Consider the following 62,271-nt stretch of genomic DNA (forward strand, 5'->3'; position numbering starts at 1 on the left):
GCCCACATTAGTTGGGCACTGTGGACCAGAGGTGAGAGAGATTGAGAAATCAGGAGAGGCGGGGCATGTAGCCCAGATGGTCTCATACTCTTTCACAGCTGAGGGTGCCTCTCCAATTCTGATGCATTGCTTTCTCCTCCCGAGATTCCTTCTGTAGTCTGTCCTCTTCTACTTCCAGAAGGCAGAGGCAGCCTCTCCCTCCATCTTAGGCTTCCCAGTCTTCAGAACTGTTTTGCTTTTCTGACACAGATCTTGCAATGCAGCCCTGACTAGCTGGTATTCGTGTAGAACAAGATGACTTCATAATCAGAACAATCCTCCTGTCTCAGCCTCCTAAGTGCTGAAAACTATGCCTTTATCTTAGCTAGAATATTCTCTTAGTCACATAAATCAGGACACGAGGTCTGCGTGTTGCCTCCCAGGTATGCTCTCTGCTTCCTTAGCCTGCTTCCCGACAGTGTCCCTGTCATGGATGTCCAGGTGCCCCACCAAAAGCTTCAGATTTGACTTCTACCAGAGGGTAGGGAGCTTTAGTTACCCCTACGCCAGTAGACATTCCTCATACTGAACATGAGCTGTGCACATAAAGGAGCTGCCAGGGCTAGCATGTCAAGCAGTTATGGGAGCTCCCTGAGGTTCCATCAGTTCCCTGAATGGGGCTGCTAGGAAGCCTGCAGTTCTGGTCAGGCACACCTCTGTGGGTCCTAGCTCATGTGGGACTACTCTAGAGACAGGTAACAGGTCATCATCCCCTTGCTCATATGCCAGGTGTCACATATACAGCTCATGTTCAGGAACACAGTGGAGAGGAATTTGCAACCTTAACCATCTAGTCTGGGTAACTGAGGCAGCAGTGTTCATCTCAGGCCTCTTTTAGGCCTTGTTTCCCTGAGTCCTTCCCACACAGCAGTCTCAACATACCTAGTTTAGTTTAAATTTGGGAGAGAACTGCCATACAGTTTTATACCAGGGGTCAGGTGCTGTGGAATGTTGCATTTGTTTAACTCTATAAAGCTGTGCTACCGTGCCTGTCTGAAACACCTGATTGGTCTAATAGCTAGGCAGGAGAGAAATAGACAGGGCTAGCTGGCTAGAAAGACCAAGCTAAGGCTGAGCATTCATTCATAAGAAAAGAATAAGATTGTGTATTTATTTGGAAGCTGGGTGGCAGCCCCCCCCCAAGGGAAAAGAATAAAATAAATAAAACTACAGTCAGGTTTCACATCATATTCCTGTACTGACACCCCAAGGTTCCAGTCTCTCTACATCCTCATCAACACTGGTTGTTTTAGACTTTATGAGAGTAGCCTTTTGTTGTACTCAGACCCTCAACAGATATGACAATGCTGCTCACCCACCCTGAGATGGATGCCCCTTCTGAGCTCAATCTACTGACCAACATTAATTTCTAGAAATGTCACTATGCACATTCACAGAAATAATGATTTAGGCATTCAAATGTGTGGTTAAATGACAATCTACAGAAGCCATTCTCTTCTTCCTCAACATGGGTCTCAGGATCAAAGCCAGGCTTGTGGGCTTGGTGACGCCAGCTTTACTTGCTGAGCTGTCTCCTAGACCCTAGTTATTTTCTCTAGATAATATAAAATAAATTGTATCATAAAATCCCTTTATGAGTTCTGTAAAATTGAGTAACAGACTCGATCAAGACAGTCTCCAATCAAATACAATCAAGTGTCTGCATGTTTTAGAAAAAGTTACATTTTTATCCTAATCCACATCACATACATACATATAAACACACACATTTAAAAAGAACTAAGATTTGAGTCTTAGTACATTGGCTATGCTGGCCTTGAGTCCTGGGCTGAAGAGCTCCTATTGTTTCAGCCTTGTGCAGCTGGGATTATAGGCACAAGCCACCACATCTGGCTTTAGTTGTTTCAAAACACATACCATAAATCTACCACATTTTGTTAAAGTCAGTTTAGGAAAGAGGCTTCTTACTGGGGGAAGGAAGACTTCACTTTGAAGCTCATGCTGGCCTAAAACTTACTATGTAGCCTAGGCTAGCGTCAAACTTGTATTCCCTTGCCCCCACCAGCCAAGTGCTGAGATTAGAGGTGTGGGCCACCACAGTGAGATCAAGCTTGTCATCTACTTTGTGTGTGTGTGTGTGTGTGTGTGTGTGTGTGTGTGTGTGTGTGTGTGTGGTGTTAATAACTGAAGCCAGGGCCTTGGATACATGAAGGTGGGCACTCTATAATAAGCTATAATCCAAACCTGGACTTGTGACTTTTAACTACCATATATGTGGGTATTTTGTTAGTCAAGAGGTTAGAACACATAGGAAGAAAATGTGTATCCACACAGATAACTTTTGCTTCTACCGATGTTTCTACATAACCAGTTTCAGGATTAGCAAAGGCTACATGATACCCTGTTCCAAAAAGAACCAAACCATAGCAAAACTTTTAAGTCTTTTCTAATTTTAGTGTCTTATGTTTCAAAACACCAACATTTAGGTCACTTTAAAAAAATATGACATGCATTACTTTCTACCAGAAAATCAGATATTTATAAGTTGTAAAATATCAAAAATCTTCTGGAAATACACATCCTTCTTTTATTTAATGTATAAGTTTGGCAAACAGCACAAAAATCCAGCAACATTTTAAACATGTAAAAAAGTCAAATGTTAAACAGTACTGAGTATAGTTTTAAACATTAGAAATAATGAGTGCACAGTTAAAGAGTCTGGAAGCTAGCAGAGTGAGAGCTTGGCTTCTGAACATGTACCATGAGACACATTAAAACAACAACATAATTTACCTTTACAAAAATCACAGCCAGGCAATAGAAAAGCACATGAATGATGAAGGTACCAGCCCACAAGTGTTCACTACAAGTGTCTTACACATGGAAATGCTACATCTCGTACCCTGAAATGCCATGTGCACAGAGCCAAGCAGCAGAAATTGAGGCTCACTGCTGAGGTTAACAATTATCTGAGGACAACAATGTCCAATTAAAACTTTCTATATAGTGATTCCTACATCATAATAATGTATTTACTCCACTGCGTATCTGAGAAGCTGAGACTTCTTTGTTGGCAGTATAAAATTTCTTACCAGTATCAAAATTTTGGTGAAACACAAACTGAAGGCATTTTCTAGTGTACGCACATGGTATAGGGGTCTACGAACAGGGAAGAAAACCTCAGATTTCACAATAAGTTTCTGCTGAGCTTTGTCAAACAGAACAGCTCAACTATAAGGCAAGATAAAACAACCCTACAGCAGAAGTGGGTCCTACCAAGTAAATACAGGAATTCATCTTGGGAAGAACTCCCTACATGAAAGGATCTGAAACAGTTGGCATTGGGGAGTACATGGAAATTAACTAACACCCTAACATTCAGCCATTGGTTCAGAAGCCTGATGAATAATCTGTTGGTTTATCTTATTAAATTAACTTTTGGAATCAGCACCAGTCCCCAAAACCTCAAATTATTCTTCATTAAAATGTGTCCTTTTGTGCTATATGAACACAACTATACTTAAAGAAAGCTGATTTGTTCAATTTACTGTATGCTTTATATATATTAGGTAGCAAATGAATTTCTTTTTTACTTGTGCTTCGTTTTGGGGCACTTTGATTGGAGAGAAAGTCACTTCCCAGGATCACATCTTGCTAAAGCATTCCTTAGCATTGGTCCACACTTGAATTCCCTGAAAACAAAAGAGACTTTACAACGTGATTCTGAACAACGGCCCTATAGCCAACATCACAGTGACTGGTAAGTTTGAGAACATCCTCTAGCAGTCATGAGATCTTAGCAGAGCAGTAAGGCAAGAGAAAGAGATCAAAGGACACAAAAGGGGACAAAGAAGTCAAATTGTCCCTATTTGCAGATGATATGGCCCTATGCTTGAAAGACATGAAGACTCTACCAACCTGGGCTACACAGTTGGCCCTAACCCTGAGACAGAAAGCAGGTAGGTGGCTCACCTGGACCACATGCATATGCCCACCTCCCTCATAAAAAGGGTTTGGTTTTGATTTTTGAAGTCAGGGTTTCTCTATCTAACAGCCCTAGCTGTCCTGGAACTCTTTCTGGAGATCAGGTTGGCCTTGAACTCACAGAGATCTGCCTGCCTGCCTGCCTGCCTCTGCCTCTGAGTGCTGGGATTAAAGGCAAGCACCAAAAGAGTCTTTTTTAAAAGAAAAAAGTGACAGACCTCAGCACTGTGACATAAGAGCACACACAATGCAGTTTTGTGTAGGGAGGAGAAATGCATGTATTTTCTTTCTTTCTTTTTCTTTTTGTTTTTTGGTTTTTCAAAACAGGGTTTCTCTGTGGTTTTGGAGGCTGTCCTAGAACTAACTCTTGTAGACCAGACTGGTCTTGAACTCACAGAGATCCGCTTGCCTCTGCCTCCTGAGTGCTGGGATTAAAGGTGTGAGCCACCACCGCCAGGCATGCTATTTTCTAAGTGACTATCATTACCAAATTATTCAAAATTATTACACTGAAGTTTAACAGAGTAATAATTTTTAAATGGGATCTTGGTGGTAGTAGTACTAGGGACATGTACTTTTATGTTCTGAGTCACTGAAATTTTCAATGTATTTGTGCTATTTTTATGCTATTTAAAATCTGTAAAATAACTGAAAAATCATTTTTTAACTTGTTCTGAGACAGGTGTCTTACTATGTAGCCCTGGATAGCCAGAAACTCACTACACAGACCAGGCTGGCTTCAAACTCACAGAGACCTGTCTTCTTCTGCCTCCAAAGTGCTAGAATTAAAGGTTTGCACAACCATGCCTGTCCAATCAATTATTTTTTTTCAAAAACTTCAGCCTAGGGCTGGAGAGATGGCTTAGTGGCTAAGACGTATGTACTGCTCTTGCAGAGGACCTGAATTTGGTTCCCAGTACCCATACCAGGCTGCTCACAACCACCAACTACAGCTGTGGGAGCTGGTGCCTCTAGTCTCTTCAGGTACCTGCACTCATGTGCACATACCCACACATAGAACACACACATACATGTAATTAAAAACAAGTCTTTTAAAGAAATAAAGAAAACCAAAAGCTTTAACATACTTGATTTTATAAATTAGATAACTCACTATTACAAAGGTTAACCCAAAACAGAAGCACTATTTCCTTATTGTTTTGGAATGGGGAGGGGCTCAGGCTACTCTTGAACTTAGTATGTGGGAACTGCTGATCTTCCTGCCTCAGATCTACCTCCCCAGTGCTGGGATTACAAGGGTGCATCAGCATGCCTGGTTGTATGTGGTGCTGGGGACCAATCCCAGAGCCCTGTGCATGCTAACTGTGCTACATCCCCAGCCCAGCTACTAATTCTAAAATGCTTTGTGATTGGTGAGCTTTTGCTTTGTTTCATCATTACTCCAATTCCGTCATCTAATTACAGCCAAGGAACTTCAGTCATAACTTCACTTTATCAATAATGGCATATCAACAATGACATCTTATGTAACTACATATGTAAAATATAGGCACTCATATTTACCCAAGAATAAACTAATGTGTTAATCTTAACTTTGGGTACTTAGTTTCTAAAGAAAAAGAAACTGTTAGGCACCAGATGTAGTGTAATTTTTTTTTTCTGGTTTTTTTTGAAACAGGGCTTCCCTGGGTAGTTTTGGAGCCTCTCTTGGCACTCGCTCTGTAGACCAGGCTAGCCTCGATCGGCCTGCCTCTGCCTCCCAAGTGTTGGGACTAAAGGCATGACTAAACCACTGCCCAGTTTGTGCTTGTAATCTTAACACCTGGGAAGTGGAGGCAGGAGTGAGAGTTTGAGGTGAGCCTATGCTGCATGGTGAGTTTTAGGCTAGCCTGGGATATACAGTGAATTCAAGTTAAGCCTAGACTATATAGTGAGTTCAAGACAGTTTGAAGCACAAGGCATGACTTTATCTGGGCATGTAGCTCAGTGGTAGGGCTCTTGCTCAGCAAAGGTATGACCCTGGGTTTGGGGGGGGGGCGCATGCATGGATGGATGGATATAAATAAGTTAAAAACAATGAAAGAATCTTTTCAAGTTTAAAATATAAAAATCTATTATACTCAAGCACAAAAAATGATGAGATTCTGTGGTACTGATTCTTGGGAAATAAGAGGAAAAGTTATGCTTATTAAACGCTTGCAATAATCTAGAATATGCACAAGAGTTACATGTGTGGTTTGAGTTTTTCCTTTAAGAAGTTGAGGCATATGGACTCTTAGTTACTGCACTGAGCTAGTGTAGGTTAAAAGACTTGCTATGGAGAGATGTGAAGGCATGGCAGCAGGAGACTGCAACAGCAGAACGAGGTGCAGGTGTGCATCCTTGGCACCACAGGGCACACACAAACAAGTGTGCAGATGCCACACCAGCAGACCTCAGGGGAGAGAAGTTAAGGAGCACTTTCTATTTTGTTCTAAAAGCTACTTTTGAAAGGCTTCTTCCAGTTTCAAGGTTCATCTTTCTACAGAGACTGGTTATATAAAAAATTTAATTCATGGCCAAATCATAACCACAATTCCCCCCCAATGCTTCTACTTGCTAGGGATCTAACACTTATGAGGACTGGCATTGTAAGGTCTTGTTCAAGAACAGCAGGTATGTAGCCAAAGTCACAGTAACTGACATTTGGGTAATAGCAGTTCTCTCAAAATTAAGCTGTGAAATTAAGAAAAGGTAGTGAGAGAACTTTTGTCTGGCACACACATGCCACAATGAGTGTGTGGAGGTCAGAGGACAATTTGCAAGACTTGGCATTCTCTTCTTCTACCGTGTGGAAGTGGGAATCAATTATAAGTTGTCAGGTTTGACAGCAGCACCTTTACCCACAGCCACCCCACAGGCTTTATTTTCTGGGAGGTTCCCACATATCCATCTCTGCCTCTGCTTTATGTAGTACTCTCCTAACTATGCTGCCTCCCTAGCAGGCATGCACTCCTGAACACAGCTGCAGTGGTGGCATGTACTCTGATCTCAGGGCTGGCTACCTTTTTGCACATGCTAATCTGCATGATGGCATAGCTGATGAGAGCTTCCTTCAGGTCCCGGTTCTTCTGCTCTTTGAAGCGCTCAATATCAGCCCATGCATTCTTCACAAATTCTCTGAAATAAAACATAGTCATGCTTATGAGACTGTACATTACAAACCCAACCAACCAGTTCAAGTAGCCCTCTTTTCCAAACTTGCTACAGGGAGGAGGGACGCTAATGTCACTTGTAAGGCTCTGGACCTCAGAAAGCTACAGGACTTACAAGGCCCCTTCCCAAGGTCACAGAAGCAGTGAGCAAACTACCAAGGACAAATTGCCTCTGTGCAGCCACCTGCATGAGTCATCACCCACGTTCTTATAATTAACCCCAAGGAACTCACTGGGGTGAACTGTCTCTTTGGGGTGTCATCTGTGCCCTAACTGGAGTAAGCAGACATCTGTTCACATTTCCCCAGGATAAGTTGTGCCTGTCTTTTATAAAATTGTCTCTGCTTGCTTGTATAAGATGGCTATTTTTCCCTTTCCTAAAATGTGTGTGACAGGAAAACAGAATTATCTGGATAGTCTCCCACATTATGCTTACTATTTCTGTGTACAGCAATACTTCTGTCACACAGCTCTACCTTCAAACAGATATGGATGGCTCCCGGACCCACTTAAGAGCCTCCTAAATGCCACAGGAAATGCCTGCCTCGGTCACTGGAAAGTATATACTGATCATGACTCCCAATAAGCATATGATGATTGAAATGACAACTGGAACTGGAGAGATGGCTCAGTGGTTAAGAACACTGGTGGCTCTTGAAGAAGCCTGTTCAGTTCTCAGCAATCACATGACAGCTTACAACTGTCTGTAACCCCAGTTCCAGAGGATCTGACACCCCCTTTTGGCCTTCATGGCCACTAGGCATATACACTGTATACACACATACATGAGGCAAAGCACTCATACATATAAAATAAAAACAAACAAATCTCAAATGACAACCTGGGTGGTAAAATGACTGCTGGGCTCAGTGGCAGGTACCTGTAGTCCCAGCTACTAGGGAGGCTGATGCCAGGAGTTCACACAAGCCTGAGTAACAGTATGACTTGCCAAACAAACAAACAGTTCCTGCAGGCACCTTTGAATAACAGAGTTCACAGTTCTAAAACTAATAAAGGCACTTTAAACATTTTTTAGTGTTTTGAAACAGAGTTTCTCTATGTAACCCTGGCTATCCAGGAATTCTCTTTGTAGCACAGGCTAGCCTCAAAATCGAGAGTCACCTGCCTCTTGAGTACCAGGATTAAAGGTGTGTGCTACAAAGCCTAACTAAAACAACTATCCTTGTCTGTGATGATCTTTCTCATTTAGAAGAGAATGAGCCACATGGTGAAAGCAGATCTCTGAGATCCTAATTCCCAGAAATATTTATGGAACAACTATATTCCAAGCCTTTATGCAAGACATGAAGGGGATACAACTCTCACATTTGCTGACTCTTAAGGTCCCATAGCCTGCCAGAGACAGTCACCACCTACCCACTTAGCACCAATGGTAAGACTACAGAAAAACAAGTTCTGTGCTGTGATGGTCTAGGAGGTCCACTGTGAAGTGGCACTTGTGTTGTATTCTGCAGGATGATCAGGTTTTGTTAAATGGGGTTAAAGAAGGGGCTTAGATAATGTGCAAAGAATAAAAACTATGAAAAGTATAAGAACAAAAATTTCAAAGCTGATACCCTATTCTCTCCCTGCCCACACTACACATGGTTTTTGTTATCAGCCATGCAGTCAGCACACAGGTTGCATTTGTTACTCAACTGTGCAGTCAGCACACAGGTTGCAGTAGTTACTCAACACACAAGTGGAGTCCAGGGATGCTCACTAAGCAGGAGCTGTCACTAGAGCACACACAATCGCTCATGTGTAGCCTTGTTAAGCATCACAACATCATTTTACCTGCCTTCCAGGTTTTTAGACTTCAGCTGCTGTTCCCCTTCATTTATCTGCTCTTCTAGCACCTTTATTCTGGCTTCTCTCTGCTCTGGAGTTTCTTGACCAAAGAGTTTGGTGGTCATTCCTTTCAACGAGAATGTTCTCACAGTCTAAAGGGAACAGAAACAGATGAACTGACAAGGCGTGAACATAGCACGGGATGTTACTCAGCTAAAAGGAAAGAATTCAGGTATGTGCTACAACACAGATGAATCCAGAGGGCATCATGACAAATGATGATTACAGCCACAAGACAAACACTGTCAGACTGAATGTAAGTGGGGTATCTAGAGGGGTCCCTGTTCCTAGAACCTGTCTCTCTCCATATCAGCCAATGTATTCTAGTCAAGTAGCTGGGCACCTCACAGAGATTTATACAAGATACAGAATTTTTGCCCAGCAGTGATGGCGCACACCTTTAATCCCAGCACTTGGGAGGCAGGTGGATCTCTGTGAGTTCCAAGGCCAGCCTCCAAAGCTACAGAGAGAAACCCTGTTTTGAAACACCCCCCCTCAAAAAAAAGATAAGAAATCTCTTCACAAGTACACAACACACCATAAACATTAAAGAGGACAGCACTCCCTTCTTAGGAGAGGTGTACTAATTCTGATTGGGTAAGGCTTTCCAAAGTAAACTAGGTCTTTAAAAAAATTTTAATTTTTAAATTTGTATGTATGTATGTATGTATGTGTATGTATGTGGGTACGTGCCAGGGCTTCAGGTGTCCAAAGAAGCCAGAAGATGGCATCAAATACTCCTGGAGCTAGAGTTAAAGTGGTTGGGAGTTGCCTGACTTAAGTGCTAGGAATCAAGTTCTGGTCCTCTACAGGAGCAATAAGCACTCTTAACCCTGAGTATTCCCCCAGCTCCTGACTAAAACTCCTATAAAATACCTTGCCCAATTAGATAGGACTAAAGGGAACACAGTTTAACGGCTGCTATTTTGTTTGTTTGTTTTGTTTTTGAGACAGGGTTTCTCTGTGTAGCCCTGGCTGTCCTGGAACTCACTTTGAAGGCCAAGCTGGCCTGGAACTCCACCTGCCTTTTCCTCCTGAGTGCCGGGATTAAAGGCATGTACCACTACCACCTAGCTGGCTGCTATCTTTTTATATCAAGAAAGCAACCAGGCTGGGCGTTGGTGGTGCACGCCTTTAATCCCAGCACTCGGGAGGCAGAGGCAGGTAGATCTCTGTGAGTTCAAGACCAACCTGGTCTACAAGAGCTAGTTCCAGGACAGCCTCAAAGCCACAGAGAAACCCTGTCTCGAAAAACCAAAAAAAAAAAAAAAAAAAAAAGCAACCAAAAGGGCGGGAGAGATGGTCCAGTGGTTAGAGCATCTGCTGCTCTTTCAGAGGACCCAGGTTTAGTTCCTACCACCCACATCAGGAGGACGGTGGCTCACATCTGCCTTCAACTCCAGTTCTAAGGGATTCAGTGTCTTCTGCCTTCTGCAAGTACTGCACTCACACACACACGTGCCTTAAAAAAAATAAAGGCAAGGGAAGCCAAGACATTGTACCCCTTCCAGGGAAAAAAAGCAACCAAAAAATGATAAAGTTCCTCCCTCACGATCCTCTGGCCAGCACATTAAAACTGCACCCTCTTCAGCAGCCCCAGACCCTGAACAACACTCACCCCAGTGGCCAGTTCCTCGCACTGCTGCTTCTTGGAAGCCAGGTCCTGAGCAGCTGTCTCCAAGTCATACTGCATAAGCTCATGCTTCCTGCACACAGCCCTTGGGGTGAGCAAGCACAGCCATTAAGTTTTTCTGGCTTCTTTAACATCAGAAATGTTTTAGGGGCACAGGGAGAGGCATACATAAGGCCCAACTAGGTTCAGGGTTTATGTGACCATAACGTTCAAGTTTAAAATGTAGTAGTTGAACCTTGAAAAATTAAATCTAACAGAATCTAAGCACAAAACTTTATATATTTAAAAACAAAGATGGTTTATGCAATTATTTTCAATCAACACACTACTCTCAGTTGTTCAAACTCTCTAGTCTCATTAGGAACAGTCAAAGCTGTCTTTGAATTCAAACCCTCTTGTCTCTGCCCCGTCACCTGCTGGATTACAGGTGTGCATCACCATGCACAACTCAGAAGCTGGCACTGTGGTCTCCTGTGGCAAGTGAGCATTGTTTGAAAGGGAAAGATCTCAAAGTTGTCTTCCTTTTCTATCTAGAAATAGCTTTAAATCGGCATAATAATGAACTATGCTTATTATAACAATTCTAATACAGAAATGCACAAAAACAGGAACAGTACCAGAACACCCATAGCCCCACTGCAAACACACAATGCACACATCTAAGTATGTATAACCTACCAGAACTCAGCTAGGCATTTATAAAACACACCCACACTTCTACTATGTCTATACTTTCATGCTCTGCCACAAACAGTGGGAACCTTTCCATGTCAATCCACAATAAACATTTTTATGATTTATAGGAACTACACAGAATTTCACTGCATTCAGCAATTTTATTTTGTTTTGTAACTTAAAAATACCTTGGTGAAACTTACTTCTACACAAAGCAGGTAGGGAAAAAGCTAACCACCTGCCAGTGTTTTCATGCTGACAAGTTAAAGAACATAGCTCTTCTGTCTTCCCAGTAAAATTATTCTTTAAGATGTATTTTTATTTTTAAGTGTGTGTGTGTGTGTGTGTGTGTGTGTGTGTGTGTGTGTGTGTGTGTGTGTGTGTGTGTGTTTTGGGATGTTCATGCCGAGTGCAGATGTCTGCAGACACCAGACACAGGTAGGTAGTTGTAACCTGCCTGACACAGGTCCTAGGAATTGAACTTAGTCCTCTGGAAGAGCTGTACAAACTCTTAGTACTGAGCCAACTCTCCAGCCTACCACCCCCAATAGAGTTCTTTTTTGCCTCCAGTTTGGAAACAGGGTCTTCTTACTATTAGCCCTGTCTAGCCTGGAACTCACTAACAAGGTGGGCCTTGACCTCACAGAGATCCATCTGCCTCTGCTTCCTGAGCAGAGTGACTAAAGGTGTGCACACCATGCCCTGCCTCCAACAGATTCTTATACTGCTTCTCAAAGTGACAGCAAAACTAATCAAACGCTAACCCTTTCAGAAAAATGGTTTTTCTAACTTGAATTAAAAAAAACAAAACAAACAAAACAAAAAAACCAACAAAAACCAAAAAAAACAAAGATAGAAAGAAAGAAAGAGTAGTAGTTTGAATGAGAACGGCGGCTAAGGCTCGTATATATGAATGGTATATATCCCCAGTTGATGAAACTGTTTAGGAAGGGTCAGGAGGTGTGTCACTGGGGATATGCTCTAAGTCTTCAAAAGCCCATGCTACTCAAACTAGCTCCACTTGTTTCTCTCTTCCTGCTGTTTGTGGTTCTGATGTAAACTCTAAATTACTGTGCCTGCACCATGCCTGCCTGTCTGCCTGGGGCCATGCTCCCATCACTATGTTCATGGATTTAACCCTCCACAGTCCCCAGTTAAATGCTTTCTTTTGTAAGCTGCCTTGATAATGGTGTCTCTTCAAAGCAACTAAGACATGAAGAAAGGAAGGAAACATGCTAACTTTTTTGATCTAATAAGGCTGTCTAGCAGAGAATCCTGATCGTCTCTGTAAGACTCTACATACTCTGCCTGTATTTTGCTCCCAATCTTTAAATTGGTAAAAGCAGAAAAAAACAAACAGGCCAGAAGGATGAACAGGAAGCTATTGTCAGGAAGATGCTTAAAGGGCAGAATGTCTGGTTTTTATGCCTAGCAGGGGAATATACTGGGACCTCCTTAAAGGGTCTGACACAGTGAACTTACTTAAGAAGCAACCTATTTTCACCGGGCATTGGTGGCGCACACTTTTAATCCCAGCACCTGGGAAGCAGAGGCAGTCGGATCTCTGTGAGTTCGAGGCCAGCCTGGTCTCCAGAGCAAGTGCCAGGATAGGCTCCAAAGCTACACAGAGAAACCTTGTCTCGAAAAAAAAAAAAAAAAAAAAAAAAAGGAAGCAACCTATTTTCAACATTTTCAGGCTGTCATTTAAAACTCACCGCAGTGCTTCTGCATAAAAGAGATACTCCTTTAGCTGATCTGCATAGTGCTCTTCATCTTCCAAAATATCATCAATAGAGGATGCGTACCTATTTAAGAAACATCAGTAACTACAACTGTGTCAACAAGAATTAATATTTTAAGGAAGTGGCTTATAAGCAAGTATAACTGCATCTCCAGGGGATCTCACATCCTCTCCTGGTCTCTGTGGGCATATACATGGCTTGCGCGCGCGCGCGCGCGCACACACACACACACACAAATAAATTTACTTTTGTTTTGTTTTTTGAGACAGGGTTTCTCTGTGTAGCCCTGGCTGTCCTGGAACTAGCTCTGTATACCAGGCTGGCCTTGCACTCACATAGATCCACCTGACTCCGCCTCCTAAGTGTGGGGATCAAAGGAGTGAGCCACAACCATCCTTCAACTGAAACCCTTTATAGCCATAATATAGCTCTACAGCTAATCTTGAAAGGTAGATGCTTTGTCACAATTGGTTTTGGCTATTTCAACATCATAAAAATTTTTGATTAGTTTTTTTTTTTTTTTTTTTTTAAGATTTTATTTACAGCCGGGCGTGGTGGCACACGCCTTTAATCCCAGCACTCGGGAGGCAGAGGCAGGTAGATCTCTGTGAGTTCGAGGCCAGCCTGGTCTACAAGAGCTAGTTCCAGGACAGCCTCCAAAGCCACAGAGAAACCCTGTCTCGAAAAACAACAACAAAAACAAATATTTTATTTACTTATTATGTATACAACATTCTGCTTCCATGTATATCTGCAAACCAGAAGAGGACACCAGATCTCATTCAAGGTGGTTGTGAGCCATCATGTGGTTGCTGGGAATTGAACTCAGGACCTCTGGAACAGCAGCCAGTGCTCTTAACCTCTGAGCCATCTCTCCAGCCCCTAGATTAGTTTTTTTTGTTTGTTTGTTTTTTTAAGATAGGGTCTCACTCTGCAGTCATGAAACTTGTATGTCAGGCCAGCCTGGAATTCAGGTCTGCTTCTGCTTCCAAGAATTGGTTTTAAGGTGTGTGATGACACACTTGGCTTAGAATCAGCTCATTATTTACCACTGGGGGGGTGAGAAGGAGTCAGTAGAAATCATAAGGACTGCTATTTTAGGAGAATAGACATCTCTTAAAACATTATTTTATGTGTATGAGTGCTCTGCCTGCGTGTATGTCTGTGCAGTGTGTGCAGTGCTCTCAGAGGCCAGAAGGAGTTAGATACCCCTGACTGGAGATGCAGATGGTTCTGAGCTGCCATGTGGGTGCTGGGAATCAAACCTGGGTCCTCTGGTAGAGCACCCAGTGCTCTTAACCATTGGGCCATAGCTCCAGTCCCCCAAGAATGGGCATCTTAATGATGAATCTTCAATCCTAATTATATAACTCACATATAGATATCATCACTGGGCCTTTCTAATCTTTTATGTTTTGTGTTATTACAAGTAGTATTGTTCTAAACTTTTATTTTCTAGTTGTTGATTGTAGTATGTGAAAATGATTGACTTTAAAGTAATCAACTGACCTACTGAACCTTCATGAACTCAGCTGACTAGTCACTACTTCCTGTGTACAAAATCTTAACTGGCCGGGCAGTGGTGGCACATGCCTTTAATCCCAGTACTTAGAAAGCAGAGGCAGGACAGGCTCCAAAGCCACAGAAAAACCCTGTCTTGAAAAACAAAACAAAGTCTTAACTGTAAACAAGACAATTTTATGTCTTCTTCTCCAGTACAAGTATTGCTTGCTTCTGCTTCCCACCGTCCTCACTAACAGGCACCACCACATTAGCAGTAGTGGTGACCTCAGAAGCATTAGCATTTTACTCCTTCACTGTGAAGTACTGCATACATACTTGTACTTATGGAATCTTGTTGCATTGCCCAGGCTGGTTTCAAAGTCTACGGCTCCAACAGCCCTCTCACCTCAGCCTCTGAAGTAAGCCTACAGGCACATGGCACTGTGTTTGGCTGAGAACAGTAGCAGATGTAAATTTCAGACTTTCTTTTACTACTAGCTGGGTGAGAATTTACTCTTTTAAAAACAACAACAAAACCCACTATTTATGACCCCAGCTCTCCACTCAGAGTGTGCTCTCCTCCAGAAAGGTACTTGGCAGTCCTCTCCAGAGCCCCTGCCCTAAGCGTGTTCTCACAGACACACCCGGGCATCTTTTCTTGATTTCTGAATCTTCCTCATGCTCGGTCAACTACAGCTCTGGTGATTCCTTCTCCAGCTAACAGCTTTCAGTCTTAAGGTCAGTTCAGCCAGAGAGGGCCCAAGCCCATCAAGAAGGACTTCAGAGCTGCAGTCTCCCTACTGCTGCAGTTCTAGTCCTTGCTGTGTGACATGGCAGCAGAGGCTGGAGGTAAAGGACCATCTTGAAATTTTTTACCATTACTAGTGTTAAAGTTTGTCAAATAAATTTTCCATATATACTGAAATACACATACAGGGTTTTTAATTTGTTTTGGTTTTGGTTTTTCAAGACAGGGTTTCTCTGTGTAGCCTTGGTTGTACTGTAACTCACCCTGTAGACCAGGATGGTCTCAAACTTTACACCTGTTTCTGCCTCAAGTGCTGGGATTATCTTTACTCTTGTTACTACATGAATTAGACAGTTTCAGAATACATGTATTAACCAATCTTGCATGCCTAGGAGAAACAAGCTCTGTCTAAATATGCAAAGCATTACTATGAATGACAGTTAGCTTGACACTGCCCAAAGAGCAGCCAGCACTCCCCACTGAGCAGACCTGGCTCCCTCGGTTACTCACACATCCATGTGGTGCCCGGCGCTCTGCAGTCCATCGCCCATTTCTTTTTCGATAGCGCTCCATTCACTAGAAGAAAAGAACCAAAGCGCCATGAACTAGCTTTATGGGGCATGATTCCCTGCAGATGTTTACAAGACCCTTTTCTGGCTAGGGCTCACATTTGGATTTATTTCCCATGATTCAAGTATACCAGTGCTCCCTTAAAATTTACTAATTAAAGACACAAATACACAAAGCTAGTTGAGTCCGTAGAATGCCTGCCTACCTTGCTGAATGTGGTGGCACATCCTGTGATCCACGCACTTGAAAGGAGGCAGGAGGGTCACAAGTTGAAGGTCATCTCTGACTACATGACAAATTTAAGCATAGCCTGGGCTACACGAGACTCCCCTCCCCACTTTGGTACTGAGGACTGAGTACAGGGCCTCACAGAAGCCAGACAACTGTTCTAACCCTGAACTATACCTCTAGCCCTTACACAAGTATTTGAATCACTGAAATATTGTAAGACTAAAAAACTCATCTTGCCAAAGTCTTCATAAATTATACAATGGCAAAAAAAGAGAGAAATTATTCAATTCTATTAGATAGTTGATTCCAGTAATTCATTCTCTGCAGACAATCAACAGAGAAATTAAAAGACTTTATGCTCCTTCAGTCAGGAGTTTCACTATGCATGCAGAATTTTCTCATCATCATTTTGTTTACAGAATGGCTTTAAAATGAAAGTATTTACTTGAACAACTTGTTTTGTTTTTCAGGACAGGGTTTCTCTGTGTAACAGCTCTGGCCATTCTGGAACTTGTTTTGTAGACCAGGCTAGCCTTGAACTCACAGAGATCTGCCTGTGTTTGCCTCTGGAGTGCTGGGATTTAGGCATACGCCACCACTGCCTGGCTAAATCTTAACACTTGAGAGTCAGAGATAGATGGATTGTTGCAAATTTGAGATAAACCTGGGCTACAACATAAGGAATTTCAGGTCAGCCAAAGCTACAAGATGAAACCCTGTTCCAAAAGAATCAGGAATTAAGGAAGATGACTCTGTGCATAAAGTACTTACCATGGAAGCCCAAGAACCAGAGTTTAGATAGTTGAAGACACTAATATGACAGCCTGACTATGATGCCAGCACTTGGGACACAGGGACAGCGCAAGCTGGCTAGCTAGACTAATCCAAACTGGTGAGCTCTAGAGTCAAGTCAAGAACCTGCCTTGATGAATAAGGTGGAGAGCTATCAAATGATAGCCAATGATAACCTCCACTGTGGAGTGTAATAAAAAACTAAATGGCCAATAGCTAGGCAGGAGAGATAGGCAGGACTTCTGGGAAAAAAAGAGAGGAACTCAGGATGATTCTAGGCACTCAAGAGATGGCAATGAGACACAGAGGGACATACTGAATGAAAGAAAGGTCAAGAGCCACAAGGCAAAAACGCAGATTAATATAAATGGGTTGATTTAAATTAAAAGAGCTAATGTGACAAGCTAAGACTGAGATTTCACAATTAATAAGCTTCTATGTCATTTTTTGGGGCTGGTGGCCCAAAGAAAAATCATGCTACAAAACTGGATTCTACACACACACACACACACGTATACATCATCTGATGTGTACCTATTTACATATGAATACACATACATACTACATTTGAGAATATAAAATAAATAAAAGACTCTCCTGACTCATGCATTATAAAAATTTTAAAATACTGTTATTAAGCCAACAACCCAACTAGAGCTAAAAGTTTAAGTCTTTATGATACTTACCTAAAAACTCTCCCATAATTCCCATGTACTTTATATACGCCATAGAGTCGATCAGCTACTCTCTGAAATATTTAACAGAAATTGGCATTAGGTTGAAGTTATATACAGATTAGTTTTTTGAAGTCCATATACATTTTTAAGAGTCAGGGGAAAAAGCCCAGTAATTATGTTTGTATTGTACCAAGAAGACACAAAGAAAAAAAACCCTCCAAATCCCACTACAAACACGGAACTAGTGCAGCCTGACGTGTTTACCGTGTGGCCACATTTCTTTTTAGCAGGTTTTTGGTGCTTTTCTGTTTTGTTTTTCGAGACAGGGTTTCTCTGTGTAGCTTTGGAACTTGTCCTGGCACTCGCTCTGTAGACCAGGCTGGCCTGTAACTCACAGAGATCCGCCTGCCTCTGCCTCCCGAGTGCTGGGACTACAGTGTGTGCACCGCCCAGCCTTTCCTGCCATCAGTTTAATGACTACTGCAGAGATCTGAGAGCAGAGCAGCAGTGCTTTGCCTGGCACGTTAGCACTAGCTTTAATCACAGCACATGGGGTAGCTGTAAAGTCCTGGAGTCCACTAGCCTCCTTTCCAGGATCATAATGCTACAGAAACATCTCCGAGAGGCAGTCTTTCTCCTTCAGATTGTTTCCTGATGAGAAAGTCTGTAACAGAACAAATCTCCCCTCCCGCTGCAGGGCTGAAATACAGATAATCTTATTGAAGTGGAAGTGACAACACTGGAGAAGGACAGAGTCTAAGACACACTATTAGATGGTGAACTTTAAACATCTGGACACACACAGCTTTTTTCCCTTTGAGTCTCCTAACAGATGTCAAAGACTCTAGCTGGACCCCGAACATGCCTCTAATTCCAGCACAGGGGGGCAGAGGCAAGTGCATCTTGGTGAATTCAATGACAGTCTGATCTACAAAGTAAGCCCTAGGCCATAAGTCTACATAGTGTCTAAAAAAAAAAAAGAAAAAGACTCCAGGAGCTGTGTGTGTTCTCTCCTGACACCCTCTCTGACTACGCTGCAAACACCAGACATGGTCATATTTATAGACAACTACACAATACATGTTAAACATGGTGTCAGTAACTATAAATTGTATCTTTAGAATGTTAGCAAAGTAAACTTGTGTTTTTAAAATATTAACAAGGTTACATTAAAAATGTGATTCTGCCTGGAGAAGAAGCAACAGGAAAACATGTAGGTGAGTTCAAATTCTTTCTTTGTTTAAACAATTTATTTAGGGGCTGGAGAGAAAGCTCAGTGGTTAAGAGCACTGGTTGCTCTTCCATAGGTCCTGAGTTTGATTTCCAACAACCACATGGTGGCTCACAACCATCTATAATGAGATCTGGTGCCCTCTTCTAAAATACAGGCATACATGCAGATAGAGCACTCATACATAAATACATCTTTAAAAATCAGATTTTTAGTTACATGTGTATATATACTTTGCTTGCATGTGTGCCTGTGCATCACGTGTATGCAGTATAGTTCCAGGGTATCCAATATTGTAACTAGAGTTACAGATGGTCATGACCCATCCTTTGGGTGCTGGAACTGAACCCTGGTCTATAGCACCAGGCGCTCTTGATCTAAGCCATCTCTCCAGCCCCCATGAGTGCAGTTGTTATGTAGAGCTGTGAGACTAAACTAGGGTACTCCACATCTTTATACTGTATCTGTCAGACAGGGACATGACCTCCATCAGGTGACTGTGCCAACCTGGGCAATTCACTGAGTATCCGTTTTCTTCCCTCCCTTTGTCCATGTGTATTTGTAGGTGGTTAAGAGCACGGGTTCCTGATGCAGATATATGAACTCATTCTGGATCCTTTTATCTATCTACCAGGAGCTATTAGAGCATATTAACTTCATTTGCCTGTTTCATATTAGAGAGACAGGACTATCCCCACAGGGTCATTAAGTGAGGCTATCATAACATCACAGTGCACGGAAAATGGTCAAGAAAAAGTATTAGCTTTAATTTCCTTTTGCTTTAGCTCACAAAACAAAGATGACCTTATTGGAGTCTCATTACTGCAAGGCACTCATCCATTTAGCAAGAGTCAGTACCTACTATGTGATAGGCAGGTACCAGTCTCCTTTTTTACAAACAAATTCTGAAAGATGTGAACAGAAGAGACCAGTTTCAAACTCACTTCTTCTTGGCCTTAAGGCCACCTGCTCTGCCTAGTGGTTCTGTCTGACTTAATTCAGACCAGGCTGTAATGTAACCTTTAGACCTAAGTATTTAACTCAGACCCGGCTGTAATACAACCTTTATCTTTACATGGCTTTAAAAGAATTTTCTTCAGCAGAAAAGCTAATACTTCCATTTTTCCTGTCATCTGTTTATAACTTAGCACCTGTCTTAAGCAGCATCTGAGCTATCTTCTACAGCTGACACTAACATTAGGAAAAGGCCCATAGAGCTTTCTGTGTGACTTCCAAGCCTCCATTATTGTAGGTCTTTAACCTCCCATCCATATGTCCTGTCACTCTGCTGTTACTGTCCATGTGTCATGACTTTTCTCCTAATTTCAGAACACTATTTTAAAGCCCAAGTTAATCAGAAGGTTACTGATACAGTCAGAACTTCAACTTGGCTCATACTCAATATGGGGAATTTCAAGGTAATGAAAGACCAAGATTTCACCTCATTGACCCAAAACCCTTTCTAATATTCAGTTCTTGCACCCAAGTAGGGGGATAACAGGGACAGTCACCCACTCCAGTTGACTTTCTTGTTGTTTGTTTGAGATGGGGTTTCTCTGTGTAACAGTTTTGGCTATTTGGGAACTTGCTTTGTAGACCAGGCTGGTCTCGGACTCACAGAGCTCTGCCTGCCTCTGCCTCCTGAGTGCTGGGATTAAAGGTGTGCACCACCAACGCCCAGACTCAGTTTAACTTTCTTTACTTGGCATTTACAGTTTCTTTAAGGCATCTATTATGGTTTGGCAGTTTCTATTATGGCTTTGAGTGTTGGAATCTTGGTCTTTAGCCTAGTGAGAAGCATTTAGATCACTAGGGACTTTAACTCTGAAGATCTGATGCCCTCTTCTGGCCTTCAGGGATACATGCAGACAGAACACTGTAAACATAATAAATAAATCTTTAGAAAAAACAAACAAACAACTGAGCGAGGTGGGTCCCTCCCTTTAACACTCACCATGATATCATCTGTCTGTGGTAACTCAGCCAGAGGAACCTTTACCAGAGACCAAACCTATAAAACTATGAGCCACAAAACCTCTTTTCTTCATAAAGGTAAAGGTATTTTGTCATACCAACCGAAAGCAGACAATACAGAGCCGAAACAGCCTAACAACTTGGCTCACATGAGGAAATGTTTTCATCTTTAGCCAGCCTTCTTCCCTCCCTTCCCTGTGCATGGTGCATACCCACAGTGTATACTGCATGTGTATGAGAAAGCCAGAGAAGAACACTGTGAGTCCTCTACCACTCTCCACCTAATTCCCTTGGGACAGGGTCTCTCAGTGAATCTGAAGCTCTGTTTTGGCTAGGCTAGCTGGCCAGTGAGCTCCCACAATCTGCCTGTCTGTGCTCCTCCCCAGTGTTGGGATTACAGACATACACAGCCATATCTGGCTTTTATGAGGATGCTGAGGGTTCAAACTCAGGTCTTCATGCTTGCAGAGCAGATAGATGCTTTACCATTGAGTTGCCTCCACTCCCGTAGTCTATCTTACTGTGTATATTGAGAGAGACAAAGTCAAGGCCTTGTACCATGCAGCTACATCCCCAGTTCTATTTTTCTATACTATCATGGAAAATTTCAAATATACAGAAGTACAGAATAGGGTAGTTCAGTGGTAGAGTACCAGATTTGGGTCATATGTTGGCTAGTGTCCACCGGACTGGAGAGATGGCTCAGGGGTTAAGAGCACTGCCTGTTCTTCCAAAGGTTCAGAGTTCAATTCCCAGCAACCACATAGCCTCAGGTTCTAAAGTCTCTGGGAAGATTAGTTACAAATTTTCCAGGTACTCTATTTACCAAAAAATATTTTCCCCACGTTTGTGAGCAAGTACAATGGTTGTCCCTCCTCCTTGAGTCATGGCCTTAAGTAAGTTTACTCAGTGGGGTTTAGGAGCACAGACATAGGACCAGGTGTGCTACCCTATGTATGGGGAAGACCCTGTCTTAAAGGACCACAGGCACAGATGTCCTAACATCCATAAATTATCCCACAAAGCTTCAAAAAACCCCAAAGGCTGAGTTTAAAATCCTACATTAGCTGGGCGTTGGTGGCGCACGCCTTTAATCCCAACACTCGGGAGGCAGAGGCAAGAGGATCTCTGAGTTTGAGGCCAGCCTGGTCTCCAGAGCGAGTGCCAGGATAGGCTCCAAAGCTACACAGAGAAACCCTGTCTCGAAAAACCAAAAAAAAAAAACAAAACAAAACAAAACAAAACAAAACAAAACAAAACACAAAAAAACAAAAAAAACCAAACCCAGCTACATTATCTACATTCCACTCTGAAATGGCAGGCCTTTTGATAAGCTGTCAACTACTGCATTACACACCAGGAAGAGAACAACAGGCTCAAATTCTTCCCACTTCTCTTAGAAAGCATACTAGATTTAATGTAAAATCAGTCATCCATCATAAATGCCACCCACTGCTTAGCAGCATGGTAACTTAGTGACAAGCATTGGCCTTAGGAATGTGTCACAGAGCTCTGGGTCACTTACAGCTCTGACTCGAAGGAGATGTGAGATGACAGACTGCAACTCATCACTGTAGTGCTTCAGCTCAGTAAATCTCCTGGAAGAGGAAACAAAAATCACTTAGGAAAGCAAGCAGCCAAAGTTTGTGCACAAAATAGCAATTCCAGTGAATAATGAAACACACTCTAACTATATCCTGTCCCTGAACATTACAAACCAATATAAACAAAACTATTCTAAAAGGAAGCAGCATACATACACATACTGAAAGACAAGGAAACATGCAAACTTCTTAATTTATATCATAGGACTAAGGTAGAGATAAAATCTATATGGAAAATTATTTTGAAAACAAAATAAAAAAACAGGAGAAATTTTATGGTGCTAAAAAAATATATTGCAACCTAAATAGCAGAATCTAACATTTTTTTCTGGCAGGGGGCGGATTCCAGGCAAGGTTTCTCTGTGGTTTTGGAGACTGTCCTGGAACTAGATCTTGTAGACCAGGCTAGTCTCAAACTTGTAGAGATCCACCTGACTCTGCCTCCTGATTGCTGGGATTAAAGTCATGCACCACCACCGCCCAGCTGCCGCTAACATTCTTAACAAGTCTTAGTAAACTCTGTTTCCCATTCTCCACAAAGACCCAAAGCTTTACTCCCTAAAGACAACAAGATTTAAAATAACATATACATATCCATATATATATTCTCTGTGTATCCCTGGCTATCCTAGAACTCACTCTGTAGACCAGGCTGACCTCGAACTCACAGAGATCCACCTGCCTCTGTCTCCCAAGTTCTAAGATTAAAGGCGAGTGCTACCACTGTCCAGCCTAGAGTTAAATATTTTATGTGAATGTTGATGTACACCACTTGCACCCTCATCGCCCATGGAGGTCAGAAGAGGACTTGGATGCCCTGGAACTGTTTTTACGGATGGTTATAAACCGCCATGGGGGTGATAGGAATTGAACCTGGATCCTCTGGAAGAGCAGCAAGGGTTCTAAACCACTGAACCATCTTTCCAGCTCAAGATTCTAATGTCACTCTCCACAGACAACAGAAGAGTTCTACCAATCATTTAAAGCTTTCTCAAATCTACATTTTGTCCTTTTCTTTAGAATCAATGCCCACCCTATGCTCCAGATTCTAAGCTTTGTATACTTTCCCAATTTCCTTTTACCAGTTAACCCGTGCCTTTTACTCTCTTGAAGTTTTTACACTCTTGAAGTTTTTCCTGTAGTACTCACTTTCTTCACTTGTATCTAAGTATGTGAAGAATTCCTGAAATTTCTTTAAAAAAAAAAAAAAAAACCAACCCCCCCCCCAAAAAAAAACCCTACCGAGAGAGGCTGGGGTGATAATTCAGTAGGTTAAGAGAGCTTGCCAGGAAAGCAAGAGGACCTGAGTTTAAATCTCCGGCACCCACATAAACGCCAGACATGGCCTTCATGTTTGTAACTCCAACAACCTCAGGTTGACAATGGGTGGATCCTGGGAAAAGCTCACCCAAATGGTGAGCTTTAGGTTCAGTGAGAGACACTATCTCAAAATAATAAGGTAGACAGCACTAGAGGAAGACCAATGTCTCCTTCTAGAACCTGTACACACCTATTCATATATACCATGTACGTACGTACGTTCCGTACGTACATACACACCAGAGAGAGAGAGAGAGAGAGAGAGAGAGAGAGAGAGAGACTGAGCGAGCACTCGATGGGCTGATGGCTTACATTTATAATCCCTCTGCACTTGGGAAGCTAAGACAAGTGGCTCACTATGAATTTGAGGCCAGTGATGACTTACAGACTAAGGTCCTATCTTTAAAACAGTAACACTAAAAACCAAAGCCAAGCCCACTACTGAGGTCTCTCACCGGGGAGACAGGTCCACTGGCATGCAGGGTCTCACCCCAGGGTGTCAGGTACTGGATACCCTCAGGTTACTCTCTGGGAAATGCTCAGGGTGTGGGCGTTCTTCAGATGTGAGTCCTAGACTCTCAGCCATTTTCTCATCAATTTTTCAATAAATACATTCATTCCATGGCTTGTTTGTAAGGCTTCATGTTTATGATTATGAAATCCTACCTACAACCCAGAACTGTCTCCTACACCCTAGATCTATGCCAGCCCCCGAATAGCACACTTGTAGTTACTTTCATATCCAAAGCTTGACCTACCTTTCCTTACCTCACCCCAAATCCATCCACAATCCACAGCAGTCTTAGGGAGTGAAGCTTGAGAGCTATCTGTATTTTGTCCTCGTCTCCTCCACCCCATACCCTCTCCTATAGACCCAGCTTGTCTGTTCCATTAAATATTGCCCGGATCTGTTTATGTTGATCTGGCCTTCCTGCTGGTACCTTAGATCAATATTAGCACCATCACCTCTCACTTGGAATCCTCTTACTGCCCGGACTGGCCTCCTAGTCTACCTCACACACTCTAATCTACTGCCCGGCTTGGACAATCTTTCTAAAGTCAAAGCCTACATAATTCCTCTGCTTTTAAGTATGTTTCTTTCGGGGGCTGGAGAGATGGCTCAGCGGTTAAGAGAACTGACTGTACTTCCAGAGCTCCTCAGTTCAATTCCCAGCAACCACATGGTGGCTCACAACCACCTTGAATGAGATCTGGTGCCCTCTGCTGGCATGCAGGCAGAGACATAATAAATAAATAAAATCTTTATTTAAAAAAAAAAAAAAAAAGTAGGTTTCTTTCTGGTTCAGGTTAGCCACTGATCCTGAGACAAAACCTAAATTCCTTTTTTAAGATTTATTTTAATTGTGTGTGCATGAGACTGAAGAGATCATAATTGTTGACTACTTCTGGAACTGGAGTTACAGGTGGCTGTAAGCCATCTGACATAGCTGCTGGGACCCTAACTCAGGACCTCTAGAGACAGTAAACACTCTTAACTGTTGAACCATCTCTCCAGTCCCAAAGTCTAAATCCTTTAACGCAGCAGCTTAGGAAACTACACAGAGCTCCTGCACAGTTACTATGGCTCATCTAATCAGAATCTGCTGGCCAGTCTGAGGGAATCACCACTGATTAAACAGCCTCTACTACTCTCACTCCTCTCAAGACAGTGTTTCTCATCTAAGAAATAATTCAGGCAGTAAAGGGCCCACAAGCATGACTGTCACTAAGAGTCAATCCCTACTGGAAAGAGATGTTCTTACCTCAAGAGAGAGAGGCAGAAATGGACTCTCTAATTTTGCTTACATCTATAGACTATTCAGATATCAAACTGTGGGGAAGAAAGTGAGAATGGACAGACAGACAGGGACAAAGTAAGACTTTCCATTTATAATCTTCATATACAACAAATAATCCATATACCTGACAAGTTATTAGAGTATAGTACATAGTCAAACAATTTTTAGATGTTTAAATTAAAATAAAAAAATATCCTAAACAATTGTGAACTGCTTTCTTTATACAGAGCCAATATTTATAATTAAGTGTTAGGAGATAAATCATTGAACCTTGCCAGTCCTTTACCAAATCTTAACTATCTGTTTTTTGGATTTTGTTTTGTTTTTTGGAGACAGGGTTTCACTATACAACCCTGGCTGGCCTGGAACCCAAGTGCTGGGATGAAAGACATACATTATTTTTTTTCTCCCTTGTTTTTCTCTGTGGCTTTTTCTCTTGTTTTCTCCTGGCTATTCTAAAACTCGCTTTGTAAGCCAAGCTGACCTCAAACTCAGAGATCCACCTGCCTCTGCCTCTGCCTCCGAGTGCCATAATTAAAGGCATGCACAATCACTACCTGGCTAAGGTGTGCATTATTATGTACAGCCTCTACCAAATCTTGTACTGAGATGAGGAGTCAGAAATCCTTTACAGGTAGTTCCCCTGGAGTCTCTACACCTGATCTCTAAGGGTCTTTCATTTTAGAACAGGCTTAACTATAAAATTCTTAATGCCACGGGGGGGGGGGGGTAATGAAAATTTTCAAAAGACTATAAAACAGTTAAAGATGCAGCTCACCTAAGTTAACTGAACCAGAGTCCATACATCTCATTGACAGAATGGCCAAGGCACACCACTATTTCTCCATCTGCTTTCTTTTAAATGGCAGGTGGGTAAGGAAGGGAACAGCATCCCATGGAATCAATCATATCACCAGAGTCAGAGTGAAGATTCTAAATACCCACAGTATTGGTCAGCAGAACAAAGCCTGCTTCTTTGAAGAAATTAGATACTGGGGAATGGAAAGGTTTAATGGGGAAAACTGAAGAACCCATCAAGCCTCAGATAGCAGGTAAGAAATGGAGGCATGGATTTTCCACAAATGAGGTCTAGATCCTTTGCCGAAACAAAATCCACCATAGTCTGCATATAAAAATAAGGACAGTTGACTCTTAATGACCTGCATGACAAGGTATTGTTAGAGACTGAAGAAGCACACACAATGTCAGATCTGTTGTCTCCCAACACTAACCCTTCAATCCCTGATCAGAAATCAAGTAACACAGATTCCAACAGAAGCCTGAGGCTGTCTACTACAACGCAACCCATTTTATCTTCTATTCCTTTCCAAAGAGTCAGTCCCATTGTCATTACAGCCCCAGGCCGCCTTTCATCGTCCCAATCTCTGTGTTCTCTCCATTTGTAATCACTGCACCCTCTCAACCTGGACAGGTGCTCCCCTGACCCACCAAATCTCATTCACTATTCAAAACTCATCTCGAAAATTACCTCCCCACAGACTCTAGATGTTTCTATTCAATCTGAGAGCTCAAAGACAAACACAGTTTGGAGTGAACTGTTGTGGATTTCATATTGTTCTCTTATTTTCTTACGGTTTTAGTCTTCTCCATCCTATCACACTGAAAGGGTTAGTCATACAAATTCTCTCAAACATTTTTAACAAGTTTTTGTTTTTTGAAACCAGGCATAGTAGAGCACACCTTTAATCCCAGAATTCAGCAGGCAGAGAGCAGGTGGATTCGAGGACAGCCTGGTTTACTCAGTGAGTTCTAAGAGCCAGATACAGTGAAACCCTGCCTCCCCAAAACACACAAACACACACACACACACACACACACACACACACAGTTTAAAGAGTTACCAATTTATTTGCTTATTTAGTATTTTGTTTATTTATTTATTTTGGTATTTTGAGGCAGGGTTTCTCTGTGAAACAGTTCTGGCTGTCCTGGAACTCTGTAGACCAGGTTGGCCTTGAACTCACAGAGACCCAAGTGCTGGGATTAAAGGTGTGAATCACCACTGCCTGGCCTTATTCATTTTATTTTATGTGTGAGTGTTTTACCTACATGTATGTGTGTGTACCATGTGTGTGCTTGGTGCTCACACAGGTCAGAAGAAGGCATAGGATCCTCCAGAACTGAAGTTACAGATGTTTGTGAGCCACCATGTGGGTTCTTGGGTATTGAGCCCAACTTCTCTACAAGAGCAACAAGTGCTCTTCACCACCCAGTCATCTTTCCAGGCAGCACTTATTATACCTTTGTATAATCTGCACAATCAAACATCACCTAAAATAAGTCCCAAAGAAAAGGAGCTCACTGTTCTGTGAGTCTGTGTGACTATAGGAAATCACACATGTCGGCTCCTCTTTCCTCTTTCAGCTTCCGTATTTCCAGTTCCTACTGCCTGGCCTATCTGGGGAGAGGTTTTCTGACTTTTACTTTTTTTCTGTTTATTATTACTGTCTGTTTGAGTGAACGTGAACATGCGTGTGCTATGACACACATGTGAACACTGAGTGAACGTGAGCATGGGTGTGCTATGGCACACATGTGAACACTGAGTGAGTGAACATGAGAATGCGTGTGCTATGGCACACATGTAAAGGTCAAAGTACACCTTTCAGGGGTTAGTTCTTCCCTTTTGTCAAGACTAGCTGGTCTGTGAACTTCTGGGAGATTCTCCTAATTCCATCTCTCATCTCACCATGAAAGTGCTGGGATTACAGATGTACACCATCACATCTGGCCTTACACTGTGCATTACCTTCAGTTAGTTTTGGCATACAATCTAGGCTGTATATAAATCATGCTTAATTTTCTTAAGCTGTGCACATTGAAAAGCAGTCACACATGAAAAACTACAGGAAAGTACTTTTCTCATTTTTCTGATATCATCAACATTTAATGAATCTTTCTACAAGAAAAAGAAATGGCCTAATTTTCTATAACTTCAGACATAACCTTAAACTCAAATTACCAAATTGCAAAATCAGTTTTAGACTTTAAAAAGGTTTCACTAGATATAAATTATTATTCAAAATATTTCGAAAACTAAGTGCATACATTCAGAAATGAAAAATTAAACAGATTGATAGGCACCACTCAAAACAACATTGTAAACTGTTATTAAAGCAAAGCCTTACTTGTCTGGGTTTTTCACTCTGAATGTTGCATTAAGCGCTTTTAACCTGGAGTCTGCCTGGAAAAAATAATTTGTTGACTTAATACAATTACATTTCAGGGTAGAAAATTTAAACAATTTTACTTTCCCTTCAGAATTAAAGTGCTCAAATACATTTTTTTATCATTTGTTGTAAGCACATTAAACATATTGAAAAATAATACTTTTTTTTTCAGAACACTACACAAGCATGTTATAAATCAGAATGAGATTCCAAACAACCACAAACACCAGTACACCAGTACACCAGTGATAACAACAGGTCTACATTATCTCTAAGCCAAGAAAAGCGATGGCCTGCCTAGGCAGGCTGTGACCCTGATGCTTTATGGAGGTTCTGTGTGCTCTGAGCGAACTTCTTAGGTAGAAGCCAAACCATATGGGCCTACATTTTTCTTGTTACCATAATCAATGTCTCAGAAAAAGAAAAAAAGAAAAATACCTATATTAACACAATGCTATGCTAAATAAAGCAAGCTAGATGGCATCACATTACTATATAGCTAGTTCCAAGTATTAAAGATATCCTTTTCTGTTTTTTGAGACAAGGTCTCATGTAGCCCAGGCTGGCCCTAAACTCCTCCTCCTCTTTGCTCTAGCTCCCTTGCACTAGCATTTTAGGTGTGAGACAGTGTGGTACCTGGCTTACAAAACAACATATCTCCTTAACTTTACTTATTTCTAGATAATTATTCTCTAAGAAGAGACAGAGAGGTAAATACTAAATAATAGTTTCATTGCATGAGATGTATACTTAATATATTCAAATCCTAATTTTTACTTAAAAAGAAAAAGAAAGAAAACTGAGCCGAGCATGATGGTGCTCACCTTAGTCCCAGCACTTGGAAAGTAGAGGCAGATCAACCACTATGAGTTCTAAGCCAACCTGGTCTAGATAGTGAGTTCCAGGACAGCTACTGAGGGTTATGTAGAGAGATTGTGTCTCAAAAACAAAACAAAAAGGTGGTGGTGCACAACTTTAATCCAAGCACTTGGGAGGCAGAAGCAGGTGGATCTCTGAGACCAGCCTGGTCTACAAAGTTAAGTTCCAGATAAGGCAGAACTACACAACTTGTCTCCAAAAAACAAACAAACAAAACCCCCACAAACAAAAACCAACCCAAATAAACAAACAAAACCCCAAAACCAGGGTGCCATATCGATAGCTTAGTGGTTAAGAACACTTACTGTTCTTGCAAAGGGCCTGGGTTCAGTTCCCAGCACTCACAAAGCAGCTCACAGCTGCCTGTAGTACCAATTCCAGAGGTCCTTTTGACCTCTCCTAGACGCCATGGGCACTAGCATGTATGTGGTGTACACACATACAAAACGAAAATATTAAAAAAAGTAAATCTTTAAAAAAAAATAGAAAACTTTTTTCTTTTTTTTTGCCTAAGGCACAGGAATTATTGATCATCAAAAAAGCAGTTCGATTATACATCAATTTCAAAATGTAGTTTGGCTTTTTAAAATATCTTTATCCTCATGAAGACTTTATTATATTATTCCAATTTCTAACCCACAATTACAAATACTCTCAATTAATACAACAAAGTAAACCAAAACCACCAGGACATCCCAGTTACTTGACCAAGGAAACAGGAACAAATAACAAATGAGCTCTCCACACACTCAGTGCCCACAACTCCAGAGCCACGGATCTGCACAGCTAGCCAATGAATACTGAAAAGGCTGAAGTGTTTAATTCCTTTTATTTCATGTATACAAATGTTTTGCCTGTATGTATGCATGTGTACCACATGCATGCGTGGTAGCCAAAAGACTGAAATGGAGTTACTGATGGTTGTGAGCCACCTTGTAGGAGCTGGGAAAAGAACCCTGGTCCTCTACAAAAGTAGCAGGTGCTCTTAATTGCTAAGCCATCTCTTCTTACCTTAATCTTCTTACATCAAATCTTACATTAAAATAAATACATACATTTATTTCTTTATTCATGCTTGGGGGGGTGGTTTGCCTACATGTATGTCTGGCATGTCTGTGCAACATGTACATGCCTGGTGCCTGTAGAGGCCAGAAGGTAGCACTGGATCTCCTGGGACTGGTTGGTTGTGAGCTACCATTTGAGTCCTTTGAGAACAGCCAGATTCTTAATCACTGAGTATCTTTCCAGTCCTCTCAAATCTCACTTTTGTCTGTTTGGTTTTTCAAGAGAGGTTTTCTCTGTGCAGCCCTGGCTGTTCTGGAACTAGATCTGTGTAGACCAAGATGGTCTCGAACTCACAGAGATCTACCTGCCTCTGCTTACTGAATGTTGGGATTAAAGGCAAGCACTACCATGCCCAGTAGTGCCTCTTGTCCTTGTCTTAGTAACAGTACCCTCTATACTGTATACCCAGTATACTTGATACTAAACAAAGGTTCCATCTGGATAGTAAGTTCTGTGCACACTTTTTCTTGAGTCAGGGTCTCCTCATATATACAGCCTGGAGTGGTTTGGAACTCATGATCCTCCTACCTCAGCCTCACAAATGCTGGGATGACAACTGTGAGCCACGAGAACTGAAGTTCCCTGGTGGGAAAATTGCAGTTCTATGTTGAAGACTATGTACATGATGAAAACTTCATGAGTGTAGAGCTGGAATGTTCCAGGTTGACAGCCAAAATGGTCTTGGACTTTTAGTCCCTTTGCTAGCCCTTTATTACCAGCTGGGGTAACTGACCTAACTTTTGACTTTCAGGTAGAGCTCTTGGAATAGATTCTTAGCAGACCTCTAGCTTCCACCTATCTGAAGGCTAAGAATGCCATCAAAAAGCACCTGAGCCCTACAGCTGTCCCACCCAATTGTTTTGCAAAGGCACTGATGCGAAACTGTCTTTTGTTCTGCAACAATAAAGTTCATGCACCCTCCACAGCACAGCCTGAATCTGTGTCCCCAGGCCACACTTGCTCACATGTGCCTTAGAATATTTTCTTATTGTTCCCTTTTGGGAATAAGTGTGTTTTGTGTTGCTAGCAAATGCCTGGCTTATAATCATCTTAAAGTAATTCCAGAAAACAAACCCTACTGTTTCATTTACAACAATCATAGTCTACTTCTCCTTTGCTGCTTTCCACTATCCAAAAAATTTTTCCTTTTGTTTTTCACATCGTTTTTCAGTATAACCATCCTGGCTGTTCTGGAAACTCACTATGTAGAGCAAGCAGGCTGGCCATGAACTCACAAAGATCTGCCTGCCTCCGCCTCCTGAGTGCTGGGATTGAAACAGTGCACTACCTTGTGACCGGCTTCAAAACATCTTTTTAAATGACTTACCCTCTTATAACCACATTACACACTCCTTAAGAACATGTCAGTCACGGCCTGCACAGCACTTAGAGGAGTGAGTCCCTCACATTCTGCAGGTACCCAGAATGTGGAATCAGAGATTAGCTGAGGCCTGAACCTTGTCTCTGACATCCCTTCCTCCAAGCAAGAAGGTTCCAGATTCTCAACTCTACTCGGTAAGACCTGGGCACACACCGGGCGGTGGTAGCCCTTGCCTTTAATCTCAGCACTCGGGAGGCAGAGGCAGGCAAATCTCTGTGAGTTCGAGACCAGCCTGGTCTACAAGAGCTAGTTCCAGGACAGCCTCCAAAGCCACAGAGAAACCCTGTCTCGGAAAACCAAAAAAAAAAAAAAAAAAAAAAAAAAAAAAAGACCTAGGCACACACTAGTGAGCATTCTCACAACGAAGTTAACTGAATGAAAACCAACCATTTCATTTCATTCTGGCTGAACTACTTTATGTACTCCTTACTCTAAGGACAAACCCTGGGCTCTCCTTCCACAGAATTACATACCATGAGTATTTATATAAATACTTAAAACATGAAGCTTGAGAGAACCAACGTAATTTCTAAAAGTATAGCAGGAAACCATGTTACATCCATCTGAACATTGCAGAACTCAGTGTTGCCTAGTTGTAGCTTTCGGTGATCAGCTGAACCATAATTGCTAGACGTACAACCTTCATACAAATTAAATCTCTCTCTCTCTCTCTCTCTCTCTCTCTCTCTCTCTCTGTGTGTGTGTGTGTGTGTGTGTGTGTGTTAGAATATTATTTTACGGTGTGTGACTTTTGTTTAACTCTGTGAAGCTGTGTTACTGTGCCTGTCTAAAACACCTGGTGGCCCTAATAAAGAGCTGAATGGCCAACAGCGAGGCAGGAACAAGGACAGGTGGAGCTGGCAGGAAGAGAGAATAAACAGGAGAAACAACAAAGAGAAGGAGCAAGAGAACAAGGAGAGGAGGACATCAGCGGTCAGCCGGCCAGCCGGCCAGCCGGCCAGCCACCCAGCTACCCATCCAGCCATGGAGAAAGAGTCAAAGTAAGATTTACAGAAGAGAAAGATAAAAGTCCAGAGGCAAAAGATAGATGGAGCTGGGTAGTGGGCCCCTCAAAAAGACAAAAAAGTAAAAAACATCACACAATATGTGTGTGTGTACATGCCTACCAATGTATGTATACAGTGTCATATATGAATGCATGTGTGTATACTTGTGCATTGTGAGGCTGTCCAAAAAGATCTCATTTCCTTCATGGAAGAAAGACTTGAAACAAAGAATTCATAATAAAATAAGCAATAAAAAAGTTTCTGAAATATCTCCTCTCAACATGTGACTTTTTGAATTATTAATTTTATATAAAATTAGTATTACCTTTCAAATATTTTATAAAACCAAAACTCAAGTTTTAAACCACAAGGCTATGCAAATACAAAACATTACTCAAGTCCTTTAAAAGCCACTTGTAAGATTTAAAGAACCCTGTGAACACCACATTCTGTAATAACAGACAAATTTGGGTGTTTTCTCAACATCACCAAACTAGGGACAAAACTGAGTACAAGCACAGATTAGTAAAGTGACTAAAGACTAAATTAGTGATTAAATATCTTCTCATTTACAGAAATTTCACCTAAATAACTTGACATTAGTCTCATCTTTCCTTATTCTCTTGTAAGGTATCTTAGAATATTTATCAGAAAACCCTCTCAAAATATGAGTTTTTATAGAAGTTTTGAATTATTTCAGATCCATCCCTAAACTGAAATTACAACTTCCCTCTAAGCACTACCAGCTGCTGAATCAACAATCAAGAAATTGGTATCTGCCAATAAAATTCTCAACAAGATAGTCAGTTCACTGGGCTGGAGAGATGGCTCAGAGGTTAAGAGTACTGAAGGCTCTTCCAGAGGTCCTGAGTTCAATTCCCAGCAACCACATGGTGGCTCACAACCATCTGTAATGAGATTGGTGCCCTCTTCTAGTGTGCAGATATACATGGAAGCAGAATGGTATACATAATAAATAAAATATTAAAAAAAAGTCAGTTCATGACTGAATCAGACACATGTTTACATTTCCTGTTTATTTTCTGTGAATTTCAAATTCCTATATGCCAATGCCTGAAGCTCCAGGAGTTGTTTATTTGTTTAGCTGGTTTGTTTTTTTAACATTGAGTTTCAGGTAACCCAGGCTATCCTCAAATTTGCTACATAGCTCAGGAAGACCTTCAATTTCTAATCCTCTTGCCTCCACCTCCCAAGGGATTTCACTATTTATCACCAAGCTTCGACTGAAGTGCTTTTAAATTACTGAACAAAGTTTGTTGTTCTTACCTGGGTATACTGTGATTTATCATTTATCAATTTTTTTTTTTAAGTTTTTTCAAGAGAGGGTCTCACTATGTAGCCTACCAATGTATGTATTGGAACTCACTATTTTGATCAGGCTGGCCTCGAACTCACAGAGATACACCTGCCTCGGCTTCCCATGTTGGGATTAAAGGTGTGTGCCAGTACTCCTGGCTATCATTTACTATCTTATATTAAATACAGGTTCAGCATTTCTTATCTGCAATGCTTGGGTCTTTACAATGTCTTCAGACCTTGCCACAGCTGAGTTAATAACCCTTTAAGTAAAATCTGAAATACAAAATATTCCTAAGTCTAAAACTGAATTATACCACTAAAATGTTTTACATTTTGAAATATTTAGTATGTCATAATATTTCAAATTTCAGATTTTCATTTAGGAATATTCACCCTGTATTTTACAAACTTATGCTATATTTACAAGCTTATGCTACCCCACCCACATGGTTTTCAGTAGACAATTCCTTTAAATCTGTAATAACCTGTGCTAGCTGTCCTCTCGAAGACATAGAGAGCTTCATTTCTTCATCATGGAGATTCTCAATCTCCAGGCAACATTACCTTTTGCAAACACCAATGTTAATGACTATGAACCTGCATCACTAACAGAAGCCATTTCACCACAACTCCTACTTCATGTCAAACCAGTTGCCAGGTCTCACCCTAGGTCTACCAATGTTGGAAAAACCAAGTGTGGGTTTCCCTAAGTGTCTTGTTTCGCAGAGTAAGCAAATGTGGGAGTCAGAGAACAAGTGAAGTAGTCAGGTAGACCTGAAGGAAATGAAAATGTAAATGTACACTGTAGGAAAATCTACTGACTGAATTCAAATTACTGACTTAAAATATTTTCTGGTAGGATTTAGAAACTGCCCATTATAACCCAACCACCACTAAAATTACACAAACCAAAAGTGAACTAAGGTGTTTTCTTGAAAACCCTGCCAACGATGCTATATGCAAATGATTCCCACCATTTGCTCAGTCAAGCAGAGCCACATCTCCATGAAGTGCATGCTTCCATTCTGGGACCTGGAAAGGGATGTGGAGAGCTAATTCCTACAAATATCCTTACCTTCAGCTGGAATCCAGTCTCATTCACAGTCTCCTTCCAGTTGCCTTCCTAAAAACCAAAGTCAGTTTTGGAGATCATTACTGCAAAGCCAAACAACCAACACAGAATGTTCCACAATTCTAACAGACATAAAGTAACAGTATCTTTCAGTGTAAAAGTCTTAGCTATGATGGGGCTGGAGAGATGGCTCAATGGTAAAGAAGAGTTACTGCTCTTGCAGAAGACCCAGGTTTAGTTTCCAATCCCCACAATGTGGTTCACAACCACATGTAACTCCAGTTCCTGCACCCACGTTATGCATATATATACACTCAGGCACACACACATACACATAAAATTAAATAAATACTGCCCCCCCACCCCACCCCAGGCAGGGTTTCTCTGTGAAGCAGTCCTGGCTGTCCTGGAACTCACTCTGTAGACCAGGCTGGCCTCACACTCACAGAGATCCACCTGCCTCTGCCTCCCAAGTGCTGGGATTAAAGGCATGTGCCACCACCACCCGGCTATAAATAGTACTTTTAAAAAGCTTACCTACCTGTGGGGCTGGCAAGATGGCTCAGTATTTAGGTAAAGCATTTGCCATGTAAGCCTGGCATCTAGGATCAATTCCCAGAACCCATATAACAGTAAAGGAGAGATGGACTCTACACTACTATCCTCTGACCTCCACAAGTGCAACACGACAGGTGTGTCTCCTCTCATCACACACAAATTAAAAAAAAAAAAAAAAAAAAAAAACTCAGCTAATGACAGATTCCAGTAGTCCCAAATTCAAACTAGCCAAGCACAATAAACTGCCTACCAAAAGCTAATTCAAATGAGTCTCAAGAATCAGCATTTCATAATTTTTTAAAAGCCGAATTCAAATGAATATTTTTTTTAAAGACGAATTAAAAGAAAAATACCTGTGTTAAAAACAAATAGAAGATTTTGTCTCTACAAAGGACAGGATGTGAGGCAACCCTCAAGAGAAAGTTTTCTAAGCCTATCCGTCGTCTCTCCACAAAGTCTGGATCCATGTTGTCAGCAGAGAGTTTATGCCACACGAACTCTGCCTGGGTAAACAAAGCAACCATTAGGAACAGGCTCAATCACAGGTAAGTATAGCTCTTACCCTCTGTCTTAGCCTGGATTACCACCGCTGTGACAAAACGCCATGGGTGGTCACAGTAACTGGGATGGAAGGGTCTGTTTGGCTTACACCCCCAAATCACTGCTCCCCATCAAAGGAAGTCGGAACAGGGACCTCAAACATGGCAGGAACCTGGGGGCAAAAGTTGATACAGAGGCCATGGAGGGGTGCTGCTTACTAGCTTGCTAAGCTTTCTTTTTTTTTCGAGACAGGGTTTCTCTGTATTGCTGTCCTGGAACTCGATTGGTAGACCAGGCTGGCCTTGAACTCACAGAGATTTGCCTGCCTCTGTCCCCCTCCCCCCCCTGTGCGCCCCCCCCCTCCCCCGCCCCAGTGCTGGGATTAAAGGCTTGCACCACCATGGCTGCCTGGCTCAGCCTGCTTTTTTTTGTTTGTTTGTTAGGTTTTGGTTTTTAACACAGGGTTTCTCTGTGTAGCTTTGGAGCTTGTCCTGGATGTTTTTGGTTTTTCGAGGCAGGATTTCTCTGTGTAGCTTTGGAGCCTATCCTGGCACTTGCTCTGTAGACCAGGCTGACCTTGAACTCAAGAGATTCACCGGCCTCTGCCTTCCAAGTGCTGGGATTAAAGGCATGAGCCACCAAAGCCTGGCCTCAACCTGCTTTCTTAAAGAAACCCAGGACCAGCAGCCCAGGGACAACACCACCCACAATGGGTTGGGTCCTTCCATCTCAATCCCGTATCAATCGATAATTAAGAAAATGTCCAACAGGCTTGTGTGAGTAGAACTCAATTTTCCCAACTGAGACTCCCTCCTCTCAGATGACTCTGGCTTATGTCGAGTTGATATTAAACTATGCAGCACACACTCATAAAAGAAACTTCTTGCTGGGGCATTGGTGGCTCACGCCTTTAATCCCAGCACTCGGGAGGCAGAGGCAGGGAGATCTCTGTGAGTTTGAGGCTAGCCTAGAGCGAGTTCCAGCACAGCCTCCAAAACCACAGAGAAACCCTGTCTCAGAAAACAAAACAAAACAAAACAACAAAAAAGAAAAGAAAAGAAACTTCTCTTTACAAGAGGTTAACCACAATTGATCAAAAAGCAGAGAGCAAGTGATCCTGTAGTGCCCAGCCCTGACTGATGAATCTACACACATCTCTTGCACCTAAGGCTCAGGGAATATCTTGTGGAGCGGTGGAAAGACTGTGACAGCCAGAGGACCAGGAAGTCTGCTGTGAGATTACACCTCCTGAAAATGACAGGGAAACTACACCTATAAATATGGCTGCCTAAACGAGACCTGCACAAGGACATCACTAATACACATGCTAGCATGGAATGAGGACAGCTTTTTGTTGTTTTCAAAAAACATTTATTCTTTTATTTTTTTAAATTGTTGTTTTTCCTTTCTTTCTTTCTTTCTTTCTTTCTTTCTTTCTTTCTTTCTTTTTTGAGACAGGGTTTCTCTGTAGTCTTGGCTGCTGTCCTGGAACTCACTGTATAGATCATGCTGGCTTCAAACCCACAGAGATCCACCTGCCTCTACCTCCAGAGTGCTGGGATTAAAGGAGAGCGCCACCACTGCTCGGCTAGAAGGGGGACATCTTATGGGCAGCTAATGAATGCTGAAAGTGGGAGACATTGTTCTTCCCACGGAAGAGCTACCAAGTGGTCAACCCTGAAATCATATACATACAAGTAACATTATACAGATCCAGCAAGTTGCATCTATATATTTAGGAGAAAGAAAAAAATATATATATATACACACATACATATATAGACACACATGTGGGAGGCAGAGGCAGGTGTTTCTCTAAGTTTGAGGCCAGCCTGGGCTACACAACAAGTTCCAGGATAGTCAGGGCTACTACACAGAGAAAACCTGTCTCGAAAAGCAAAAAGAAAAAGGAAAACAAATAAATTAATGGGCTCAATTCCAGGTAGTTCTCAATTCCTACTGCTCTATCTTACCCGCTTTTCTGGAAGAGGTGGTACAACAACATGGGGGTAGTAAACTAAAAGGTAGTTTCTCAACAACTCGAACTCACTGTACCGCCTCCAAAGTGAGTCTGTGAGGACACTCTGACCGTCAGCATGTTCAACTGACCTGAAAAGGAATCAAAGAGCATTTCTATTCAAAACAGAACACATAAAACCACCTCCTTCAAAACCGTATAACCCTGGGAAGCAGATTCCCTGTGCCCGTTTTTACAGATGGGGATATAGCTGTGCTCTACCTACAAAATACACACTGTGTGTTGTGCACTCAGATCCATCGGAGTCCAAAGCTCTCACCTGGGTACTTTCCTTCTGTTATAGAAAACCCATCTGAACTCATAAGAAGTCACTATATTAGAAACATTCTAGCTGGAGAGATGGCTCAGTGGTTAAGAGCATTGGCTCCTCTTCCAGAAGTTCTGAGTTCAATTTCCAGCAACCACACAGTGGCTCACAACCATCTATAGTGAGATCTGGTGCCCTCTTCTGGCCTGCAGGTATACATGCAGACAGAACACTACAAATAAATAAATGTAGGAAGGAAGGAAGGAAGGAAGGAAGGAAGGAAGGAAGGAAGGAAGGAAGGAAGGAAGGAAGGAAGGAAGGAAGAAGAAACATTCTAAAAGCCTCAGCATTGAACTGGTTTTACAATATTCATTACATAAAAGGTAACTTTAATAGTGCCACAATGAGGGAACAATTTCATGACAAAGACCAAGATACCAGAAAGCCTGAGTTGAGGGTATGGGTCAATCAGATGGATCTGAGTACCAGGAGATCCACAAGAGCAAACTCAGTCATCTCTGAAGGGCAAGGAAGACAGCTTACAACTCATGTCTCATTTTTTCCTTTTCAGAGCTATCAGGCTCTCACATTTTATCTAAACTGCAGCTGGGAGGAAGCTAGGGAAAGAACATGTGAAGACTCAAGATTCCTGCTGCTATCATGAACAAAGGTTTTGATTTTTGGTTTCTGATTTTCTTACTATGCAGTTCTAACTGGCCTGGACTTGGTGTATAGACCAGCCTGCCCTGGAACTACAGGGATCCACCTGCTTCAGCCTCCTGAGTTCAAAGATTAAAGGAGTGTGCCACCATGCCCAACGGCAGAAAAATGTGAAACATTATCAAGACCTCCTTATTTCCAATTATTCGCTTGACAACAACTTCTTTGCCCTCTAAGAAACGCACACACAACCACAACCATCAGGACGCAGTAACAGAGAAGCTAAATCAGTCTTGATTAGTCAGTCATTAGAGAAGTGCTTCTAATTATATCAGACTCCAAACAGCAGCAGCTTCTCTGTTTTGGTTTTTAGGTGGGTTTTACCATGCTGGCCTCAAACTCCTACATTTAAGAGATCTTTCTGGATGGGCTGGCAGCCTAAGAAGCCCAGGTTAGTGAGAGAGAGAAGGAGAGGGGAAAGACTAATTTTTCCTGCCTTAGCCTCCTGAGTACTAGATTTACAGTATGTTACTGTCCTCTTTAAAAAGATTTATTTTATTGGGGCTGGAGAGATTTGCTTGCTCAGAGTTTAAGAGCATTGACTGCTCTTCCAGAGGTGGCTCACAACCATCGATAGTGAGATCTGGTACCCTCTTCTGACATGCAGGCAGAACAGTGTATACATAATAATAAATTTTGTAAAAGATGTATTTTATTATTCTTAACTATATGTGTCTTTGTGTGTAACTGCCATGTGATTGCAGGTGTCCTCAGAGTCTGGAGTTATAGCCAACTGTGAGATGCCTAACGTGGATGCGGGCAATCAAACTCTAGGTCCTCTGCAAGAGTACTATATGCTCTTAACAATGAAATCATCTCTCTAGCCCTACATACTGGTCTTCGCATTTACTGTTTTCATTATTATCATTTTGAGACAGGGTTTTACTATATAGCCCAGGCTGGCCTTAAACTCCTGATCCTCCTGTTCTTAGTGCTAGTATTACAGTTGTGCACTACCACGCCCTACATGTGAGTAGTATATATATATACATAAGGCTGGACATGGTGGCACAGATGCAGGGATAGGTAGATCTCTGTGAGTTCCAAGACAGCCAGGGCTACAGAGACCCTGTCCCAAAAAGCAACAAACAAATAAACCAAATACTTTAAGCTTGTCACTAAGCTTTTTAATTACATATTGATAAAAAGGAAATATAATATGAAATATAAAACACACAAATGACTCCCATGGCAAAAACACAAGAATATTAGATCATAGTCCAGTTTAGAGAGGCATTAATCAACTACTAAAAACAACTTCAGATTCCCAACTTCAACATGAAACATTATTTTTATCCTAACTTACAAATGTTTTCATTGGCCTTGTCTTCCAAACTAGACAAATTTAATAACATACTGCATCCCAAAACATCACTACATGTTCTAAAAGACAAATTCCCAAGCTTTCATCTTGAAAAAATACCTCAAGCCGCTGAAGGAACTTAATGATTCAACCTCCCTCTATTGAACTGTTGGCCACAGACAACGGCTGCCAGAAAACCCTTCCCACCTAAATTGAAGTCCACCCTGTGACCCACCGTGTCTCAATGAGGTAAGCAGTGTACGTTTCTTGCATGTTCACGGCATTTCTTCCAGTTCTCTTTTCTGCTTCGGAAACACTGATCTCTATTTTCTTCAACCAAAAATCATTTCCCGTCATCTGGACAAAAGTAAATGAACAATAAAGCCCTTTAGATGGTACTGACAGCCCTTTAGAGGGTAATAGGAGGGTGAATATGATCAAAGGATACTACAGTCATGCATGACAATATAACAAAACCCATTATTTTGTGCAATTAATATATACTAGTGAAAATGGTATTGGAAAACCCATAGGCATACAACAGAACCCAGCACTGATAAATATTCCAAGATGGTTTGGGAGCTGGACAATGCTCAATGGGTAAAGTGCTTGCCATGCAGGCATGAGGACTTGGGTCTGAAAGCCCAGGTCCTCTGTAAAAGCTGGTGAGCAGCAAACATCTTTAACTCCAATGTCCCCTCTATGGCACCACAGGCAGGCCACAGGAGGCCGTGACAGGAGAACTTCCAGATGTTCATGGGAAAACTAGCCCAGCCTATGCATTGGAGAACTGTAAGAGACCCTATTTCAAACAAGGAAGGAGAGGATGGCAACCAAGGTTATATTCTAACCTCTACACAAATGCACACCACACAAACACACATAAATGTATTTTCCAAGTTGTTATAGGTTACTAAATGACAACAGCAAGTGATACTCTCTGTAACAACACAGTATAGTATATCAACTTCTTGAAAGGTATTTTAATAGGTACCTTACATTTAATTATTACAATTTCAACAACATGTAAGCAACTCAACCAGGATTGACATACTGTTAATTATCATTTTCATATCCTTGTTGTCATTTTGATAATTCTTGACTTATCTCCTAAAAAGTTGTTTGGGCAAGGCAGTGATAGCACACACCTTTAATCCCAGAACTCGGGAGGCAGAGGCAGGCAGATTTCTGTGAGTTCAAGGCCAGCTTGGTCTACACATCCAGTTCCAGGACAGCTAGGGCTAGCTCATTTAAAAAAAAAAAAAAAAGGTTGATATGAGTGCCAAGATACAGGCCTTAGAAAAACTTAATAATTTAAAGGAGAACCAATTTCAACATTGCATTGTAAGGTTAGATAGAAAGGAACAGCCTAAAGTTTTCAAACAACCAACCTTAATACATCCAGAAACCTTACAGGAATTGCAAATGACACAGGCTCTGTAAGAGCTGACTGGACTTCTATGGAGATATTAGATTTAAAGAGATTCAAGGAAGCAATAGTCTCATATGGCATACATTCACCATTTGTAAAGCAGATGTTAAACTCAGAGTCAACCTGCAATAGAATTAACCCTAAAGACTGGAGAGACTTGGTTACAGCAGTCCTTAATTACAATGGAGGATCTGGTGGAAAGAAGAGGCTAAGACCATTGAACAATGGAGTAGAAATGGAGGTGTGGAAACAACCTTTTAGACTCATCAAGACAGGATAGATATAGAGTATTTCCTCTGAATTTGTCAACTGCTAATAGATTAGACATTGTTGATGTACTTATTGCCTGTATATATTATGTAGAGTTATTGTACTTATTGTATAGTTTTTCTTATATTAGTTATAACCTTTTTTAATTTTAGGCAAAAAGGGAAATGTTATATTTTGTTTATGATCTAGCAAAGCTTGCCTGAGGATCAGAGCACAGAGCTAGCCACACTAGTTCACCACAGAGGCCAGACCGTGGTGGCACACACCTTTAATCCCAGCATTGGGAGACAGAGGCATGTTCCTGTGCATGTTCAGGACACCTCATGTTCTCCTTTGTTTCTGTGCACATGGGGGGCACCCCCCCAAAGCAGATCCTTTATGGAGAGGCTGAAGGGAGGGGGTATATATTAGGACAAAAATAAGCACACACGGAAAACTACCATAATGAAACATTATTTTGTTCATTTGTTAACTTTCAAAGTAACACATAAATAGAGCATTTTTTTTTTTATGTTTTTGCTGTGCTTTAAAAATAAAGAATTCTGGACTAGGCATGGTGGTACAATGGTTATAATGCCAGGGAGAGACAGTTGTAGGAGAACCCTGAAGTTCAAGGCTAGCCTGGACTGCACTGCATGATCTCAAAAAACAAACACGTACAAAGAACTGTGTTGCACACAGCAAAAGCTCACAAGTATCCATTACCCGACACTTATAGGTTTAGGTTTTTTCTGATGATGAAAACTAAGCATTTAAAAGTTAAGTAACCTACCACAACTAAAGCTAATCACTGTTTTTATTGATGCATGTGCATCCTCATGGTCTCCTTTCTAGAGGAGGTATCTCTGTGACTAAAATGGGTTCCTTGGGGCTACAACTACACCGATCAGAAATGGACTGGTGTTAGCAAACTCCTAAGATAATCAACATGCAGAAAGGTTTATTTTGGAAATTCTAGTCCATGACTGATTAGCTGTACTGTTTCTGTCCCATAGCAAGGAGAATACACTATAGTGAGGTTGCTGTAGTCTAACACTATCATTTACCTCAGGGCTGGGAAGTAAAAGAGAGAGTAGCAAACACTTCTCACTGAGGTTCCATAATCCTCTCAAGGGCTCAAAACTCAGTACATCTCTAATGGAAATTTCCACCACATTCCAATAGTAGCATCCCTAAACTAAGCTTTCAACAACTAGACTTTTGATAACAGCTGCAGTGGTTCTGGGTTCAAAAATGGTATGTTTTATGACACTGAATAATGAAAGCTATAGCTAATGGAATTAGCTCAATTTGTTACTACTAGCTACAGAGGTTGGAGGCTCACAATGTAAGTTTATTGCTAAGTCTCAGATTCTGGGAAGTACAAGGATTGAGGTACTGGGAGATTTGGTGTTTGGTGAGAACCTGGTCTACAGAACAAGTGCCAGGATAGGCACCAAAACTACATAGGGAAACCCTGCCTCGAAAAAAAACCAAAAAAAAAAGTCACTAATCCTGCTCATGAGGACTTCTAGCTTGATCTAGGCACTTCTCAAAGGCCCTATCATAAAAAGCCACTACCTTGGGGATTAGGCTCCAATCTATGAATTTGGGGAGGAGATACAGACACATGCAGCCAACAGCAACACCTAAGGAAAGATGGAGGTTATAAACTGGGCAAGATGCTACACACCTGTAATTCCAGCACCTGGGTGGTAGAGGCAGGAGGGATCAGGAGTTCAATGCCACTTTTAGCTACATGGTGAGTTTGAAGTAAGCCTGGATTATGTGAAACCATCTTTAAAAAATAAAAAAGAAACTGGGCAGTGGTGGCATACCTTTGATCCCAGCACTCAGGAGACAGAGGCAGACAGATCTCTGCTCCAAGTCCTACAGAGTTGAGTTCCAGGACAACCAGAGATATACAGAGAAATCTTGTCTTGAAAAACAAAATAAATAAATAATAAAAAAATTAAAAATTAAAAAATTAAAAAGGGGTTATAATACATTTCCCCCCTTGATACAGACTTTTGTTTGCTTTTGTTTTTGTTTTTTGAAACAGGGTCTTACTATGTACTGCTGGCTGGCCTGCAACTTGCCATGCAAACTATGCTGACCTCAAACTTACAGAGATCTGCCTGCCTCTGTCTCTGCCTCCTGAGTTCTGGGCTTGGAGGCATGAGCCACCATGCCTAGCCAGATACAAGTTTGTTAAGGGCGAGAATAAAGCTTAGCGGTACAGCACTTGTCTAGAAGACACAGGGTCCTGATTCCAATTCCCAGCAATACCCACACACAGCTGGATGATCTGAACTTCTGATTTTCCTTTTCCCACATCCTGAATGCTGGGATTATACACAAATAACTGCATGTCTACTTTACAGGGTGCTAGAGAACAAATCCAGGGCTTCATGCATGCTAGATAAGCACTCTACAAATCAAACTATATTCCCAGCCCCTAAAAAGTATCATTTGTAGCTTACCTAGTATTAGTGAACATTCTGTCACTAAAACTAAATATCTGAGGGGCCAATCTAAAAGCAAGGTTTAATTTGGCTCACAGCTTTGGAGGATTCAAACTAATGAGCTTGCTCTTGCTTTGGGGCTGTAGCAAGGCACAATATATTGGCTGGGAGGTGACTGTACTCATGTCATAAGTGTAGGGTGGTGAGAGAAAGGATGATAGGGTCCTGTGGTAACTAAATGACAAATGTCCTCCATAGACTCATGTATTTTAACACCTGGTCCCCAGCTGGTGACACGTATGGGGAGGTTATGGAGCCTTCAGGAAGTGGAGCCTTTTCGAGGAAGCCCATCACTTAGGTGGGCTCTGGAAGGATTTATAGCCTCATCCTACTTCCTGTTCTCTCTTTGCTTCCTTCCTGTGTACGAAAATCTAATCAGCCAGCTTCAAGCTCCTGCTACTATGCCATACCTTCCCTGCCATAATGGACTCTTAACTCTCTAAAAGAGTGAGCCAACATAAACTCCTCCTTAGGTTGTTTTTGTTTAGGCCATGGTATTTCATCATTACAACAGAAAAATAACTAAAACAGAGGTCAATAATGCCTTCAAGGGCATAGCCTCAATGACTTAACTTTATCTAGCTACTCGTTTCAGATTCTACCACTTCCAAACAGCGCCACATATTCACAAACAAACTTCTAATATATGTCCTTTTGGGAGATAGTCAAAGTCCAAGCTGTAACACCATGCCTGTAAAATGTCTCTTCCTTTTAACATTATCCTCATCTTCAGAGCTCCACTTAGATCTGCTGTCAATCAGGAAAGGTGCTAATTATGCAGAAGAATGTGTTAGTACTGGCTGAGCCAACTCTCTTGGTTCCACCAGCACTCCCAGGCCTAGGGCACTTTCCCTTAAAACAAACACTTATGAATTCCTCAGACAGTGATGCCCAGTGAACACAAGCCCCTGTGCCAGTCTCTTAATTCACTAAAAGCTTTCAACCTGGAGGAGTGTTCTTACCTCTGTTCTCTCCAGCTTTCCTCCCTTGTTAGGACTATACACTCCTTTTTAGAGTCCTTTCCTGTTTCTTTCCTTTTCTAAATTATTGCTACTGTTTGTTTGGGGATTTTTTTATTTTTTATTTATTTATTTATTTTGGTTTTTGTTTCTCATTTGAAACTCACTCTGTAGACCAGGCTGACCTCAAACTCACAGAGATCCACCTGTCTCTGCCTCCCAAGTTTGGGGGTTGACTATAGCTTTATTTTTTTTTAATTTTTTTGGCTTTTGGTTTAATAAATGTGTTCTTCCTTACAGGTTAAGAACAGAAAAGGAAATAAGATTTCTAATTAGACAATGAAAAGGGACCAAAGAATCACAGATGGAAAAACAAAAGATAGCCCCCCCCCCCACACACACACACACACGAGCACTTACAAACACATGTGCAAGTTGGGCGTTGGTGGCTCATGCCTTTAATCCCAGCACTTGGGAGGCAAAGGCAGGCAGATCTCTGTGAGTTCAAGGCCAGCCTGGTCTCCAGAGCGAATGCCAGGATAGGCTCCAAAGCTACACAGAGAAACCCTGTCACAAAAACACACACACACAAAAAAAAAAAACAAACAAAAAAAACCAAACACATGTGCATGTACCTATAAATGAAGTGTTCACACAAATTAAAATAAACAAATTTTAGATTCTATACTGCAAGTTCATATTAATTAAATATCTAAGTATGCTCACAAAAATAATAAAACTTTATCATCATGATCAAAATCAAAGTCCTTATGATGCAGCCAAAAGACACAAAGGCTGTGTGCAGTTCTGTAGTAATGTATTTACCTAGCATGTATAAGGCTCTGGGTTCAATCCCAGAACCAGAAAAGGGGTGGAGGTGGGGGCATAACCACAAGTTTGGAAAACATTTTAAACCCTGAAAATGTTCAGTATTCATAAAGACACATCTGGCACTACTGATGGGAGTATAAGCTGAAAAAACCCTTTGGAAACAATCTAGCACTAACTGCTAGGGCTAAACAAACTACCACCCTATAATCCTGCAATTCCACTGTTAAATTTAGACTAAATTCTTGGATACTTTGAAATAAGAGATATTTAAGAGGACGTTCATGGTAATAATAACTCTTTAAAACAGTGATATTTTCATTACACAACTATCCACAAACAGGAGAGATGAACCAACTGTGGACTACACAGAAAAAAAAAACAGACCACATGAAAAATGAAAATGAGCTAAGAAGACACTTTTGAGTTAATTCCTAAAAGAAAGAATCCATACAGAAAATACTTCACTTATGAAACTTCAGAATCAGGTAAAACTAAGGAATATATTATTTTAGAGATACTTAGAGTCACGTTATCAAGTAAAAGAAGGTCTAGCAGCTTACACCTGTAACCCCATCACTTGGGAGGAGGAGGAAGGAAGACTGCCAAAACTTCAAGGCAGTTCTTGCCTGCAATCCAGGAAGATCAGGAGTTCCAGGCCACTCCTGGAACTACATGAAACCTTGTCAAAACACAAACACATATGAGAATAGTCTAAAACTGGGCTGGAGAGATTGGTGATTAAGAACATTAGGCAGTCTTTGGAAAGACCCAGGTTCTGTTCCCAGCATCCAAATGGTGGCTTACAACCATCCCTACCTCAACTTCCTCTTCTACTTTCATAGACTTGCACATGGTGTGTATACATGCACACAAACACATGGATTAAATTCAGGAAAAAAACACTCACACACAAAAAGTCACATAATCTTGAGTACATACTGTTCTTATAAAGACCCAAGTTCAGTTCCCAGTACCCATGTCAGGCAACTCCAGTAACTATACCTCCAGAAAGCCACACCCATACTCAGAAAGTCATACCCACACAGACACATACATAACAAAAAAGATGCTAGCCGGGCAGTGGTGGTGCTCACCTTTAATCCCAGCACTAGGGAGGCAGAGACAGGAGGAACTTTGTGAGTTCAAGGCCAGCCTGGTCTACAGGGTGAGTTCCAGGATAGGCTCCAAAGCTACAGAGAAACCCTGTCTCAAAACAAAATGAAAAAAAAAAAAGGGGGGGGGGAGGCATGTATTAGCCAAGCATGATGGTTCATGCCTTTAATTTTGAGAGACAGATCCGTATGCATTCCATGCCAGCTATGGCTACAAACGAGACAATGCTTTAAAAAAAAAAAAAAAAAAAGACTACATATTATATGACTGCAACATATATGACATCCCTGAAAAGAGGAAAAAAATGGAAATGATGAAAAACAGAAGAAAAATACCAATGGGTGGGGAGTGAAGAACAGGCAAAACACGGGCTTTTTAGGACAGTGAAAGGAGTTTGTACGATAGTATATGATGGATCATGCCATTACATATATCCCCAAGCCCACAGAATGCCGGTCACCAAGAGTGAACTACGGACTTTGGGTGCCAATCTGGGCTCATCGAGTAACATGAACCACCGCTGATGAGGCAGAAGTCTGAATGTGAGAGGGGAGTATATGGCGTAATCTTCCCGGTTTCCTTTCCATTTTATGGTGAACTTAAAACTGTTCTAAAATTGTAAAGTTTTTATCTCATAAGTACACAGAAATTGTTAAAGTAGTCCAAACCTCCAACTGCTGAGAAACTCCTGATTAGCTCGTCTGGAAACTTAGTCCTTTCCAGAAATGCATCATTCATAAAAATGCACAGGTTACTTTAGCACGGACACCTGTTGGGGTTGGGTGAGGGTGGGGTGGGGGTCAAAAAAAAAGAAAGGAAGAGACAGGAACAGGAGCAGTCGCAGCAATACGGCTGGAGAGAGGGTCGAGCCTCCGGGCAGGGAGTTCTAATAAGGGGCGCCACAGGGAGCCTGCTAAACGCTTGCTTTATCAGAGTCTACAAATCTGAGAGGGCCTTTTGGGATGGACGCACTCACAGATAGGCATCGCTAAACGCCCCACCTTTCCTCAGACGGTTAAAGAGCACGGGTTACCAATATGACGTGAGGGGAGGGGGAAGGCAGCACCGTACCCAGGGGGGACACGCGGCACTCATCCCAAATAACGAAATGACGGCCAGGTAAAGAGTGCAACAAATGTTTCTTCGGCTGCCCCTTCTCCTTAACGCGACCGCTCAAGTCCATTTTCCCGACAGGGCAACGGGCCAAGCCCCGGCTACTGCGCACACTCCCCCGCTCACCCTGGGTGTAGCCGCCTCCCGGCGAGCCCCTCCGCCCGCCGGAAACAGCGGCGAGCCTCTGGGCGGCCGGATCCCGGGGGACGCGCCCACTGACAACCCTCGGGCCACGCCACCGCGGGCGCGCCAGACCGCGCCCACGCGGCCCGCCCGGACCCCGAGCCTGTGGGTCCATTTCCCCTCAGCTTCGGGTCGTCCTCCGGCCGCCGGGGCCGCGCCCACCGGTCCCGGCTAGGGCAGCCCGGCCCGGCCAAGCCCGCTAGGCCCGGCCCCAGGCCCGAAGCCTCGGCCGCCCCTCTCCTCACCGTGTCGACCCCTGAGCTGTCTTCCCGGGTGCCCTCGGTCTCCTCGCCGGCCGCGGCTTCCAGCACGGCGCCAGGGCCCCCCAGCGGCTCCAGGGGTGCAGGCTTCAACTGCCTCTCGGGGTCCGGAGGAGCCTGCTCCATAGCCGCAGCTCGGCACCGCGAGGAGTCCAGTGCGCCTGCGCCCTGCCTGGCTTGCGGCCGCCCCGCCCTCTGCTTCCTGTAGCCCCGCCCCTCGCTCTCGGTAGTCCCGCCCCCGCCCACAGAAGCTCCTCCCCCAGGCCGCGGAGAATGCCGAAGGCTGGACCAACAGCCGGGATTTGAGATGAGGGAAAGCAAAGGGGAAGGAAGAATCCGCAGACGGACTGGTCAGCTACGAAACTGGGAATCTGGGACAACCTGTGAAGACATAAAAAAAAAAAAAAAAAAAAAAGGAAACGAAGGTCAAGTGAATTCAAGAAATAAGTGCTGAAATCATGGTCCGGCGTTGGTGGCGCACGCCTTTAGGACCAGCACTCTGGAGGCAGAGGCAGGGGGATCTCTTGAGTTTGGCGCTGTTCTGGTCAACAGAGCGAGTTCCAGAACAGCCAGGGCTACACAGAGAAACCCTGTCTCGAAAACCACAAAGAAAGAAAAAGGGAGATAACAAATAAATCGTTAAGATTGGGGGGTCCCTTGGAGTAAATTGTCATTCAAAAGGAAGGAAGGGTAGCCTCCTGACCGTCACCCTTGCCTTGCAGTTAACAGCTCTGTTTTCCCACGCAAAGACCAGAGCCGCATCAATGATTAACTTTCAGAGGGTTGAGTAACTCCCTCAGCAAAAGATAACGCTTGAGGGTTTGAGGGAGGTGAAGTCGGGCTGCAGCAGGGCCGAGAGTCCTGTCGTAGGTGTTTAAACCTCAGACACTGAAGCACTGGAGACCTGATAATTTTCTACAAAAGTCTCCTGTAATTTCCTGAACCTACGCCTTGACAAGATTCACCGCGGTGACCTGAAGGGAAATGCTCACTGGCTGTAGCCAAAATATAGGACCTTCAGGTAGGTGTTTTTGTACAAAATCTGGTCTCAATTTTTCAAGGACCCAAACTGATCTTTCTGGCGAAATAGCCTTTTCAAGTTGTGAAACCCATTTCCTTCTGAAATGTTCTCTCTCTGTCTCTTTCTGTGTGTCTCTGTCTTTCTCTGTCTCTCTCTCTCTCCCTCTCTCTATTGCTGTCAAAGTTCCATTCATATTCAAAACCTTTCCCACGTTATTTTGCAATACTTTGTTTTCATGTCATTCTCCCTCAGCTAGAGTTTGGACTCCTTTAAAGCATGGACCCGATCTTCTCCCCCTTCCTCTGCCACAAAACCTAGAATATTTAGGGTTTGAAGGTATTTTATTATTTACCAGAAATTAGTGATACCAGACAAATTCCTGGAAAACATACTTTCAAATCAGAAGACTCGTATTAATCACAGGAGGGATAGATTTGTTCCCAGTACCAGTGCTCCTTTCCCAGCCTCTGATTTCAGAAAACTGGATCCTAAAGCCAGCAGGATGTTTTCCATGTGCCCTGGTCTTTCCTTGCAGTGAGTGGGAACAAGGAAAAGTCACCTGACTCTGTGAGGCAGTCTCTGAAGGAGGTCTGCTGTTTTTTTTACAAAATAAAAAACCAGCCTGGAGGTAGTAGCCCAGCCTGGAGGTGGCAGCCCACACCTTTAGTCCCCGCACTCTTGGGAGGCAGAGGCAGGTGGATCTCTGAGTTCCAGGTCAGCCTGTGATCTACATAGTGAGTTTCAGGACAGCAGGGGCTACACAGAAAAACCTGCCTAGAAATAAATAAACAAATCCTACTACTGAGTAGATTCCTTGGATACCTTGATATCTTCATTCCTTCATACCCCTTTGTGTGTGCAAAAAGATTTAGGGCTGGGGATGTAGCATTTGAACTGAATAGCAATAGCAATTTCGTTTCAAAGAGTCTTCCCTTAGGACTTTTTTTTTAAGTTAATCTTTTTTTTTAAAAGATTTTATTATTTATTTATTTATTATGTATACAACATTCCACTCACATGTATCTCTGCACACCAGAAGAGGGCCCCAGATCTCATAACAGATGGTTGTGAGCCACCATGTGGTTGCTGGTAATTGAACTCAGGACCTCTGGAAGAGCAGTCAGTGCTCTTAACCTCTGAGCCATCTCTCCAGCCCCAGGACTTTTTGTTCTGTAATATGAGAGCTTCATGCCCAAGGGCAGCATAATGGTAGAGTGCTTGCCTAATGTCCCCAAGGCCCTGTTGACACCTAGCATGCACAAGGCTCTGGTTCCAATCACCAGAATGAGAGAAAGGCAGGCAGGGGAGGTGGGTACCAGTCAAAAAGGGTTGGGTTTGGTTTGGTTGGGCTTTTATTTGGTAGGGTTTGTTTGTTTTGAGACAAGGTCTCACTATGTAGTTCTGGCTGGTTTCCAGCTCACAGAGACAAGCCTGGTCGAAGGAGTTCTTGAAGAATCTAATTATGCTGGTTGGTAGTGGTATGCACCTTTAATCTCAGCACTCAGGAGACAGAGGCAGTTACATCTCTGTGAGTTTGAGGCCAGCATGGTCTACCGAGTGAGTTCCAGGACAGCCAGGACTGTTTCACAGAGAACCCTGTCTTGAAAACCAAAAAAGAAAAAAAAAAAATCTAACAGAGCAAAATAAGCTTCCTATGGTTGCGAATGCCTATAATCCCAGCACTTGGGAGCCAGAGATAAAAGAATGGCAAGTTTGAGGCCTATTTAGGCTATAAAGTGAAACCCTGTATCCAAATAAGTAAAGATTTCAAATTAGAAAATACAGCTTTGGGCTGGAGACGTGGCTCAGCAGTTAAGAACACTTGCTGCTTTTGCAGAGGACCTATAGCGGGCTCCCAGATTTTAGCAGTCCCCAGGACCTTAGCACAAGCAACGCTATGATGGAAGTACCATTCAGGTCATAAAACTCAGCATGTCGACAGCACTGCCTGCCAAGACCTGGTCCATCATAGTCCATAGTTCTGGGAATGTCTCTAGATGTACTAACCTTGCTTTTTGTCTTCTGTAGTTCTTCTTCTGGCTAACTATTTTTGATTTCTGAAGTGTGTCAACCCAAGATGTGGTTTTATGCCTAAAAACTCACCCCAAGAAAGGCTCAGGGCTACACTGGAATCCCAAACACCCATTGCAGTCACCAGATGGCTAAGAAATACATTCTGTTGGCTTAAACCCGTGTCCAGTTAGTTTTCTCTGGTGGATGCACCCCTATCAGACTACTGTAACAACCTTTTGTAACTTCAGTTCAAGAGGATTTTGTGCCCTCTTCTGGCCACCCTAAGTACTGCATGCATATAATTACATATATTCCGTCAGACACTTTCTGAACTGGCCATGGTTCGCCCGGGGCAGAATCTCATGCTACCTCAGAAAACAAGTCATAAATAGATCTGTTTCTGCATGATCTTTATGATGGCTATGTAGAATTCCATAATAAAAAGCTACTAAAATTTAGATGGACATGATGGCCCCCAGCCTTCTAGCGGCTATTTGCTGTGCGTCTGCAGAAATAATGAATCAGGATGCGGGGGCAGGAGTGGAGAGGAAGGGGGGAGGAAGGAAAAGGAGAGGATCAGAGGAAACAGGTACACAAATAAGAACAAGTCCCAGCTGTCTTTATCAAAGCCAGCTAGTCAAGAGAGCCAGCTTCCTAGCCGCCAGGCCACGTAAGCGTTCATGGTCTCTCCCAGGTCACGCATGTAGAAGTCAGAAGACAACAACAGGAGCCTGTTCTCACCTTCTACCATAAGGGTCGCAGGGATTGAACTCAGGTCGTCGGGCTTAGCACCAAGTGCCCTCACCCCCTGAGCCATCCTACCTGCCCTCAGTTGATGATTTTAAAGTCCACCGAGTGCAAGTTCCTAAAAGCAAGGGAAGCTAGAGCATTTCGTCATCTAACGGAAGGTCCTGAGCCACCTTGCCATCTTCCCTTTGGTCAGACATCAGAACTCTGAGTCAGCTGATAAATTCTAGGAACCGCAGACCTCAGGCCCCAAGGGAATGCTAGTGGAGGGTGGTTTTTGTTTTGTTTTTGTTTTTTATGTGTTTTGTTTTTTTCTTTCTGTGGCTAAACCAGGTATTACCTAATCTAACCCCTCATTTTGCAGGCATGGAGAGAGAATCTTGGCTCTAGTCACTATCAACAGCTTGTTAGTACCAGAGCTCTGATTGCCACAGTATGCTAGAGGGGCTTCAGGGCATCCCACCCAGAGCCTTCCGAGCCTCCTCGAGGCAGGCATGTCTTTTTCTACAGGAGCAGGAGGCTGAGGTCTGGCCAAATGAGTGATGGAGCAACAGCAGCCAGCTAGCTGCCTGTGACTGTTAAGAGCACCAATTAGTCCCAAAAGTGGGCAGGGAACTGGAAGCAGTGTAGCCACCCCCGGGCCAGGAGGGTACAGCATGGCATAGTTCCCGAAGTTCCCGAGTGAAAGGGGATGGGAAAAGGTAGCGCCTGGGGGTGGGAAGCTTCGACTTGAGAAAAGGAAGTATGGGCGACTGAGGGCTGAGAGTGCCTGGCAGAAAACTGGCAAAGTCCTTCTGCCCCTCCTTCCCGGCTTCCCTTCCCTCACCCAGGGGTTCACCATGTAACCAAGGCTGGCCTCGGACGGTTGAGTGCCACCACACCTAGGAAGAAACTGTCTACCTAGAAGTACATTCTGGAAAATTCCTGTCTTGTTCAGAGAAAGGTTTCCTGGAAGGGAAGGAACACTCAGTCTAGAGGGTGTGATCCCGGCTGGAAGCAATGATTTCGCAAACCTGAGCGTGGGTTTGAATTTTACCCCACTGGAAACCAGGACCCGGTAGAGGCTCACATACAGTCTCTGCCCCACGCACTTTGCAGCACTGGATGCAGGGAGGAAGGAGGCGACTCCAGCAAGGACTGTGTGTCCTGTCTTTATAACCCACCCCCACCACATACACGCATGTGCACACATGTTAAATGGGCGGAAAAGAAAGCGTGCTGTTTTAGGGAGGTGACAAAAGGGCTTTCATTTGGGAGAGTCGTGTCCTTGTCATCATCTCCCGCCCCCCACCCGCCCTGCTGTCCCTGTTCCCTGTCCATCCGTGCCCCCTTTCTCCCAGTCAGCTTTACAGCAGGCAGGGAAAAACATTGGGGGTGAGGTAAGAACCAAACTCTGTCAGCAGGATATGGGTAACCAGCTCTGGGCTAAGACTTCTTGGAATCTAACCCAGATCATGTTTTTGCCATATTTAAGAAATGTTTTCTGATAACAATTAACTCAGTCCCGATTGCACAACGACTTTAAGACATGTTTACATTGAGATTCTTTACAAGCACTTGACTTCTTTGACAAGAGTGAGTGCTGTTGACTCAGAGCCCAGGATTTGTCTTCTAGGGAGGGTGACTCAGGTAAACATAACGCCTGTGGGTGCCAGAATTGGCCTGGCTCTAAGATAGCACAGAAGTCACTTAGGCTGTTGTAAAGTACAAGTGACATCACTTAAAAGGATGAATTTTATGGACTAGAAGTAATGCTCAAGGTTTGAGGAGGAAAGGGTCTGGGATAAATTCTAGGGGCAGAGCCTGGCGAGTCAGTCAAGGAGGATCACCAGGTTGTAAACTACACCCATTCCCAGGACTCCAGGAAGAGCAGCTAAGCACCTCATTCCACAGAATAGGGAAGCTGTGTGTTAGGTTTCCTGGCCTCTCCAGCGCTTATCTGTGTGCACAGGCCCTTTTTGCCCTGCACAGCTTCTGTGCTTGAAATCTTGTCCAGGAGAAAATGAGTTCAAGTACTGCTGAACAGCTTTTCAAATTCTTTCTTTGTGCAGTCCTGGGAATTGAACCCAGGGCCTATGGACACTTGAGGCAAGTATTCTACCACCATGCTATCTCTCCTGGAATAAGTTATGAATTATAACTTATTCCCCAGGTTACAGTTATAAATTCTGCAAGTAGAGCCCTTGCCTTGAATGAGCAAGTAACTGGGCTTGATTCCTAGTATTGAAAAAAACAAAACAAAAACCCCCAAACTTAAATACTTTTTACTCCAATGAAGAAAGCCATCTAGTGGTGTCATTTGAAGAGGGTATGGAGGTAGGAAAGGTCTGTCTGTCTGTCTCTCTGTATCTCTTGTTTGGTCTTCTCAGTTCTTGCTGTTTTTGTTTGTTTCTTGAGGCAGAGAACCGTGTAGCAGATGACTCTAAACTCCTTCCTGACCCTCTGCCTCCACCTCCCACGTGCTGCTGGGATTGCATGCGTGCATCCCATGCCTGGCTCAGTAGTGCAACTTCAATTCCCTCCCCTTTTCAGTTTTAATTAAACTTTCAGAAACATGAATGCGTGCACTAGGGACAGAGATGGAGTGGTACAGGATGCAATAAGGAGCAAACCATCCTCCGGCCTCTAACCTGCAGTGTCTTGCCTTCTAACCTTTGAGTCAATTACTCAATTACTGCAGGATTTTTCTAGAAACAAACACATATGCTCTGTAAGTAACCCTAATAAACTTATGATTCCCCACAGGGGATGTTGGTGAAATTGAACTCTCGGTTTCTCATTTGAACTGTGTGTGTGTGGGGGGTGTTACCTCATCCACCCCAGGGTGAAAATTCTTGAAACATATGTCCTATGCCATTAGTGTCTTAATTTGCTTTTTATTGCTGTGATAAATACCATTGTCAAAAGCAACTTGGGGGAAAAGAGGTTGTTTGATCTTACATAAAAGGTGGTAAGGGCAGGAACTGAAGAACTGTGGAGGAACACTGGTTTGCTCCCGTGGCTCACTCAGCTTGCTTTTTTATATAGCACTGCCCACAGTGGACTGGGCTCCCACATCAAACATTAATCAAGAAAATGCCCCACAGACTTACACATAGACAAACCTGATGGAGATATAATCTTAACTGAGGTTGCCTCTTGCCAGATGACTCTGGCTTGTGTCAAGTTGATATAAAACTAGCCAGGACAATTAAGGTCATGAAAATTAACACCATAGGGATCTGCTGCTGTATAAACATGAGAAGAGCAAAACTGAAAGACAGCCTGTGGCTGCAGAGGTGGCTCAGCAGCTAAGGGTCGATATTGCTTTTGCAGAGGACCTGGTTTTGATTCTCAGTATCCATGTCATAAAGGAGGCTCACAACTATCTGCTACTCCAGCTACAAGGGATTCCAATGCTTGTGTCCATGTCCATGGACACCTACACCACACACACACACACACAAAACAAAAACAAAAACATAGAAACACTAAAAATAAAATAAAGCTTTTTTTTTTTTTTTTTTTTTTTTTTTTTTGGGTTTTTTGAGACAGGGTTTCTCTGTGAAGCTTTGGAGGCCATCCTGGAACTAGCTCTTGTAGACCAGGCTGGTCTAGAACTCACAGAGATCCACCTGCCTCTGGCTCCCAAGTGCTGGGATTATAGGCATGTGCCACGAATGCCCGGCCTAAAATAAAGTTTTTAAAAAGCACAGTTCATCAACGATGTGACACACTAAGCTGGCATGCCCAGTGGGAGTGTGAAATGGTATGACCACGCTTGAAGAATTCTTTGCAGTTTCTTAAAAAGCCAAAAATATATACTGGCAATTCCACTCCAATATATTTATGCAAGAGAAACAGAAGAAAAAATTTACACAAAAAGCTTTATATAACTAGGACCAAGAGGTAAATGAATAATCAAACCATGATGTAATGTACAGAGTTGAATACAATTTAGCAACAACAAGGGAATGCCCTACTGTTACACACAACATGTGTAAGTATGAACATAATTCTGCATGGTTAGATAAGTCAGACTTCCTCTCAAAAGATATCACACTAATTTCATTTTTTTTTTTTTTTTTTTTTTTGGTTTTTCGAGACAGGGTTTCTCTGTGAAGCTTTGGAGCCTATCCTGGCACTCGCTCTGGAGACCAGGCTGGCCTCGAACTCACAGAGATCCACCTGCCTCTGCCTCCCGAGTGCTGGGATTAAAGGCGTGTGCCACCAATGCCTGGCTTGATTTCATTTTTCTTAAAACTGAAAAATACAAACTAACCTGTACCATGAGGCACATTCAGGGTGGGCCACTTTCAAAAGATATGACCACATCCCAACTCTTAGAACCTATGTGACTTTACTTGAAAAAGTGTCTTTGCAGATAAAAATCATCTTGAGGTTATTCTGTGTTAATTATCTAGGTCGGCCCCAAATCCTATGCTCATCATCTTTGTGGGGGAAGAAGTGATCCTTTCAGCACCTCTGTTGACTGCTCATGTCAGACTCCAGGTTTCCAGGGCTGTGAAAGAACAGATTTCTAGGAAGGGGTGGGAAGGGGAAGACAAGAGGATCCTGAAACCAGTCTAACCAATCCGTGAGTTCCAGGATAAATGAGAGACATTCTCTTAAAAAATGAAGGGGAGCTGGGCAGTGGTGGTGCACGCCTTTAATCCCAGCAGTCGGGAAGCAGAGGCAGGCAGATGGATCTCTATAAGTTTGAGACCAGTCTGGTCTACAGAGTGAGTTCCAGGACAGCTAGGGATGTTACATAGAGAAACGCTGTCTCAAGCAAAACAAAACAAACAAACAAACAAAAAAAAACAAAACCAAGCAAACAGAATGTGGTGAAGAGATCAGAAGGAACTGACTAAGATATCCTATGTCAGCTCCTGCCCCTCCCCCCCAATCCAGATGCACGCCTGCACACGCACAGAGCCCACCCAGCACACATACACACACACTTTTTATCAAACTGCATACATTTTAATTTCCTGATGTATTGGTGAAGCCTTCACACTGACAAGGTGTATTCTCAGGAGACTGTCAGTGAGATGAGCCCATCCTAGGAACAGCAGCAAAGTCAGATGATGAGTCTGGGCAAACTGGTGTACAAGGCTTCAAACACTGTTGTGTGTGGCACCAGCCATGCCCATCTCATGTCAACCTAGTCAGAACCAAAACCAGTGACTTAAAAGCAAGAGGGATTTAATGGAAAGGACTTCCTAGCCAGTGCGGTCCCTAGGAAAAAAAAAAAATCACTTGCAGAGAGGCTGGTTCCTGGGTGTCTGCTGTGGGTGCAGGTGAGACGCCACCCTTCATCACTGGCCACAGATCTCAGACCCTCTCAGTTTTCTTCTTCCTGATGTAAAATGCACTGTCTTGTTGAATAACATGGACAGCACTGCTTGTTTTTTGTTTTTGTTTTGTTTTAGGTTTCAGTTAATGAAAAGAGTAATGCCATTCTGTTTTTGAAATCATCTCCCCTTTAATTTTTTTTTTTTTTTTTTTTTTTTAAGACAGGGTTTCTCTGTGTAGCGTTGTAGACCAGGCTGGCCTTGAACTCACAGAGATCCGCCTGCCTCTGCCTCCAGAGTGCTGGGACTAAAGGAGTGCGCCACCACCGCCCAGCACCTATTTGTTTTCTGTTAGGGAGAGGCGCATGCACTTGTGTGGAGGTCAGAGGAGCTGATCTTACCACAAGGGATCTGGGGACTGAATTTGTGTCATTGGCTCAGCAGCAGAGGCTCCTCACTCACCCCACTGTGCCACCTTGTCAGCCCAGAACCTCTTTATCCTCAGTGTCGAAAAGTTGTACAGTGACATGCTTGGGTTTGGCTTTTATTTTCCCCTTAATCTGTGGGTTATCTATGGCATTTGAAATTAGATTTATACCATTGCTCTAGCTTGTTCCTGCAAAAGCCCCCTTTCTCTCTTGCCAAACCCCGTCCTCTCAGAGAATCACCAGTGGAGAAGAGCCCAGTTCTTGGTGGCTGGTGGCTCTTCCCCTGAAGTGGCCAGCGGCCTAAAACCCTGCCTGCAGTTGTTTTTTATTCTTTGCTCTTACTCTTTGGGGGCCGAGACCTATCTCTCCCAAATAAATCACACACATGGAGTCATTACTCATGAATGCCCGGCCTTACCTTGGCTTGTTTCTAGTCAACTTTTCTTAACTTAAATTAACCTGTCTACCTTTTCCCTCTTTCCTTCTTTCTCCATGGCTGGCTGGGTGGCTGGGCCCTGACATCCTCCTCTCCTTGTCCTCTTGTTGCTCCTCTTCCTCGGTCTTCGCCTCCTCCTTCTCCTTCTCCTTTCTGCCTGCCCGCTCCGCCCATCCTTTCTCCTTCCTCACTATTGGTCACTCAACTCATCAGGTGTTTTAGACAAGCAAAGAATCACAGCTTCACAGAGTTAAACAAATGCAACATAAGCTGAAGTCGCACACCTTAAAATAATAGTCTACCACACTGCCTAAAAGTGTACCATGCTTAGGCACAAACCCAGCTTCTGATGGAGACTTCATCGCCCCCGAGCCTACAGGGTATTTAAGCCCCCACCTTTAGATAACCATGTGATTCCCGTCCCTCCCTATCTCTGGGGGCTGAGGAAGTCACCGGAGAGTTTCTTTGCTCAGAATTGTATGTTGGAAGTATGTGATCTGCCTTTCTTGATTTTGATTTTCTAGGGGGTGATAGTTAAAGAGATTGTCTTGGGTCTCAGAAGAGACTTTCACAGACTATGGCACTTCTGAAGCTGCACTGAGTGCATTTTGCTTTATGATATGGTTGCCTATGGGAACCAGGAAGTGGAATGTGACGGTTTGAGAAAGAATGCCTGGCCCCACAGGCTCATATATTTGAATGCTTAGTGAAGGGCTCTAATAGATCTAAGCATGGCAAACATGGCTCTGGCAGGCCTTGCCCTTCTCCTGTTCTCTCTGCCTTGCTAAACTGTTAGATTACATTCCTAAAGCTGGCCACCAAGGTCTACTCCCTTATTTAGCCACTTCCTCCTCCTGAGGCTGACCATCAAGGTCCAGCTATCAAGAGACCCCTTTGGCTGCTCTAATTAACATGCCCAATCAAAAAAGACCAACTCATCCTAACATGGGGTTCCCCCTTTTCCTTTAGAAACTGCCATTTGCTTATGGGCCAAGTCTGTCTCCTCTATCCAGACAGTCATTTGTCCCTCTGGAGCAAAATCCCTATCCTTCCTCCATTGTTCCCTTCTTTTCTTCCTCGTCCTGTCTCCCGTCTTTGTCTCTTATTCCCTGCCCTTTGTCCTCTGGGGGCAAATAAATCTCCTTTGTGCTGAGAACCTGGTCCTGGTATGTCCTATGTCAAATGCAGTCCTTTCACTTAGTCACCAGGAGTGGCACTATCTGAAAAGGATCTGGAGGCGTGGCTTGTTGGAGCAAGTGTGCCATTGGTGTTTCAAAAGCCCACACCAGGCCCAGTCTCTCTCTGCCTATGGATAAGGATGTATGTAGTTCCAGTGCCTGCTTGTACGCCGCCATGTTTGTCACCATGATAATGAACTAAACCGTTGAAACTGAAGCAATCCTCAATTAAATGCTAAGAGTTGCCTTAGTCATGGTGTCTCTTCACAGCAACAGAACAGTAACTAAGACAGCTTCACTCATCTTCAGCTGGAGCAGTCTGGCTGGTGTCAGGGCTCAGAGACATCAGGCTCTATCAAGCTTCCAATGTGGACTCACACTAGCACTCTCCAGGAACTGCAAGACCATCAAGTGGGCCTGGGGCTGCGTCTCTGGTCCTTCTAGCATGACGCTTTCAGCTTCTTGCATTGATGTACAGAGGTCAGAGGACAACTTATAGGAGTCATTGCTATCCTTCTACCATGAAGGTACCAGAGATAAAATTAAGGCTGTTAGGCTATGAGTACAGACTGGCCTTAACTTGAGATTCCCCTACTGCAGTTTCGTATGTCCTGGGATTGTAGCATAATCTCATATCCAAGTTAATTGCATTATTATTTGTCATGTTAGAGCTCTCTAAAAGAACAGTGTGGTAGTTTGAATGTAATTGGCCCCCATAATCTCACAGGGAGTAGCAGTATTTGGAGGTGTGGCTTTGTTGGAGTGTGCATGGCCTTGTTGGAGGAAGTGTCACTGTGTGTGTGTGTGGGGGGGGGGGCTTTGAGCTCTCTTTTGCCCAAGCTTCCCTTAGTATGACTTTCTGCTGCCTTCCAGTCATATAGCCAGTACCACATCTGTCTGCACACTTCCATGCTCCCTGTCATGATAATGGACTGAAACTCTGAACTGTGAGCCACCCCAATTAAATGTTTTCTTTATAAAAGCTGCTGTGGTCATGGTGTCTTCACAGCAATAAAAAAAAAAAACCTTAAGACAGGAGCAAAAATGATAAAGTATGTGTCACACATATAAAGGGGGCTTATTAAATTGGCTTCCAAAGTATACTTCAGGCCTTCTTGCTCCCATACATTTAATATTTATTTATTTATTTATTTTTGAAAAGGTTTCTCTGTGTAACAGCTGTGGCTGTCCTGGAACTCACTTTGTTGACCAGGCTGGCCTTGAACTCACAGAGATCGAGATCCACCCATGTCTACCTCCTGAGTGCTGGGATTAAAGGTGTGTGCCACCACTGCCTGGTACATTAATAGTTAAAATTGTGACCCTTAAAAAAATCACTAAATAATGGTGCTGGTCAGATGGCTCAATGGTTAAGAGCACTGGCTGCTCTTCCAAAGGTCCTGAGTTCAATTCTGCCACCACATGGTTGCACACAGGGATCTCAAATGAGATCTGGTGCCCTCTTCTGGCCTGCAGGCACACAGAGGCAGAACACTGTATATGTAATTAATAAATAAATAAATCCTAAAAAAATCCCCCAAAACAGGCATCTAAGGAGTTATAATAAAAATACAATACAATAAGCCGGGTGGTGGCAGCACACACCTTTAGTCCCAACACTTGGGAGGCAGAGGTAGGTGGATTTCTGTGAGTCTAAGACCAGCTCTACAGAGACAGCAAGGGCTACACAGAGAAAT

At 42.8% G+C, this 62,271-nt stretch overlaps 1 protein-coding gene across 1 annotated transcript; it reads right to left on the reverse strand.

Moving 5' to 3' along the window:
- Positions 1-2,562: 2,562 nt before the first annotated feature.
- Snx4 (sorting nexin 4) lies at positions 2,563-49,643 on the reverse strand. The gene is made up of 14 exons (XM_027412808.2): positions 49,461-49,643; positions 41,046-41,167; positions 38,476-38,611; positions 36,316-36,465; positions 35,408-35,455; positions 28,639-28,694; positions 22,292-22,364; positions 17,571-17,632; positions 15,802-15,867; positions 13,014-13,103; positions 10,609-10,708; positions 8,937-9,082; positions 6,990-7,104; positions 2,563-3,692 (listed from the first exon to the last, which is right to left on the reverse strand). The coding sequence occupies exons 1-14, from the start codon at positions 49,599-49,601 to the stop codon at positions 3,645-3,647; spliced, it is 1,353 nt and encodes a 450-aa protein (XP_027268609.1). The 5' UTR covers positions 49,602-49,643; the 3' UTR covers positions 2,563-3,644.
- Between the last annotated feature and the right edge of the window lie 12,628 nt (positions 49,644-62,271).

This window comes from Cricetulus griseus, chromosome 4 (assembly GCF_003668045.3).
Source record: "Cricetulus griseus strain 17A/GY chromosome 4, alternate assembly CriGri-PICRH-1.0, whole genome shotgun sequence".
Lineage (NCBI taxonomy): Eukaryota > Metazoa > Chordata > Mammalia > Rodentia > Cricetidae > Cricetulus > Cricetulus griseus.

Bases quoted from the DNA above. Each gene is read 5' to 3' on its own strand.
- Snx4 (XM_027412808.2), bottom strand. From the start codon at position 49,601: ATGGAGCAGGCTCCTCCGGACCCCGAGAGGCAGTTGAAGCCTGCACCC. The intron at 22,365-28,638 runs GTAAGGCTTTGC...TTCCTCTTCCAG, and splicing joins AGAGTGAAAAACCCAGACAA to GAGATTTACTGAGCTGAAGC. The intron at 15,868-17,570 runs GTAAGTATCATA...CTTTTCTTCTAG, and splicing joins AATTATGGGAGAGTTTTTAG to TGAATGGAGCGCTATCGAAA.